We start from the raw sequence: 72,089 nt of genomic DNA on the forward strand, positions 1-72,089 counted from the left end.
GCTGAGGACAGAAGTGAGCTGTCTCAGCCCTGAGGCTTCTGGACAAGTAGAAGAACAAGGTGGCTTCTGGTGGGGCGGGTGATAAAAGGCTGGGTGAAGGGCTATGGGTCTGATGCCTATGGGAAAGTACCTGAGAAGCAGAACCCGCAGAGAACAGTTTCAGAAAAGATTACATAAGTTCAAACCCTGTAGCATTTGGTAATCATTTCTCAGAGGGGATTTAGTAAGACCCAACATCAGGGAAAACAGAACCTCTCAAGGAATTTGACATCCTGAAAAAACTCACAAAGACTTAGAAAAATATTGAAACGCCAATGGTAGTCTTTGAGCAGGCTCGGGGACAACATCTGTTGGTAAAGAAATCATTAAAATAACAAGGAAATAATGATCTATCAAGTCAGGCAGGGTGGCGACAGCAGATGGCTCAGGGGCCATGGAGCTCCATGCAGCAGCTTCCTGGAGTGATTGCTGGGAAAGCCAGGCAGGGTCTGAAGCTGTTCTCAGGGACACCAAGAGGGACAGAGATTGACAAGAGAAAAAGCAGTCCCTGACCCATGCCTGAAAGGGACCAGAAGAAGCAGAGGTGGTAAAAGATGGTGGTGGAGGGGAAATGCTGTCCTCCAGGATTCCTGTTGCCAAGCCCAGTAGGAGGTAGAAGCAAGGACAGCTTGGGGATTGGGGCTAGAGAACTACACCTCTTGGGACAGAAGAGGCTGAGGACAGAGGACAGATGGCATGGAGGACTCTTCAGTCACAATGACTGGGAGCACCATGTCAGATATGGCCGCAAGACTGGACTGTTTCTTCCAGAAACCCCACACAATACTCTGGAAATCATGACCTGGTTCTATTCACACAGCCTTGACCTGGGGCTAGTTTCCCCCAGGACCTTGAGGAGGCTGGTAGCCACGAGTACCCCATGGAACAGTAGTGAAAAGGGACTGTCTGACCAGGGACAGAACAGGGGGCCGACACATAACCGATACAGGGAAAAGCCACCACACAATCTGCCTCTGTGGTCTCTAAGCACAAGCAGTGCTTGATGTAAGTGATAAGACACTCCCAGGACTTGTCCCCAAGTGCACAGTGACAGTGGTTTCGTTGCATGCCTGAGTTTTATATTTGCACATTTTATTGTCTGTTTTTGTTTCTTGAGGTATGGTCTCACACTGTAAGCTGGCTCTAAACTCATAGCAGTCTTCCTGCCTTAGCCTCATGAGTGCTGGGGTGGCAGGTGTGTTCACCCTTCAAGAAAAGAAGTGTGAGTGTTGCTGGCACAGTCTCACCTGGAATCTCTGTCATTCAGTGTCTAGAATTCCTTCCTAAAAATGTCACACAACTGCCAGCCTCAATTGCTCTCACGGCCCCCATCTCTGAGATCCCAAATATTCTAGCCCTCCAATAATAGCTTCAGAATAAGACACGATAGCCCAGGGGGTATGCAGACACAGTGCCAAAGACAGAAGAATGTCAGGGGACAGCGAAGAACCCATGGGGGTGGGTGAAAAGCTGCAGACTGGGGGTGCGACATCCCTATTCGGAAAACTGTGGTCCACACGTGAGTTCTTTTGCTGCAATCCAATATTCTCTACAACGAAGCTTATCATTTTACATCATTAGCTACTTTAAAACAGATCACAAGTGTAGCAGAAAACGATGCTGTCCAATGTCTGTACGAGAGGCAGATGCAGCTCACTGAGAACCCATGCTGAGCCGCTGACCATAGAACACCCTAGGAAGAGCCACAGCTATGAGGCAAGGCTTAGCTGTACATCGCCCCAACTCTTGACATACTTCCTTCTGGTTTTGGTTGCTGGACACAAGCTTTCTTCTACTGTGCACATGGTCCTCCTGTGAGAGCACATCCACCCGCAGGATCGGCCTCACACCAGGATCTACCCCCAGAATAGGGCAGGCCCCGTGTCTAGGAGAACAGGTGAACAACTATAGAGGAAGCTTAGTGGGAAGAGGGGCAGAGTGCAGTCACTGGGGCAAACAGTGTTTGCTGCAGGTGTTTTACGTCATTACTTTAAAAATTTTATTCTAAATTTTACCTGCTTATTTGCATTGCTTATTTTTTTTTTTAGGTGGTACACAGGTCACGGCAGACTCTGGATTTGGGGGTCCAGGGTTTTATTTTCACAATACACTGTGTTACATTTTAAACTTTGACTTTTTTCTTCATAAGTAGGAAAAACAAGACCTTCCTTATCTCCTCAGAACTCGGGAGGTTCAAACAAAATGCTCAAAGCAGTTGAAAGCTCGGTAGAAATACAAATTTCTATGGTGTCTTCCAGGAGGGTTAATTTTCATTATCAGCATGACTAGATTTTAGAATCACCATGGAAACTCCAGATGTGTCTACACGGGTGTTTCCAGGGAGATCTGACGGAGAAGGGAAACCCCACCCTAAATGTGGGTGGAACCAACCTTGTGGGCTGGGGTCCTGGTCTGAGCCCCAGCATTCGCCTCTTTCTGCTTGCTGACTGGATGTGAGCCGCTGCTTTGGTGAAGGACTGTACTCACAAACAGTGACCCAAACCCTTCTTCCCTAAAGTTGCTTTTTTCCTGGGACTTTGCCACAGCAACAAGAAAGATAACGTGTCCTCTACGTCCTATCGGTCCCTAAATGGGAAGAAGTGGGGTGAGGTGCTCAGGCGGCCCTCTGCCTTGAGCAACCAGTTCCATTTTCCCCTAACAAACGAGATGCCGAGCCCGGGTACCTTGAAACACGTTCATCTCATCACTTCCTGATGTACCTTGTTCAGCGGAAGTCTGACATCCTCTTTGCTCTTTTTTTTTTTGGGGGGGGGGCTAATGCCACACTCTCCCCCATGAAGTACTCTGGCTTCCTAAACAAAGACATACCCAGTCTCCAAAAGCCAATCTGTGCCACTGCTTACATCTGAGAAGACTTGGTGATGAAACCCACATCGGACACCTCCAAGAACACACTCCTACACAGTCAGATACTTCCAAATACCATGAACGTTAGGTGAGATAAATACACTGTCAGATATAATGACATCCTCCCAGCTCTCTCACAGAGAATTATCGAGAACACGTAATTGCCCTCAAAAGATGTCTGTTTTATGATAATCATTATCTAAATATTACACACCAGAGACTTGTACTATTAAAGAGGGCTGAAATCACTTATGAAATATCAGCTGTATTTTACTTAAGCTCTTTGGACCTAATTCATAAAAATTAATTCATGGTTTATAAGAATGATCCCTGTTCCTTAATAGGGTACTTCTGCAATTCATTAAATTCTTTAATCCCAGCACCCCTGACCAAGTGAATTTCAATTCCAGCCCTGTAGGAGAACAAAAAGACCAAAGTTCAGTGAGCAGGAGAAATACCCAAGCCAGCACCCAAGCCCACGTGTCAGAAAGTCTGTAAGGAAATGCACACGCATAGCTGAGGCCACAGTGTGCGACCAAAGTCAGATGTGTTTGCTTTTCACATGTGCTTTACTACTGTAGGGTAAACCCAAGCTAAGAAAATGACGGGCTGGCAGGAAGGCACAGCAGATAAAGGTGCTTGCTTGCACAATGGCCAGAATTCAGTCCCAGGAACCCACATGGAGGGAGAGAGCCATTCCCACAGGCTGTCCTTTGACCTCCACACACGCACCCTGGCAAACCTGTGTCCCTACTCACATGCAGTATGCGTACACACACACACGCACACGCACACGCACACGCACACACACACACACACGCACACACACACACACACACACATTTTTAAGAGGAAATGTTAATCTTTGGGGAATTTCTCTGGAAATCCCTGTGTCCTTTCTGAGGTTGGCAACAAGATTTGTCAAGTGTTCGAAGCATTTCCCACATTCTTTTCTCTTTGGGTCTCTACTGTGGAGAGACACCTTTGGGCCTCTGGACAGCAGACTCGTGGTCTGCGAAGGTCAGTTAGCTGGGCCTTGAAGTCTGCAGGAAGACGACCTTGCACGATGCACCTGTTTTGTTTTGTTCCCCGCCCCCCAAATCGCTATGCAGCCATTATTCTGTTGATATACTACTGATTCACACCTGTCTCTGCTCTGAATCGTGATACTGACGACAGGTCAGGCTATCCATCCATTGGCTGTTTGGACCCAAGCGTTAAGCACTGTGTTTACCGCATGCCAGGACTTCAATCAGTATTTTCAAATTGAAAGCCAGCGTATTGTTCTGAATATACAATTTTCCAGAGGGTGGCTAATGTCAGTGCAAGTCACAACACAGTTATTGATTTTCCACTAAGAACCGGACTCAGAAACGGAGGAAATAATCTTTTACATAAACACTCACATTACCCCTAGGAATCAGGCTCTGTGTGTGTATTCGTCTTCTGCTCTCTTCTGTGTGGTATAAATAGGGTTGACAGGAGCCCAGAAAACACATGAACAAATCCCTCCAGGAGGGAAAGGTCATAGGCTCCACCAGCAGCTGGAGGATGTCCATCGACAGCCATGTTTACTCTGAGCCAATCACTTAACATTGGTGTCCATGTTAAAGAAATGGTGTGGAACAGGATAGCCTTGAACTTCCTTCTAGACAAATGACCCTCTGGCGTAGAACATCTTCCTCCTGAGAGACACTCAGAGAAAGAAGAAGGTCAAACCATACCTGGAATCTGACAGCAGGACGTCAGGATACAGGGACTACAGCCTGAAGGGAACAAGACCAGGCAGCCCATAATGAACCGGACACTTCCCAGCCTATCTGTAGAGGGACACGTTTATCCTCTTGGGGGAAAGGTTACAGCCTTTCTACATTCTTGTCAGAAGTGAGGTGAAGAAGGGTCTCTTGCCAACCAACCAAGGTTTACAAAAACTATTTCTTATGAACTCAAAAATACACCCACTGTGGGGTCCAGTAATCCGTCTCCTGGTTATTTACTCCAGAGAAATGAAAACTTCTTCCATACAGAAGAATGGATGCAAATGTGTGTGGTACATCAGCTCCCAATCACCACCGTGGAAAGCAGCCCCAGTATTCTCCAGCTGAAGACTAGTCCTTGAGTTTCCATACAGTGGACTACTACTGGGCAACAATGCTGAGCTCAATAAAGAAGCCAGCCTGCGGGAAGTGTACTTTTCCCTTTCTGTGGCATTCTCCAACAGGAAAGCTCACACAGCAGAGCTGTATGGCAGATCAGTGGACACCAGGGTGTGAAGGGCTGTAACCATGAACATGTACATTGTGAGAATTTGGTGGGATGTTAGTGTTCAGCATACTGATAGAGGGAAAGGGCACACACACGTGTGTACGTGCACTAGAATTCATAGACTAGAAAGGAAATACTATACATTAATTTAAGAAATAAAATTTTAAAAATCAGCTGTGCCTGCATATTGAAAGGAGCCTCACAGTACACACCAATGCAAAATTCACCAGTACAAAGCCCCAAGACTTGAGTGTGTTAAATACTAATTTCAGAGGTAGCTCTCTTACTCTTCCCACCCCTTCCTCGTAGTCCACGAAGGAATTCTGCCGTTCAATGATCGCAGCATTGTCGCCACTAGAAACTAATATATTTGCTTTTAAAATATGTTAAATAATTGATTGTTTGATTTAGCTCTATGCACACACTTCATAAAGGAGTAACATTTTAAGCTATTAACAGTCATTTGCACCTCACTGGGAAGAATTTAAATGATCATTCTCACAAGCTTCAATAGCAGTAGAAGTTCTTAAATAAATGAAAGGAATGATTCCAAGATACAATATAAAGGAGAATGGAATGAGGAGCTTTCTGGGGATAGCCAGGACGAAGAGAAGGAAAGCTGGAACTTGATATGATACCATCCTAACAAGACTTACTCCAAGTAACCCTAAACCTGGCATGGAGGCATAGGCCTGTAACCCCAGCACTGCAGAAACTGAGGCAGAGGCTCACAAGTTCATGACCACCCTGAGCTACACAGTGAAACCCTAGGTCAAAAATGCAAAAAATCAAACCAAAAAAGGAAATTAGCCCAAGTGGGGTGACCAGCACTCTCTGGGCAGAATTATATATTGACCAGTATAGCTAATCACCGACCCGTATTTACCAAACACCAAAACTCGTGTCTTTAACCAGTTCTGCCTTTAGAACCTATGACTCTGTCACTTTGGGAATGATCAGCGATGAGCAGAGAAACTGGGCCCCTAGTTAGCAGACTCAGCTGCTCTTCATCACCTGGAGAAAAGAAAAACACAAAACAGGAGGTCACATGTTTCCAAGGAACTCAGATGGTAGGTTAGGAAAACAGCCATGGTGACATGCCTAAAGACAACTCTTTCCTCAGAGATGTCTGGCTTGCCATCATCATCCTTCCGTCTTCCGTCTTCCTCTTCCTCTTCCTCTTCCTCTTCCTCTTCTTCTTCTTCTTCCTCTTCCTCTTCCTCCTCCTCCTGTCTTCTCCTCCTCCTCCTTTTTCTTCTTTGTCTTCTTCTTCCTCCTCTTCTTCCTCTTCTTCCCTCTTCTTCCTTCTTCCTTTTCTTCCTCCTCCTCCTCCTTTCTCCTCCCCCTCTCCTTCTTCTTCTAATAGCAACATTTTATTATCTTTAGAAAATTAGCATGCCATTGATAGAGAAAGAAATGTAATTTAAAACTTTGTTTATTATGTGTCTGTGTATCTGTGTCACATGTGTGGGTCCTGCAGAAGCCCAAAAGGGTTTAGGATTGCCTAGAGCTGAAGTTACAGGAAATTGTGAGATGCCACATGTGGGTGCTGAGACCTGAACTCAGGTCCTCTGGAGGATCAGTATGCATTCTTAACCGCTGGACCATCTCTCCAGTGTCTAAGAAGTGTGAAAATTTTAAAGATTTATGTATTATGTATACAGTGTTCTGTCTACGTGCTTGCCTTAATGACAGAAGAGGGTATCAGATCCCATTATAGATGATGGTAAGCTACCATGTGGTTGCTGGGAATTGAACTCAGGACCTCTGGAACAACAGCCAGTGCTCTTAACCACTGAGTCATCTCTCCAGCCCAGAAGTGTGAAATTTTAAGAGGGTAAAGTCTCTCCTCCTTGAGTCAAGGGTGGCACACACTTTTAATCCCAGCACGTGGAAGCAGAGGCTACCCAGAGCTACATAGTGAGGTCCTGTCTCAAAATAAATAATACTAAATCTTCCTCACTCCTCAGCTCTACCCACCTCTCATGGTCAAGGCAACCAACACTAAGTCCAGAGAAATTTTGTCCAGGGTTGTTTGATGAGGGCAGTGTAAACAGAAAATGGAATTGTGCTGTACTAGGGGTTGACCCCAGGCCCCTGTGCATACTAGGCAAGTGAGCTACCACTGTGTTAGATGAGGTCCCATAATACAGCCCAGGCTGGCCTTGAACTTGCAAGCACTCTGTCTCAGTTTCCCAAGTGCTGGGATGGCAGGCCTCTACCAACACATCTAGCAAGATCTTTTCCCCCCACATTTATTTATTGTGTGTATATGTGAGTGTGTGTATGTGCATATGAAAGTGTGGGTGTGTATATGTGTGTGTGCATGGTATAGGTGTACCTGTGTGTGTGAATGTGTAGTGTATGTGTACATGTGAGTGTGTGTGTGTGCGTGTGCATGTGTGCATGCATGAGTGTGCATGTGTGTGAGTATTCAAGCATGCACCTGTGGAGAACAGAGGACAAATCACAGGAGCTGACTCTCCCCTTCTAGCACATGGATTCTGGGGAACAAATCCAGATCATCAGTCTTGGTGGCAACCACCTTTACCTGCTGGGCCCTCTTTCCAACCTGAAAATAGGATCTTACAGCTTTGAAAATGACCCCAAAAATGTTATCCTAAAACCATTTCATTTCAGTAAATGTGGCTCTGTGTCTTGTATGAGCAACTATAGAGTACATAAATACATATTTTTCATAATTATTCGGTTACAGATACTGGGGTTGATTCTTTTTACCATCACAAGTAATTATTGCATGTGTATATCCTTATCCCTGACACTGTGAGGGGTGCTGAAGACTAGTCCTTGGAATTGGAGTGGCTGGGATGTTTCAGTTATGAACACTTGAAATGACAACAGATGAATCAAATACTAACTTGTATATCTATAAAGAGTATATGAAGAGATTGTTGCCCCAAGCTCCTAATTGAGAAAAATCAAACATAGCAATCTATATTTATCTTTCTAGCTCAAAATACGCCATTTACAGAGACTTAGACTTCATGGGGCTTTGAAGGTTTTATAGTGCACATTTTCGCTTTTTATTCTAGTTACGTTGTGTCTATCATTTGTCTGTTTTTCTGTCATGATGTTTTATCATAGACTTTAAAACATATCACTACTTATCATAAACAGCAATTACTGCCCACTGTGTTTCTGTGTTTATTTCCAATTCTTTTGGTGTTTTCACATGGTGATGCCTTTTAACATGGAGTTTAACTTCTGAGTGAACCTAATTGATAGTCTTTGATGGTTCAAAGGGCTGGTGTCTAATTTAAGATGTTTTTCTTGCTGAGTTAAGTATTCCCAAATTAACTATGAACCTCTGTTTCCTCGACTTTTGCTATCTTGCTAAGAACACACTTGGAGAACCCTCCATTCCCTGACACAGGAACCATTGTCTCCATGACCTTGAACACAAAACAAGCTAATTTAGTTGATGAGTTAGTTAACATGATCTTTATTTTTTTTTCTTTTGTTGTAGCAGGGAGTGCTGGCTTGAATACTATTTGTACCACCCAGGCCTCCAACATGCTGAAGGCCTTGAACTTGACTCTGGCTTGGTTCCAGGCCTCCGGAAGAGATGAGAGAGGAGATGTTTCCACGATTTAAGCTGATATTCCCATTGGACTATGGCATCAATAGATGAAGTCAGCAAAGCCCGTCCCAATGGAAATGCACTTGTCTTCTCCTGTGCTATCTCAAGTGGGAATGGTGTCTCAATTGTTTCATCACTGATACAGAATTCCACAGCCTCAGAAATGGATCACCTGCAGAGAGGTGGCACTTGGCGTGCTTGTGAACATTTGGGGTATATGGACACAATGTCCATTGTTCGCCCACCAGCATTTCTCAAGTTTTGCATCCCAAGAGTATCCATCATTCTTCCAACAGCAGAAGACGTTGGACAGGAAAGGGGAATCTCCATCAACTTACAGGCCTCCTTTTTTAACAAAGCACATGTGATTGGGTCCTTGGTGACAGGAGTTGCAGTCCTGCTTCCTGAAAACCAGCTGCCGTGTTCACATAGCCATGGGACCCACATCCCAGTCATTACAGAAAGAACTTTTGGCCCTTGGGTCAAAGGATCTGGATTGTAAACAGAGCTTAGCTTTTTCTTCAAGCTTTGGCCAAGCGGGGGTGTCTTTCCCATGAGAGGTATGTTCTCCAAAAACTAGCCCACGGATCAGGGTCACCCAGTGGAGAAAACACAGTCCTCCTAGGAAGTGTTTACAGAGTGGGAACTTCAGTGTCCTGGGTGGGTGGCCACACGTCTCCCTTGTCCTGTTCTTTCCCAAGAGACGCAGTGGGATTCGGGAAAAACAAGAATTTATCATGACCGCTTACACATTAAGAATGCTCTATGTTGTTATTTTTAATATTTCAAACTTCCAAAAGAGAAAAGTCTTGTTTTTCTTAGGAAAGATTAACAGTTAGATGTTGAATCGCTGATGGCCAAAGAGAACATTCTAAGGGGGTTTCGTAGCCGATTCTCAAACACAGGACACTTCCTGTGTTTATTTGCAAAGAGCGCTAAGAGCAAGGACGTTAAAATTGTGTGAGGTGATAGCACAAAACCATTTATTTTAAGGAGGAAACTAGCACACATGTGCGGTGCTATTATTTTGATCCTTCGGATGAAAAATTAGAGACCAACAATGAAGAATTATGAAGAGAAGAAAGGCTGTATAGATAATTAGCTTGAACACGTGTAACTTGCAGCTAAAAACTAAAGCTATTAGTGAATTGAACGATGACTCCACTCACTGAAGGTTGGCCAGGAAAACCAGCTGGGGTAAACCTTAGGTCTGTCAGATTGATTTTAGCTTATTTTTAAGAATATCTGTTTAGAACCTAGGTATTAATCTTGTATGCTTTTATAGTTTAACATGTAATTAAAATGTGTATATTCACCTGCTTATTCTACATGTATTACCATTAATAGATTTGGACAGCAGCTTGAAATTAGTGTGGAACATACGCTGGATATCCTTCAAAGGCTGGAGCAAATCTGAGTAAGGATGTGGCTCAGTTGAAAGAGTGATGACGTAACTAACATGCAGGGAGCCCTGGTTCAACCTTCAGCCCTGCATAAACCAGTCATGGAGGTTCATTCACATCCATTATCTCAGGAGGGGATGGTCAGAAACTCAAAGTCGAGGTCATCCTCAGCTGCACAGTAATTTTGAAGACAGGCTGAGACCTTGTCTCAAAAATATAACAAAAAAATCACCAAGACTTGAGAGGATAACTTTGAAGCTAGGAAAGCAACTGCCCACTAGCAATAACTGCTGGGGTGTGTCTCATGAGGGATACTTCAGCTTCCAGAACTTCCTGAGCTAACCTCCAGTGCTTCGGGATCAGGCACTTCTAAGACGAACCTTGGCTAAGGTAGCAAATGGTCTAGAGGGTAGACAAGAGGGTATTAGGAAGGGTCTAGGTAATGGTGCCTTCAAAGGGCAGAGCTCTGGGTCCCAGTGGGTGGCATGGGTAGAAACCAACACTTACCCCCGTCTCTTTCTCTCCAAAACTACATAACAATACCATGTCTCACACCAACAAATAAAATAATCATAATAGATACATCAATTCTTCTCATTGCAAAATAGTAGCATTTCAGTGATCACGGATGCTCTCACCTTCTCAAGACATAAAGCCAGACATTTTCCCCACTACAAGGCATTTGTATCTTCTTTGTTCGTGCTACATTAATCTGTAGAAAGTGCTTTACAATATCATCCCAGCTAAGTAAATAACCGAAAGGTGTGATCCATAACCAGCACAAACATACTGAAAAACACAAACATTCTCACCAGATTCTCTGACACACACCCCTACCCCGACTCCTATCCCCAGCCCCCTTGTTATTAAAAGACAGCTGTGTTAGTCTGAAGCCAACATGGGGCCCCGAGCAATAAAAGCCAGGAGTACCCCAGGAAGCCAGTAAATACATTCCCACACCCCACACCCTGCTTGGTCAGTCCTGACTCATCTTCCCTGGGGCTTCCCCTTTGTCCTTAGCAGATGACCACCCGTGGTAACCCCTTTTTTCTGAGTCAAAAATAAGTCAGTCTTACTGCATATCTGTGAAACCTCATGGAGGAAAAGTAAAGGGGGCGGCTCATGTGTCCTCTCCACGTACCATTAAGAACTGTCACGTGCAGGTGGGAAGGGCAGATGGTACGTGCCCAGCCAGCAGGCTGCTCTCTTTGTAGTTTGTGGTTCCCTGTTAGAAAGTCACACTAACACACTTCACCTGCCAGCGAGCATCTCCTTCACTCTGCCTAGCTTTCAAGTGCTAAGCTTCTCGACAACACCAAATCAATAAACTTAATTTGCAACATGCCCTGTATTGTGGCATTTTTTTTATCACACTTCCGAGAACCCATCGTCTAAAATCTTGACAACTTAAAAACCACATACCAACTCTTGACATTCAGATCTCTTCCAGTCACAAATATAATCACCAGGTTTCTTACACAACACAGAGTCACTTTCCCAACTCCCACCAGCGGCACATCTGAAGTCATGCGGAGTCGTCATGCGGTCTTGCGTATTTCCCCAGATGCTTGCTTTCTTCTGCGTGCCCTGAGCTCACCCGGTGCTACTCTAGGCACTCCTAGCAATGCTGAACGCTCACTGCTTCAGACCAGCTTGCAAACCTCAACACAGCTTCCCACCGATCTCCTCCATAAGAGTGATTGCTCCCAACACGGCCACAGTGGCACACGCTGGGAATCCCACAACTTGAGAGGATAAAAGCAGGATCATCAACTCAACCTTGGCTACTTATAACAAGATTTCATTTCACCAAAATCAATATATAAAATGGAACAAAAAGGAAAAGACATTGCTCCCATATAGGAAGGAATATGTGGCATCCTCCTTTCTTGAATTAATCTATGAATCTCAATATAGCCTTACTATCTTTGTTATTTTATCCACATGCATAGATATGTTCCTTAGATGTGTAAACACCTGTGTGTGAGAGAGAGAGACAGAGACTGAGAGACAGAGAGAGGGAGAGACAGAGAGAAGGGGGGACAGAGACTGAGACAGAGACTGAAAGACAGAGAGAGAGAGGGAGAGACAGAGAGAAGGAGAGACAGAGACTGAGACAAATTGAAAGACAGAGAGGGAGAGACAGAGAGAGGTTACTATTACATGTAAATTTTGCTATGTAACTTGACACTTCAAACACTCTTGGTATATTAACTTGGAGACCTGTCCCTATGACAACGTGAAAAGATGGGGGTGGTTATTTCTTTTTGTGGACATGGGTATTTTTCAACTTTTCTCTAACAATCATATAAATATCTATAATGACACACACATGGAAGGTTATTTAAAGATCATAAAACACGCAGAAGAAGTCACAAGAAAGGTCAGACCCAACCTTCTATCAAAGGGGCAGGGAAGTAATTTCAATTATTATTTTAAAATGGGCAAATGAAAAGACAAATTGCCTTGCTCAAAATGTGAGGATTTTTAAGCAAAACTTAGCTCTACAGCAACATTCATGTTTTTATTCAATATACACATAAGCACATACTGGCCTCTAGGGACCACATTGCCCAAGGACAGACATGAGTTTGTCCCACTGCTCCGTGGTGACAGTTTATAGATGTTTTCAGTGAGAAACATATGCACACTTGTGGGTTTTCTCTTGAAGTCCCTATTGTACAGAAGTCTGACAACACAGATAGTCTAAAGTACAGTGTTGCAGACAAACCCCCTTCTTACATGGCACACTTGCTTACTGGCTGGATTTTAACGGTGAGTAGTAACATTTTGGTCACTTGTTTTTGAAGTTTACTAGTTGATTGATTTGGAATTGGTTTGTTGTTTTGAGACAAGGTCTCCCCATGTAGCTCATGTGGCTTCGAATTCAATATGTAGCCCAGGCTAGCCTCCAATTCATGATGTTCTTTCCTCAGCCTCTGGGATTGGAGGATCTCACAGAGGCATGGAGGATTCCATGGAGGTATACCTCACCACATTCAGCTTGTCTTTTGTTTTATTTATTTATTTATTTGGTTTTTTTTTTTTTTTTTTTGGTTTTTCGAGACAGGGTTTCTCTGTGTAGCTTTGCACCTTTTCCTGGAACTCACTTGGTAGCCCAGGCTGGCCTCGAACTCACAGAGATCCGCCTGGCTCTGCCTCCCGAGTGCTGGGATTAAAGGCGTGCGCCACCTTGTTTTATTTATTTTTTAGACAAAAATCTAGCAAAGTGGCCCAGTCTAGCCTTGAACTCCTGATCCTCCTGCCTTAGCTGCCTACAGGCTGGGTTACCAGGTATTTGTCACTGTGTCTGGTTGCTTTTGAGTTTTTAAAGCATTTCACAACTACTATCTCATGGTACATCCTCAGCAACTTTTGCAGAGGGAGAGAGGCATACATACACAGTCTGTAGGAAGAGAGCTGAGATTGTCTTCTGGCCTTCCCAAACTCAACAAGCTTAAAAGGTGACGAGGGAAATCTCCAAGGTTCTAATCTTATGTCTCTCCCATAAAACAAACCAAACATCTTCCTGAAAAAAAGATCTCAGACAAATCAAAACATCAGAACTAAATTATGAATGAGCTGTTTGGCTGGATACTGAGCTGTTTCTGGACACTGATCATGTGGCCCACATTGAGGGTTCTAGACTCTCTTCCCTGTGATTGCCCTGGGTAACTATGTTCCAGGAAGCAGGTTTGTTCAAACACATGCCATTTGACAAGTGCAAATAAATCCATCCAATAGCCTGTCTTCTAACCCTACCCAACATGCCACCCTTTCAATAAAAGAAAGCAAGGTGGTAACAAATCCCTAAGTTCATGGACAGAGAAAATTTCAAAGATGTTGATCTTAGTATCTGATGGAGGCTAGGCATGGGGGATGGGGGATGCACCAAAAAAGGACCATCTGTTACCTATTTAAGCCAATCTTAGACAAGAATATATGACTTTTCGGGGGAGAAAATATTATTCTTTCCAGAGGAATAGGAATGTGATATAAACAATGAGATGAGATAAAGCTGTTTATATCAAAGGAGGAATCGGATTATAACACTGAAAAATAGCACGTGTCCTGTTATTGCAGGCATAAGTAAAATAGTGTTTGAAAGACAAATCACTGTGTTGCTATTCTTGAAGTCCTGGGCTCTCCTATAAGTGATGGCATCTTCCCAGACGTGAGACTAGCCAAATGTAGGTATGTCTCCAGCTACATAATTTAAAGGGAGAAAAAAAAAGTCATTTGTCTTCTAGACAAAGAGTATTTCTTCTGTTAAAACTTAAAGAATCTAGAAAACCTTTTGTTTATGATAACCAAAACTCACAAACACACTGTGACAAAGTTAGCAGCTTACATGGTCGCCATGGGACCAGCAGGGTAGACCGACTCTGGAGACAACAGCCCAAGTCATAGTTAGTGGTGGTAGAACAGAGAAGGTTCTCAGTCCCGAAGGGCTTGTAGCGGCTCACAAACTGAAGGGTAGCTCCCTGAGTACAGTGCCAGCAGGATTGCGGCAGCCAGGACTCACCTGTGACTATGGCAGGTAGACAGTTGGCTTCCTGTGTCAACCACTCAAATATACCAGCAATTGGCAAACCCAGATGCCATACCTTTGGCCCTCTGTATGGCCCATGTATCCCAGAAACTACTTGGGGTCTCACCACGCAGGTAGCCACTGGACAAGATGCCAACTGAAGTTCAAGAACAGTCTGCCCATTCCCTTGCCTCTTTCCCCCCACCCTTTGTGTATACAGATATGTGTATGCAGGTGCTCGTATATGTGTGTGCCCATGTAGAAGCCAGAGGTCAACTTTGGGCATCATTACTCAGGCATCATTTACCTTGTTTTGAAAGATGGAGTCTTTCACTGTCCCAGAACTCCAAGTAGACTAGGCTGCCTGGACAACCAACTTCAGGAATCTGTCCGTCTCTACCTCCTCAGTTCTGGGGGATTTAGCTTAGGCTCATTTCTTGCTAGCTCCTCATCTACATTCTGCCTCAGGGCTTTTTACCTTTCTTTCTGTCTGGCAAGTGGCTGCCTCGCTGGCCCCGGGTATCTCCCTCACCTTCTCCCTCATTCTCTCTTCTCTCGTTCTTCCCCAGCCTAGATTCCTCCTCCTCCTTATTCTCTCGGCCTGCCAGCCCCACCTATCCCTCTACTGCTTAGCTATTGGCCGTTCAGCTTTTTATTAGACCAATCGGGTGCCTTAGGCAGGCAGAGCAACACATCTTTACATTGTTAACAAAGGCAGCAGAAACAAAGGTGTAACACACCTTTACATAGTTAATGTTCTGAAGTATAAACAAGTGTAACACACCTTTACACAGTTAAAAGTAATATTCCACAACACCTTTCACTGGCCATCCCTCTGCCTAGGTCCAGAAAGGATGCCCAGGCACAGGAATACAGCCCTCACCCCCGCTTATTATACCTGTCTCATTTCAGAAGTCGACCAGAAGCAAATCCACATCCATGAAGGAGTCTCAAACCTGGTATTTGTCTGTCCCCACAGCGATTGTTCAGGACTCAAGAAAAGCTGTGTACAGAGATCGGGGAATCGCCAGCTGGAGTGGGACACAGCACCTAGAGGATACGGGAAAGTTTTCCCTCAGCCCAGGCTGAGCTAACATGGTGCTTTGTAAAGGCAGGAAGTGGAGGGTGGCCGACACAAGGGAATCCAGAGGGATAATTGGGAGATAATTAATAGAATGACTCAAACTGGGACTAAGGAAATACACTGTGTTAACCTCCTTACTCTGAGTGAAGGGGACCTGAGAGTCGGCAGTTGGGTATGCTGATCTATGACCCTACCTCTTTCCTGTGGCCCCTTACCTGCTGGAAATGGGATCGTGATTGGCTCACAAGAATGAGCCCTGGGTCCTGTCTCAGCAGAGACCCACAACCCCACCAGAAATGCCTTCACCCCGTCCATGCTTCTCCCACACCTCAGATTGAGAACAAAGAAACCTTGGAGAATGAAGCTATTGATTGACATGTTGGATCTAAAACCTTACGACAGAAGCTTGCCTTCTTAGAATAGTTCACGCAGCCTTAACGTTAATGGTACAACAGAGAGGGAGAGAGAGGAGTAAGGAATAAGTATTTGCAGGAAGCATGATGGTTTATACTTGTGGTGCCAGCACTTGAAAGACTGATGGCCACAAATCCAAGGCCAGCCTGGGCTCCGGAATCAAAAGAACACAATATTCACGTATTTGTCTTCATTTCCTGCCAGATTCTCTAGCAGCTCCATCCCCTTTGCAACCTCTTTAGTCTTCTCTAAAAGCAAGATGACATCATGGGGCTGGCAAGATGGCTCAGCAGGTAAAGGCACTTACCACCAAGCCTGATGACCCGAGTTGGATCCCCAGGACCCACTTGGTGGAAGAAGTGACACCTTGGGTTTTCCTCTGACCTCCACATGCCCATGGTAACACATTTACCCCAGCACACGCGTGTGCGCGCACACACACACACACACACACACACACACAGAGACATATATACACAGACACACACAGAGAGACAAACACACACACAGACACACACACAAACACACACACAAGACACACACAGATACACAGATACACAGACACACACACAGACACACACACTCTAAATAAATAAAAATATAATTTTTGAGAAAGAAATATGGTATTATGAAAGCCTGCACATCTCCCTGGCAAATTCTGGGCACAGAGCACAGGCCTGTGAGGAGCTGGAACTGAAGAGTCACATTGCCTTGGGCTGCACCTCACAGCCTGTGCTCAGCGATGAGAACAAAGTGGAGTGCTTTGTACTGAGGCATCTGTTAGCATTAGCAAGAGCCGCTGTGATTCATCTGTAACACCTGGGTCTGGCATTGCTGCCTCTCCTGCCTTCTCACCCCCACACTTTACTTATCTCTCTTTCTTCCCCTCTTTAGAGACAGTACCCACAACTGCAATGCTGGGGTTAGGAGAGAACCTGAATTCTGAAGTCACCAGGACCTGAGTGTGTGTGTGATGGCCTGGGCTACTGCTGTGGACAGAATGTCATGTGCCACCCTCACCGCACCCCGCCCCACACACCCAAGTAAGCACACATTGAAACCTAACCTCTGAAGTGACTGTAGGCAGCGTTAACATGTAGCAACTTCAGCAGGTGATTAGGTGGTAGGGCAGAGCACTCAGAGAGAGATCGGTGCCCTTGTAGCATCATTTCCACAGCCCCCTTGCCTCTCCCACCAACAAAACAGTGAGAAGGCTGCCGTCTATGAACCAGGAACTGGATTCTGCTGGTGTACAGATCCTCACATCACACTGATGACGTGACCTTGGACAGAGGCTTACTCGGTGTATTCATAACTCTAGGATGGGGACTATGACTCTGCTCCCTGCAGTCATCATTAGGGTGTGTTCACAGCTAAGATGGGGACCATGACTGCTCCCTGCTTCCATCACTCAGTGGGGTGGAACTATGAGGCTTGGTTCTCTTTCTTACTTTCCTATTTCCTTTTTCTCTTCCACTTTCCCTGTTCAAATGGGTGGGGACACTTTGGGTAATCACAATGTTTCTGACTCAGGGGGAAAAAATGTCATCATCTCCTCCATCCTCCTTAGCACATGGATGGTGTTGAGATCAGGGAAAATACTCTTGTCTAAAAACAAAATGCGTTTAAAGAAAGCAAGATATGAACTTCGGCCTGGATCCCCACAGGGTAGATAAACCAGACCAACAGGGAAAAGAGGGCACATGGCTGCTGTGTCTGGATCACACACGATTTATATTCACTTCCAAAGAGGGCAGCTGTAACTTTCTGAAAACTCTGAATCGCAGAACTGGGTAGATGGCCCAGCCAGTATGGCATTTGCTATCCTAGCATGAGCACTTAAGTTCAAAGCCACAGGATCCATGTAAAGCTAGATGTGGTGGCAGGCGTCTGTGACACCAGCACTCCTCTGGGGAGGGGTAAGACAGAGATGGGAGAATTTCTGGACACTCACAGGCCAGCTAGCCTGGCCTATGCAGCAGGAGGGGGCCAGGGAGACCATAAGAGACCCCATCTCACACAAGGTGATAGTTGAGGACCCACGGTTCTCCTCAGACCACTACACATGCACTGTGACACATACATCCCACGTTTATATATAAATGCACACATACACACATCAGACACTTGCCAAAGACTTTAAAACATTAAAAACTGAATTAGTTTGGCAATATTTCAAAATTCAAAAGGAGCGCTGTGCCTTTCTAACCGGTGTTGAGTTTTTAACACACTTTGTCAGATTTTGCCTTTCCTCTTCAGAATCTCTAAGGGCTACTTTCCAAATGCACCTGAGTCGAACGTCACGGCAGCAAAGTTTATTACAGATGCGGCTGCTCATCTCACATGGAGAGGTGGGCACAGGAAGGAGCCAGGGCAAGGCAGGGCCTCCCACACATACAGTAAGCTGCTTCTCCCACCAGGCCCCCCCCCCCAGCTTCCAGAGCCCTCTGGAGTAGTGCCAACCAGGCGGGAAACAAATGCTGAGCACGCAGACCCATGAAGGAGATTCCATATTCCATCAGAACAGACCTTTAAGAGGTGGTCAGGCCAAGGAGGCGTGGACGGGATTGGTCTTCATAAAAATGTGACTCTGTGCACCGGGGAGATGGCTCAGTGGGCAAAAACGGAGCCATGCAAGCCTAATGGCCTGAGTTCGGTCCTTGAGTCCCATGACGGAAGGAGAGAGCCAAGCCCTGACAGTTGTCCTCTGGCCTCTCTGTGTGCACAGTGCCATGAGTGTGCCACACACACACACACACACACACACACACACACACACAAAGTTTTAAAGTGGCTCTGCATGTTTCCCCTTCTTCCGGTCCCTCTGTCCTTCCCTCCTTGTTTCTGTCTGTCCCCCCTCTCACTCACTTCCTTTCATGTGTCACATGATGCCCTGGGCAGAAGACCATTGTCAGGTTCTAGAATCTCAATGTCAGACTTCCCAGCATCCAGAAGTCGTGAGTCAAAAATTTCTGTTCATTAGAAATCACCCAGTCGGGGCTGGAGATGGCTCAGTGGTTAGGAGCACTTGTTGCTCTTGCAGAGAACGTGGGTTCAGTTCCCAGCACCTACATGGTGGCTCGAGGCCATCCTCAATTCCAGTTCCACAGGATCTGATCCTGATGCCTTCTTCTGGCCTCTGAGGGTGGCCAGCAAACACACGGTACACATGCGTACATGTATGTTTTAGATATGTAAAATACAATAAGTAAAATTTTTAAAAAGAAGAAAGGGAGGGAGGGAAGGAGAGAAGGGAGGAAGAAGGAAAGAAGGAAGGAAGGAAGGAAGAAGGAAAGAAGGAAGGAAGGAAGGAAGGAAGGTAGGAAGGAAGAAAGAAAGAAAGAAGGAAAGAAGGAAAAAAAGGAAGAAAGAAAGAAATCACCCAGTCTGTGGTACTCTGTTATAACAGAAAAACAACAGACTCTGTGTATTTGTGTGTGTGTCTGTGTATGTGCGTTTGTGTGTGTGTCTGTGTGTGCATTTGTGTGTATCTGTGTGTGCATTTGTGTGTGTCTGTGTGTGTGCGTTTATGTGTGTCTGTGTCTGTGTCTGTGTGTGTGTATCGGTGTGTGCCTGGAGATGCTCTGTCATCTCCCCAAGATCCAGCTGTGGGGTCCCTCTGTATGCAGCACCTGGGCCCCTCTCTACATCCCCAGCTCTTGAGTCAGGCCCTGTGGTCACGAATTCTTTCTTCAAACAACCATTCATAAACACAAGCATGCGTGACTAACCAGGAGACAAACTTGATGATGCAGGTCTATGTGACTTATCTCATCTACTTGTGTCAGCTTGATGCTGAAGGGGGAGATTTTTACTGTCAGCTCCCAGGACAAAGAATTTAGAGTGGTGAGCACTTATGCATGGGTGGCCCTGTGAAGTCTCTGACCACAATACCTTTCCATCCACAATTGATTCCTCCAAGCCTGTCAGCCAAATTCTCAGATAAAAAAAAAAAAAGATAACATGAGCAGCGAAACTGCAGCCATGAAGGTCCACGCTGACTCCAGGTGCCTCCCCTTCTATGGGACTCATACGTGCAGTCCAAAATATCATCCTGAAATGTGTTATACAGAGAGGGACAGATCACCGCTATCAGTTCTCAAACAAATGACTCAGATGTGCATTCATCCATTTATTTCTTCAACTATTCAAAACACAGGTGTGTAGTAAAATATCTGGATTTGGGGGTCAGCAAGACCATTGTCAGAATATGAATGTCGCCATTTACAGCTGTGTGTGCATGTGTTTTGCTGGGGATCAAACCCACAGCATGGGCATGCTAGACAAGCACTCCACAGCGGCTCTACACCCCCAACCACATTTCAATATCTTGATCTTAGAAAAACTACTTAACAATTGGACCCTCGTCATCATCCCTTAAAAAAAAAAAACAATTGAGAAAATAAAACAAATCTCACGGGTTGTTCATATTCAGCAAGATGATCTGTGTTATGCCCAGAGCAACACAGCCACTGAACAGTGGCAGATTCTCGTGTGTTTGCAGTGTGATCGTATCAGCCAGCCAAGCCTCTTCAGACTAAGGTGAGATGGGAAGAAAGAGGTGATGTTGGCCTCGGAGTGCAACACTTACAATCCTCATGTATGAAGCTCTCTTCTACGCCTTGCTTAAGCCATAGATAATGTCTCTAATCTCTTTAGCCTCTTTTTTTGGTTCCCCATTTCACGGTGACTAAATAGCTCATTTCTAGACAAACAACCTCAGCTCCTCCTTAGCCCTATCCAGAGACAGAATCAGGAACTGAAACCATCGTCCCTTACACAAGGCTTGAGGCACAGTTCCCAGAGGGAGGAGGTGTTCTGGGTAGCCCACCCACAGGGTGAACCGTTTGCTGGATTCTTCTCTTTGCAGAGCTCCAACTATGACACGGTTTAGTTCTACCTTCCTTGTGGTCAAGAAGCATCGATGCTCGGAAGTTAATGGACCCTGGTGGCTGCAGAACTACTTAGGAACTAAGCCCCTCCCCCCATCACTCAGCTGCAGTCACAGAGACACCCTTCAAGTCATCCCTATATTTCAAGTGATAGTGTTTGTGTCGACCGTATCACGTATCCTACGACAATAGTTTGGTGATTTCCTGCTGATATCTGATAGGTCCAGATTATAGTCAAAAGGCGCATTATAGAACTGACAGCTGACACCATTTAGAAGCCAATGGCAACTTTTGGAACTGGAGTCTCCTCAGTACATGCCCAGGCAGGAGCCGTGAGGTGACATATCCCATCCAGTGACTTCTGAAGTGTCTGGGTGACTGGCGTTTCCCATGATCACATGGCTTGGGGATTGAATGCAGAGCATCAAAGGCTTTGCCTCACATCCCTCTGCAATCTGAAATTCAATATGTTCTTCTATGAAAATGACTCATGTACACGGTTTAAAATAAATCCAAGTGCACCAGCACATTAGTCAGGGCTCTCCATCAAAACAAAATGAACCGGATGTATCTCTCTACAATTAGAGAGAAAAAGTACCTGGAAAGTTGAGTGAAGCAAGGTATGTCAGTGTTGAGCCCAAATCCTGAAGGGTATGCAGCAGGCCGCAAACCCAGGCAGAGCTCCTGTGTTCCAGGCTGGAAACAAAATCTCTGCTTCTTCGGGAACCTGTGGTGTTTGTTCCAACCTTCCACAGCTTGGGTGAGACCTGTGTCTTGGAGAGTTGCCTGCTTTCGGAGGAGACCTGATCTCGAAGCATCTTTGTGAGAGCGGTGTCTGGGTACCGTGATCCAGCCAAATGGATGCAGAAGCTGAGCCACCAAGACAGAAGATGGAGAGGGAGTCACATCCCACCTCAGACAGCCTCCCCCTCTTCCCACAGGAAAACACCATCTGTTCAGGGCTCTGTTTAAGACTGCAAAAGGCACCGCGCTTTCTCTGTCACCCGCACTTTTCCCTCCACGCCAGGCCCTCTGTTCCACGCTTCCCCGGGTATATCTAAACCTCTTCTGCAGCTGCAGTGCTTTGGATGATAATGCCCCCACAGGCTCGGATATTTGAATACTTGGTCTCCAGTTGGCAGAAATGTTTGGGTAAGTTTAGAAGGTGTGGCCTTGCTGGAGAAAGTATATCACTAAGGGACAGGCTTTGACATTTCAAAGTCTCATGAGCCATGCCCAGTATGCTCTGTTTCCTGCAAGCCTTTCAAGATGTGAGCCCTCAGCTTCAATGCTCCTGTAGCCACCCCTGCCCCTTGCTGCTAAGTAAGCCTCCCTGTTGTTCGAATCTTAGATGGTCTTTTAATAAAAAAAAAAAAAAAAAACAGGGCCAGATATCAGGGTGAAAGCTGAAAGATCAGAGAAGCAGAACAGCCAGCCACTAGTTCTTACCTGAATGAAACCCTCAGCCTAAAGAGAGTGAGTTCCTGGTTCCTTATGGCTTACATACATTTCTCTGCCCTGCCATATTACTTCCTGGAATTAAAGGCATGTGTGCTTTCCAAGCAAAGGCATGAGATCTCAAGTGCTGGGATTAAAGGTGTGTGCCAACACTGCCCGGCTCTGTTTCTCTCCTAGACTGGATCAACCTCATATAGCCCAGTGTAGCCTTGAACTGTCTGGATCTCTGCCTCCTGAGTGCTGGGATTAAAGGTGTGTGTCACCACTGCCTGGCTCTGTGTCTAATCTAGTGGCTGGCTCTGTCCTCTGATCCTGGGGCAAGTTTATTAAGGTACACAATATATCACCACACCTCCCTGCCATGAGTAATCCCAAATAAATTCTTTATCTTATTAGTTGCCTTGGCCATGGTGTTTGATTATGGCAATAGGAAAGTAACCAATACATTAGATAATGAGTGGGCCCCATTCCCATCATCCATACACAACAGGATAGTGCAAGAGCCATGATGGGAACACCCTTCTGCTGAAGAAATCAATGGGGAGATTCTTATCCTCTTATGGAAAAAAAAATAATATTTCGTAGCATTTTTATGGCGACATCGTGGACAGGAACGACTTTATCAAAGATCCAAAGAGACACAGACAGCACCAAATATCATTTAGTGCCAGTATTCCAGAAACTTGGCGTGACATCAGGGGGACTGGGTCTTGGCCAAGCTTTGTTTGTCCCTCATGTACATTACCATCATATTCATTCTCTTAAATTATTCATCATTCCGTGTCCCCAGTTAAGCTACAACATGACAGGTAAGTTATTTTACAAGGCAGTAATAATATAAAACAGCAATAATAACCATGCTCCCCAGTGGGTAAACTATGCGGCCTAAAGGTGAGTCGTTTGTTTCGGCCAGAGAACCACATTACCCCACTGAAAAATGGTGGCCGCGTGCTGTTGCTGCTGCGACAAATGAAAACAGCTAGAGGGGAGGAACGAGACAAACAGGTTACCAGCCTCCTTGAAAGCACCCGTTTCTAGAATAATGACAAAACTGTCTGTGTTTGCATAAGAAACAACACTGACTGACGGATGAAGTGCAAGGAGCCATGTCCTACCCCAAATCAGGGTCTGTGAGGGGAGAGCTGCTGGGGCCCACCCTGGCTTGAAAGCGCAGGAAAATATAATTGCAGATTAAGCCAATTCGAAGGCCCATCTTCCTAACCTGCTGAATAAAACATACCTTAAATTCAAATGAGCTCCTCTCTGGGAAGCAAAAATGGTGTCGGGGTCCTTGCCTTGTCCTTAGGGTGGCTGGAGGAAGCTCATGTGACTACATGTGGTCACCAGACAGGAATAGGTCTTCAGAGCAAAAACAAAATAAACAAAGAGCCCTCACCCTCCAATAAAGCCAGATGACTGCACCTGCTGAGAGGCTCCAGCATTTCAGTCAGAAGGAGCTGATGACAAGTGGGGGGGGGGGGGGGGTAGCAGGGAGTCAGGGTGGGGGGTAGCAGGGAGTCAGGGTGGGGGTAGCAGGGAGTCAGGATGGGGGTAGCAGGGAGTCGGGTGGGGGAGGCCAGCCATGTCCCCTATCTGCCCTCTGTGAGCTGCACACGTGGAATGTTTGAGGAAGCAGGGTGCAGGACAGAAGGACAGACGACTACTATCCACAGCCCAGGGGAATGGTGCTACCTCAGTAGACTGGCCTCACCTCTCCCTGTTTTGTTCCGAGTACAAGACACCCTGCCCAAGCAGAGACAGCAGTCCATGACATTTGCTTTGTGCAAGAACCGGCAAGTGGGCTGAAATAGTGTAAGTGTCAGGAGACAGGGCTTCAAAAGGTCATCATCCCCCAGCAACACACAGCCATTGCAATCTGAATCTCTGAACAACACCACCTGGCTGCACTGGATCTGCACCAGAATGCAGGAGGGACTCCAGGGACCCCACCCCCCACTGCTGGTTATTTCCTAGGGTAGATTCAGAGAAAGGGGAGTCCTTGCCTTCACCTCTGTACCCACTGTTGACGCTAATCAGGCCCCCATGCATAGTCCCAATCCGATGGTCGCACAGGAGGCCCTGGTTAAACTCAATGATCACAACACAAAATCAAAAGTCACCAATCTGGGAAAATGATAGACAGGGAAGCTGAGGGTAGACAGGGCTGGGAGGGAAATAAGAAACGGTCGTGGGAGAGAACAAGAAGGTATTACGCATACATGAAATTGTCAAAAAACTTAATTTTAAAGAGAGAGCACAGGTGCCTGGCTAGCTCAGTTGGTAGAACCTGAGTCTGAGGGGGAGAATAAAAGGATTTTCAAAAGAACCAGCAAGCGGTAAGTGATTGATCTCTGAGACTTACACAGCACAAGCTCAAAAGAGAGTCACGGTTCTTGTTTGTTAAGAAAGCCATTCTCAAAAAAAAAAAAAAAGAAAGCCATTCTCAGGCTGGCAGGATGGCTCAGTGGATAAAGGCTCTTGCCTGATGACCTGAGTTCAATCCTCAGAATCCACACGAAGGCAAAAGGAACCCCCCCCCCCCAAAGCTGTCGTCCTCTGACCTCCATATGCACGCTGTGGTACTTGTGCCCACATACACAATAGTAAGAAATAAAATGTAAATAAGGAGTCTATTCTTTCCAACAGTAATTCCAAAGAGCCCTGGCCGAGACACATTGGAAACGCTCATGGGCAGTCGTCAGCCCGGCTGTGGGTGATGTCTTGCACGCAGGCACAACTGAGTTCTACAGCAGGTAGTGAGAATGTCACACAGTGTGTCAGAGGTTCAGCCAAGCAGCGTCTGTTCATTCCTTACTTCCCTGTACACTCCCTGACCCTTCTGTCCTTACATTCTGACAGCCCTGGACTCGAGAGTGGTGGGCTACAGCTCAGCGAGGTTGATGGCACCTGCTTTCAACCTTTGCGCCTCTGTGTCCTTCTTCCTGGAATTCACCCACTATTCAGCCAGGTCTGAGGACACAGGGGTCACCCTGACAACCAGCAAACCGTGAGAAGGCCAAGCTGGCCACATGGAGACAAGGGATGCTGAGCGGACAGAACTGTGAGAAAGATCCACTTGGACCTTCAGCTCCAGCCAACATTCATCTTAATGCAACTCAAGGTGAACCCCAGAAACAGCACAAGAGGTAGACTCTCCTGACTGACACAGAATCCTCAGGCTACCTGATTTCAACAGGGATTAATGTGCAAGAACAGAGTAGGTACACGGAGAGGTTGCTGAAAAGCTTTGGAGAAACGGGGCCCACAGCCATGTAGCCAAGGCTTACGGTTCTCTCATTCTCTTAAATTTGCAGATTCCCAAGACACTCTGGGTGGGCCTCTCATTCACTGAAGGCAGAGGTCCAGGGCTGCAGGTCAACACAGGGTTGACTACGTCTGGATCAGAGGCTCGGTCACCCAAGGATGAGGTGGCAGACACAGGGTTTCCCGTATTTGGGGATCAGCTTCTACAGTTCTGACAGACATCCAAGAATGCGGTTGTCTTGTGAGTCTAGCATATTCTCTCTGAAAAGGGACATGCCCCCAGGCTTCGGGGCTGTCTGTGCCCAGAAGTGGGCGTAGCAGAGATCCTACCTGCTCCTACATTCACATAAACAGCCACACCACGGGGAAGCCGCAAGTGTGATCACAGGGACAGAGGAAAAGGGGAGACACAGACTTGGGCCTGACACCAGCTCCTTTCACGTACTGTAGAGTTCTGGCTTTCCCACGGTTGAAGCCTGTTACCCGTACGGTATGCTTCTTAGGTCTCAGTTAATTTCTGGGTTTAATTTGTGAATTTGGATATGGATATGAATATTTTTCTGTCACTGGGAAAGCAAATTAAGTCTCTGAGAATCGCTTGTAATCGCCAAGACGCAAGAAGAATCTGTTTATCAACACAGTGCAAAGGAAACCCTAGAAATAACCCAGTGTTTGGAGCCTTGCCACGGGGCTTGAGGATTTCTTTTTATTTAACATGGGGCTTCTCATCTTCTCAGAAGAGGCTATGCTTTCGATTCCTCATGATCTCTCTCACATCTGATGCCCTGCTTTTTGTCTTGCCGAAATGCAAACCACCCAGACAAAGGCTACCATTTGGTAAAGACACATGGAGAATGGAATACTATAAGGGATAGAACAATGTCTTTAGATAATTAATACAGTGCAGAGGCATGTGTTTGCCAGTAGTCCCTCTCTGGCTAAAAAGTTAGTCCTTGGAATAAAAAAAATCAAACAGAAGCTGTTACGACTCATAGTAATGGGGCCCTGCCTTCTGTCTCTTTGTAAAGTTTAGGGTTTCTGGTTAAACGAACCCGAGAGATGGGTGGATTCACATTTTCCTGAGAATAAAATAGAACTTCATTCCCACCCCGGGAAAATGCGGCTTTCCCAGATGGAACTTATTGTACAGAACTGCATAGGAAAGCAGGAGAAAACTTCTCGTGAATTCAATTTAACGTTTACAAAGTGTATTTATTAAACAGACTTTCTCCTATTGAATATTTCCACTGTGGTCCTGGAGAAAGATCAAGGTCAGCCCTTATTAAATAAGGGGACTTGGTACAGACTTCCACATCAGCTGGCCAGAGAGTTACAGAGCTCTTCGTGGGAGGAGCAGCCCCCACCCAGCACACAGCTGTGAACTTGGTGAACCCCATGGCTGGCACCTCTGGTTCCTGCTCGAGGCCCAGTTCTACCCCCCGGGGGGTCCAAGCTCCCTTCCTGAGAATGCTCCACCAGCTCACAGCCCCTGTCAGGCCAGAGCAGCCCAGCAGTGAACCACAGCGGAGGAGGACTGCGAGCTAGGGGTGGTTTTATTGTCTTGTTTTTAATTATGGAGTGAGTGTTTTTCTCTCTGCTAATGGGAAATCTCTGCTAATGAGAAACTTACAGGTTGAAACTGGAGTGCCTCCCCCTCAAAGTTTAGTCTCCAGCTTGATGTTATTGAGAAGTATTGGAACCTGAGACAGGGGATCTGGTGGGAGGTTTTTGGTGCCCTTGAAGGTCCAGAGGTTTCTCAGTCTCTTGCCCTTTCTCTTTCAATCCTGTCCAGGAGGTGAGCAGTTTTGCTCTGCTGTGTATACCTGCCTAACACCTGTTCTCGTGCAGGATGGCTGCAGGTGAGCATGGGGTGGCTGCGGTGGGTCAGAGGTTCAGATCAAGGACAAGCTGGCAGACAAGGAGTTTCCCAGATTTGGGAACCAGCTCCTGCCTCTCTGGCAGATAATCCGAGATCCAGGCCCAAAGCAACAAGATGAAACCACATGGACTGAAGTCTCTAACACAGTAAGCCGAAGAAACCCTTTCTCTCGATAAAACATATCTTGGTTATCTGTCAAAGTGACAACAAGCTGACTCACAAAGTGACAACAAGCTGACTCACAAGATGAGAATACAGCTTCCTAAACACCCAAACACTGCACTGCATAAGCGGTTGCCGGTCTCCCTATAGGAACGCTGAGCGGATTGGAGACAGCTCTGCAGTGTCCTCCCTTGAGGGCATTTCCGAGCTCATATCTACTCTCCGAAAAGACACCAAGAACACATTGTACCTCTTATTATACACGTATGATATTTACATACAGAGAGATATAGTTAGACAGGCAGATGGAAGGATGGGTGGTGGGTAGATGGAGAAAGCTCCTGCATGCTCCCTGAACTGAGTGGGGAAATTGGGAATATTCATGAAGTTCAATGGAGAGACTGGTATTTAATAGCTATTTTAAATACCATGTCATTTTCCTCAGTCAAGTAGCAAAATAACCTCCCAGGCAGTGCAAAGAAGGAGGAGGCCTGTCAAGCCAGTAAACACGGCTTTGAAGACGCTGCCGGTCTAAGCTGGTCCAGCAGACATTAAGAACGATGGCCCCCATCTGTCCAGCGTGATCTGCTTCACTCAATGGTTGTACACATCCACTGCACTGCTCTTGTGTTCCTATCATGGGGACTGCTAGGCACTAAGCCCAGCCTCGCCTCAGTCCCAATCCCCAGACTTGACCACGACATCTCAACGTCAGTAAATATTCCAAACTCACATGTCCAGTTATTGCTCCACAGACTAACCCCGTATCCAGGTGGGCTCACGGGTGGCTCCAGCTTCAAACAAACGGGTACTGACAGTGTTTTAAGTGAGGAGACCTCAGTCTACGCCCCAGCTTCCTGGGTACCCGCCTTCCCTCCTATGCAGACATTGGCAGGCTATCCTTGCCCGCTCCAGGGTCCCTGATTTTGAAAGGCAAGGCTATTCTTAGACTCTCCATTCCTCCACTCCCCAGAGGTCATAGCGTCCTTGGTGAAAGTCCCTGTCTCCTTTCCCTGGCATTATAGACTCCGAGGGAAGCAAGCCTCTAGGATGGTAGAGAACACAGATGAGTCTGCCAGTGAGTCAGCTCCCCCGCTCACCAGCCAGGGGTCACCTGTGTCACCACCACATGGTCCTGGGAAGGAAGTCAAATGATATTTTCCACATAATTAGCAAAATCTGCTCCACGGTGGCCTACTGCCCACTCCCAGATATCTAGGAAATGCAGCTCTTAAGAATTTCATCATCTCACCAGCTGCTGAACAATGATGAGTAATTGTCGCTGTGATCAGTGTAATGCGAAAGCGCCAGGTTAACAGGAACGCCCATATCTGAGGGATCTGGGCCAGCCCACTGTGGAAATACGGGCAAAGAGGAAGAGTTCCCTGGCAGAAATGAAACTCAATACCCTGGGGTAGAATTTGGACGGGGAAGTAGGGACCTGGCTGTATGTGGAGGACCGTGTGGATGGGAGCCAGATAGTTCAGACATATATACGTAAAGGTATGAATATATACATACACAGGTATCTCTTTATTTGCTTACTTTATTTTTATAGTATTTGTTATTGTGTGAGTGCGGTACATGCCTATTACAGTGTATGTATGGAGGTCAGAGGGTAGCTTTCAAGAGTCAGTTCTCTCCTTCCACCATGGTTCCCAAGGATTGGACTCAGGTCAACAGCTTTTACCTGCTAAGCCTTCTCTTCATCCCTAATTCAATTTAGATTCAATTTAAATAGCTCATCATTATATATGATATAAGCTATAGCATATAGTTTATATGCTATAAGTCAGGTTGGACCCAGAAGGTATCAGGGACTTTCTCAACATAAGCCAGCAAGGATGATACCTTAGTTCTTTTCTCCCTTGCTGTGACAGACTGTCTGAGAGAAACCACTTTAAAGGTTTTAAAGGATTTAATTTGGCTCCGTGTTTCAGAGGTTACAATCCATGATCAACTGGCACCATTGTTTATGGACTTATGGTGAGCAAACATCATGGTGGGAAGGCATGGTAGAAGGGAGCTTCTTGTCTCATGGAAGCCAGGAACACAGAGAGAGGTAGACCAAAAGGATACAGAGACAATATACACCTTCAAAGTCATGCTCCCAGTGATCACTGCCTCCAGCCAGTCCACACTGCCTAGCTCCCACTACCTCCAAGTAATGCAAGCCATCATTGGGTTAATCATTGATGAGATCAGAGTCCTTGTGACCTGTCGTACTTAGGGCTACAACTGACATGAGGAAACACCACAACCAAAATCAATTTGGGGAGAAAAGGGTTTGTTTGCCTTACACTCCACTGTTCATCATTGAAGGAAGTCAGGACAGGAATGGAAACAGGGCCAGAACCTGGAGGCAGGAGCTGATGTAGAGGTCAAGGAGGGGTGCTGGTTCCTGACTTGTTCCACACGGCTTGCTCAGCCTGCATTCTTATAGAACCTGGGACCACCAGCTCAGGGATGGAACCACCCATAATGGGCTGGGCCCTAACCCATCAATCATTAATTAGGAAAATGCCTTACAGCTCAATCTTATGGAGGTATTTTCTCAACTGAGGTTCCCTCCTTTCAGGTGACTATAGCTTGTGTCAGCTGATATAAAACCAGCCAGCACAATTGACCCATTGTCAACTTGATATACAAATGTTTCACGGTTAAGCCATAACCTTTCCTATCTTGTTTATCCCCAAGATCACACATGAATATCAACATTACAATATAAACATTCCAAATTTTAAAAATATCACGGTCTTTAAAAATTCAAATGTTTGAAAATCCAGTCTCTTTAAAATATTCAGTCTCTTTTAAAAATTAAAAATCTTTGTAAAACTCCAAAATCTCTTTAAAAGCTCAAAGCCTCTGGATTGTGAGTTCCAGGACAGGCAGGATTACACAGAGGAATGCTATCTCCAAAAACAAAAACAAAAAAAAGAAAGAAGAAAAGAAGAAAGAAAGGAGAAGAAACATCTCCCAGCAGTGGAATTTGTCAGCTTAACCATGCCTCTGCTACCTCACAAACACTTACTATTAGAGCTGAGAAAATCTCAGGAGTCTTTTGGTTTTTTGAAATAAATAAATAAAATAAAATAAAATAAAAAAATTCTCTCCTGTACTGTGAAGTAGCAATCCAGAACAATTATAAATGTCTACTTGTGTCTGCTTTTGGATCTCTGCGCATCACCATGCTTTATGCACGTCTGTGACTTCCTGTCCTTTCTCCTGGGTTGCTGTCTCAAATGCAAGCTGTCTTGTCCTGTGCCCAGTAAACCAAGGAGTCCTGTTACCCTCCATCCTGCTAAGGACTTAAAGAAGAGCCTTCCCTCAGCAGTAAGGCAAGGAGAGAGGGAAGCAGGACCTAGTTCTTTAACATAAAGGACCGAGAGTGCTTGTGGAATAGTCATTCAGCCCCTGCCCAGCACCTCCAGCACTGAGATTAGTAGGAAAGACAAAGGCAGGAATGTATCACCCTCAGAAGACTCCACAGGGCTGACAGGGGGAGAAAGGATTTAGAGGCTCACGGAAGGGCTGGGCAATTGCTGGGAGACTGGAAGTCAGTAGCCCCAGGCCAGAGTCCTGGCTGAAAGAGCTCTTCAAACAGGTATAAACAGAATACCTGCAAGAAAAGTGCAAACGCATAACCAAACCTTTGAAAAAGCAATTTTCTGAAGAAAATTAGTTGAATTAAAAACAAAACAAACAGAAAACCAGTCGACTCAGGGACTTTGGCGAGTGACCATGTTTTCATTTGGGTTTGAATCTTTGAAAGATTCTGTAAGATAAATAAACGTGGGGTAGTTAGTAAATGCAATCTAATAAAAAATGCTTTAGGCTCCTTCCTTTGCCAGATTGCCAGAAAAGAAGGAAGTCTTGGTTTTGCCAGAGCCAAGGGTGAGATCAGGACACCTCAGCTCCCTTCAGTCCGTCCCCTCCCTCTCTGGACTCCTCAGCAAGGCCCTCGTCTCTGCGTTTGAATATCTGTCTCTTCCTTGTCCTGTGCCTAACGTTTCTCACAGAGCTGGCTAGCCACACTCCAGACGTCTCCCCACTGGTATTTTAAGATGAACCCTGTTACTGTAAAGAAGAGGTTGCCTCAAATAGAACTGCCTCATCAGCAGAACCGGGCTTCTCTCTGAGGACGCCCCACTCAGGTCTCTGTTGTCTTTGGATTGCTTTACACAGACAAAGGAGGTTCCACTTTGGGGTCATCAGCACATCTTTATCACATTCCACATTTAAGGAGCATTTAGGTAGCCCACAGAATATTAACCTCTTGCCCTCCTCAGCCCTCTTCGCCCCTCAGATCGAGATCAGAGCCGGGCTGGCCTGACGGGTCAGTGGCTTTCCTCCCTTCTGACCTGAGGGACGTTGTGGCTGGAGGTATCTGATGGTAAATCATAGGCTAGGGCAACATCCTCTTTCATCTCGGCTTCTGCTGAGCCCCACTGTGAGGTGGCTAGAACCCCTCAGGCTGTCTACACGGCTCACCACTTCTCTTTCTTCTTTTAGGTGCTCTCTCCTTTTCCTCCATTCTCTTCTTCACAAACCAGAGACAGAGTTTTTTGTTGTTTGTTTGTTTGTTTTGAGATGGACTTCTCTACGCTATGTGGCCCAGAGTGACTTGAAGATCATGATCCCCCTGCCTGGGATTACATACATACAGGTGTGTGCCCCCTGGTCTCACAACGTATTACAGAGCACTATTTTCCACAGCAATGTTAATGCTCAGCCGCAAAGGGCCCTTGCTTCATGAGTGTCACATATGATACAAATGAATGTGCCTGAGAGCAGCTTTGACCATTCAAACATGAGACCTTGAGCTAAGTATGACCCAAAACGTGTTTCATAGTGTTCCTTCTTGAACTATGACCTTAAACTGAGCGTGCTTGGGAAGGTACTGTGTTAGCAAACATGTGACTCCAGTGTGTGGGCCCCTAACGGACTTTCCAGTATGAATATATGTAAGTTCCCAAATAAAACCCCCCAGCTTCCTTTGTTTCAAGAGGATGTGGCTTTGAAAATAACGCCCATGTTCTCCTTACCCACTACAGATGATAAATCTCTCCCCGCACCTCTATTTCCTAGCCATGCTTGTTCACTAAGGTATGAGCTCACTGCATGCAGCTGTTCAGAGGTAGATTCCCGAGTGTAGACTCTTCCCCCTGTACCATGAGAACTATGGGCGTATGTCTACATGTGTGTATGTCTACACAAACCTCAAGCCATGTGAGGAAGAACTACTGAACATGGTCCCCAGCGAGAGCTGGTAGGAGTACGGCTGTAGGAGGGAACCTACCACACACCACTCAGAACACACACTTGGAACTGGCCACCATCAAACAAGTGACTCGAAACGTCTTCGTAGTCAGGCACCCTATATAGGCTGGCTGCTTTCTCTGTCTAGCCTTTCCAGACTCAAACCATTCTTCCTGCAGCTGTATGGGGTCCTAGGTCTCCATATCCACCCATTAAATATCGCTTGTGCAATTGTGAGGAGATCTCAATGGTTACACCCAGTGTGTATCACCGGCCGTTGATGTCAGCCACTCTGAGAATGTTCTAATTACAGGAACACATTTCATCTGCCCACAGTCCCATAAAGTAGGTACATGGCCACTTTTGTGTGACAGATGGGCACAGGAGGGACAGACAGCTCGTGACAGCAAGGGAATTTTGAGCCTATGTTTTATTTTTAAGAAAGAATTCCCTAACCTTGGGCTCGAATAATTCATCGTATCTTGGCTATAATCATTTTCCTGGGCAGCTGTAATGAAGAGCCACAAGCTGTGTGCCTTAAACAACAGGAATGTACTCTCTCCAGTTCTGAAAGCTGTAAGACTGCATGGCTGATACCTTCGGTGGCCAGAGGGAGAACCCGCCCCAGCCTCCTCTCCCAGCTGCTGGTGGTTGGCTGGCATTCCTTAGCAGAGGAAAGCTTCACCCAGTGTGTGTCATCGTGGTCACAGTGTTCTTTCCGTGGTCACATCTGTGTCCACATGTCCTCCTTTTGATGGGAACAAAGCAGTCGTATTGAACCAGGGTCTTGCCCCACTTCAGTATGACCTCACTTAAACCAATTGCAACATGTATGGACCTTATTTCCAAATCAGGTCACATTCTGAGGTACTCGGAGATGGGCCTTCAACACAGGAACCTGAGGGGGGACACAGTTCAGCTCACCACACACACATCCTTTCCATTCCCTTTGGGACACGCACAGAGAGAGAGAGGCAAACCTCACCTCCCAGAGCCCTGACATCCCCCCACAACACCACACTGTTCCTTACAACCCAGTCTCTGTTCTTGGCACCTCGGTCTGGCTTCTCCCCACACACTAAACAGAACCTGCTTTTCACAGCAGAACCATCTGATAAACATCAGTCTTTGACGCTGCCACAGCCTACAGTCCCTGATGCCTGTCTGCCTGGAAGTCGGGGAGAGGGCAGAAGATGGTAGGCTCCTGGCCTGCTGACCCACAGGACAAGGCTCCTATTCCTCTCAACTTCTGCTCCCAGACACTGGCTCATACTGGCCTCGGCATTCTGTTCCACAGACAGTGTCTGAGCGGTCTGCCATTCAAACTGCTGTATAACACTGTTCTTCAAGTCATCCACAGTGCCTTAAACATTTCAAACCCTCCTGGGGGGGGGGGGGGGTCAAATCCTGCTGCAGAACCCACCTGCGTGGAGAGGTAGTCAACCATGAAAACCCACCTCCAGCAGGCAGTTGAGTCATACTTAGGTTCCTTCCAAGGTGGCAGGTCACAGGCCACGGCAGAATTCTCTTTTGTTTGAGAGGTAGCTGCCACGAAGTATCTGTGGCAACTCTGAGGCCCTCAGACACTAGTGACACTGGGTCTCAAGCATCTCTGGGGTCTTCAGAGGTCAGTGATGTTGTGTCTAAAGCCAATGCAAGCCCAGGAAGAAAGAGTGCATGATACTGAAAGGCAGAACTCAACAGACCCACCGAGAAGTCTGGCAGTGTTCATTTTCTGATAGCTTGTTTTGGGAGCAGGCTCTTACCAGGAGCCACTGCATCCAGAACCTCCTATAAATATATCATTCACCATAACACTTCAGGGATTCATCCTCTGAATAAAATCACTGTACCTTCTGCCTCTTTGTTTAAGACCTCAGGGTCACCAGGTGAGACAGTAAAGGTTCTGAGTGAATCTATTCCTCTCGCTATCACAAACACCTCAGATTGTGCACCTAGAAAGTAACTTTATTTTCATAGGCCTTGAACCCGGTGAGTGCCGTGTCTGGTTTGGGACTGTTCCTCAGCCCTGATGCTGTTACGTATCCTCAGAGGATCGAAGGGCGAAAAAGCCAGTGAGATTGCCTTGGGTCCTTTATGACACGATCTAATACCCTCTGTAAGTTGAGACATGAACGTTAAAGGAACATGGACATTCAAACCAAGCAATGTCATCTATAGTCACCTTACATCCACTGGGAAATAGAGTAGTGATTATAAAGGCTCCCAGCAACCATTGCGGGGTAGTGAGAGGAGGGAGTGTCAGAAAACGTGTTCTTTTTTATTTCTTTCTCTGTGTGTGTGTGTGTGTGTGTGTGTGTGTGTGTGTGTGTGTGTGTGTGTGTATACAGTCACCACTGAGCATAGGGTGAGGGTATGGCTCAGAAATAAGGTACTGGCCTAGCACAGTGAAGACCTAGCTTCAGTACCCAGCACAGCAAAAATAAACAGAAAAAAAAAAAAAAAACAAACAAAACCACTGGCCCTCTACAGAAATTACGGGGAATCTACTGTATTTCAGAGGCAGACCCAGGCTGCTCCAGTGGAAAGGACAGTAGACACGTCAGCAATTGTCTATACCATCAAATCTGACCGCTCTTGCTCGCCCATTCCTGCAGCACTCCACAGACCTGCACAGCGCCCACAGGCGGTCTCTGCTCCACTAGAACTAGAGGCAGGCTGTTTCCTTCGTCACCCACTGTCTCCAGAGCTCAGCTGGGTCACTGCTGACCTAGCTGGAGTCTAAGTCACTATAGCCCATGGCTTTAATGAGATGGCATCTTAATGTTGAGTGTGTCACACCCCACCCACCCCCTGCAAGCCCTGCTGCTTCCCTGTCCCTTGCTAAGCGGCATGGCGCCAGCCCTGGTGGAACTCTCAGAGCCTATAAAGTCTCTGGGAACTGGAAACAAAACTACAACATGTTTTTTTTATGAATTTGGAAATCACTCAGTTCCCCCTCTCACTTTTTAAATTTTATTTTAGAATTCAGAAGGCAATTCCAAGGGAGGCAACATATTCCCTTTCAAATTAATATGATGTGTGTTTATATGGTGTACTGATACTATTACAAAAGGTTAATGTGCACATGTTTTCCTCCCAAGAAGCAGGCACAGTCTGTCAGTCAGCTCTCTGCTGCTATAACAAAACGCATCTGATAAACTCCTTAAAGGAGGAAGATTTGTTTGGGTGAAGTTGCAGAGGTCTCAATCCACAGTCACGCAGCTTCCTTGCTCCTGACCATGAGGAGCAGGAGGCCGAGCAACACCATAGCCACTAGCCCTCAACAAGCTATACCCTTTCTGAGCAGGACCCTGTAGACCTGTTTCCTCCAACCAGGTCCCCTTCCCCTGGTAAGAGCATCAGATTATGAATCCACCATGGGACTGACCAAGTAGTGAGGTCAGAAGCCCGTCAGGATCCAGTCACCTCCCCAAAGTCACCAGGTAAGTCAGAGTTGTCATTGGCCAGTCCCTTCCCCAAAACATGGACAACCAGGCTGGCAGCATGAGCCTTTGGGGACGTCTCTGATCAAAATCCTAATTCATAAATATGTTCATTTGGTTAAGTTGTATGTCAGCCCATGTCCTCTACACCTATAGACTTCTTTCCAGAGAGTACATGGAATTCTGTTTCCCCAACAGCAGCATTGTGCTGGTGTTTGACCTGGTTATTTTAGAGGTCATCTTCTCTATCTCTCTGCATGTGTCTCTATCTCGTACATATCTCTCTGTGTATCTCTCTGCATCTATCCCTTCCATCTCACCCTTTCTACCTCCCCCCTTCCCCTCTCTTTTCTTCCTTCTCTCTCTCTCTCTCTTTCTGTTTTTCATATATTTCACAGATATTCAAATTCACAAATGCATGTGCTCATTTGCAACATCTGCAATAAAATATGATTGGAGTAAAGCAACCTTAATAGTAAAAATCAAATTGTAAAAAGGCAAAGTTAATAACCTGAGTCACGGCTATCAAAAAACCTTAGTGGTAGTATTTCCACAAACGTGCCTCTTTCAGTGTCCAGAGATGATTTCTGAGGGCTTATTATTCACCTGAGCATGCAAATTTTAAATGCCTTGTTCTATTACATCCATTCTATTACATCAATTCTTTCAGCGATTTCCTTATAAAATTAGATTTGTGTGCCCGCTCTCTCCCGTGAAGCACTGAAGCAGAGGGCTGTGGTAATCTCTGTCGCCTTTCATGCCAGATTTAACCTTATGATGCACACATTAAATACAGATTAACATCTTGTCTCCGGGAAACTTACACTTAGTAGATGGGCCAAAGTTTCAGTAAAATATAAATCAATATACAATTCATGAAGGGAGAATGAGCCAGGTAGTGCGTCTGTTCTTCTTTCTAGGAAAATGCATTGCTCCAGCTCAGCTGCTGCCTGGGAGAAGCAGAGATTTCCTCTGTCCAGTGAGCCAAATGGGTTTTCCAGAACTTATGGAAATGAGAAAAAATAGACATTTCCAGACATGCAAATTACAATTTTATAAAAAAAAAAAAAGGTGGGGGTTGCTTTTTCAAAGTGAACCTACTAAATCTGGGCTAATCCCAGTATCTCCGAGGCCCTGTCTCTGGAGGGCACATTAGGTCTACGTCAGCATTTCTTCGAAACCTACAAGAACTGAGGCTGTCATTTCATTTCATCGGGAGACTCATTCCCCTGTGGAGCCAGCCTTGTGGCAAAATGAGAATGTATTATATATTTCAGGCCAGATGGCAATCCTGGAACACACAGATGCAACTGGATGGATCTTTTCATTGTTTCCTAGAGCAGAGGAAATAGAGTTTCAACCAAGGAAGGTTCTGGCCAGCTTGCTTCTCTAGACGCGTGGCAGACCCCAGCACAGCACCGGAAGCTAGATCAAGAATCAAAGGGAAGAAAACAGTTGGCAGTGAAGCTGCTGTGCCCTCAGACAAAGCCTGGCGAAGACAGGATTGAACTGCCGGGAAGAGGGACCGTGAGAAGCCTATTGTGACATCCACTGTAATCTCTGGGTCAAGGGCAATATCTTGAGTCATTGTTCACCAACCATAAAAGTCACTCCTTCATTATCTCAGTGTCCCTTGGAGATCTAAGCCACTGTGTTCCCGGGAACCAACCCTAATGCTTTCCTTCTTAATACTAAAAACGTAATTCCTTCACTCAAGGGAAAATATGACTTGCAAAAGAGTTATACTATCTTAGAAATAAATCTCTCTTTCTCCGTGTGTGTGTGTGTGTGTGTGTGTGTGTGTGTGTGTGTGTGTGTATGTGTGTGTGCATACAAGTGCTTGTGGAGACCAGAGGACAACTCCAGCTGTCATTCTTAGGTGTTACCATGTCCGTGCGTGCGTGCGTGCGTGCGTGCGTGCGTGTGTGTGTGTGTGTGTGTGTGTAAGGCAGGGTCTCTCACTGACTTGGAACTCACCAGGTAGGCTGGGCTGGCTAATCACTGAGCCCTGGGGACTGGGATTCCTCTGCATCTACCTCTCCAATGCTGCGGTTACAAGGACGTCACACCATACCAGGCTTCCTACGTGGGTTCCACAGATTGAAGTCGGGCTTCAAGCTCACAAGGTAGGTATCCTACCAACTGAGTCATCTCCCCAGCCCCGCTGTGGAAATTCACATGGAGATGACAGACAGGAAAACACCACTCCCACTCCTTGTTTTTCCTATAAAATCAAAAGTATTACACTGAACTCTTTCAAAGAAATCAACTAGAACGCGTGGAGCAAGATGCTTTCGCATGCGGAGGGAGCGATCCAGCTCTGTCCACATGATGAATACATTTTGGTCCTGGGTATTATTAAATTTGTTTTAACTTTTTTGATTTATTAGAATGTGTGGAGTGAGGTGCTCAGGTGAGCACAGGCTTGGCCAAGCCATGACACACGTGCGGAGGTCAGAGGACAATTTTCGGGAGTTAGGGTTCTCTCTCATCCTTTCTCCCTTGATGCCTCTTCCAGGCTTCAGCCCTACAAGCTTCTGGGTGATTCTCCGGGCTCTATGTCCCGACAGGTGCATGCCACCATGTCTGCCTTTTTTTGTATGGATTCTGGGGGTCAAACTCAGGTCACTAGACCTATGTGGCAAGAAGTTCTACCTGATGAGCCATGTTGAGAGCCCCACTGTTTCTGTCTTGACCAAAATCATTAATGACATTTTTTTTTAAGACAAGGTTTTACTATGTATCCCTGGATAGCTTAAAGATCTCTACATAGACCAGGCTAGCCTTGAACTCACAGAAATCTATGTGTCTCTACCTCCTAAGTGCTGGGATTAAAGGTATCTGCCACCACACCTGGAGTTAATGGGATTTCACCCCCACTGAATAGCAGTTCTTTTTGATGCTAATATACAGCAAAGAAAATATCGATAAACACAAAGTTAGTATCTCTCATAATTATAATATTTCTACTCAGTTGGAAATATCATGAGAGAAACATAAATCATTTCTGTTGCTGGATGTATGGGGGGCATGTGCCGTCACCTGGAAAAGTTTCACTCTAAAATGGTGCCATGCCAAGGGAGAGCCACAGAGACCAGGGACTGAGCACCAAGGAAGCAATGCCCACAGAGCAAAGCCCACAGAAATCCTTGCTGTGGGTGGGCCGATGTCTTGAGGTGACACACAGGATATCACCAGTGGCACAGGAGGAGCCAGCCCATCAGATATGCTGAGCTCCCTCAGCACTGTCTGTCCTGATGTGAAGTTGAAAGGATGCCTGAGACCGACCTTCATGCTTAGGCGTCGCCGAGTACCATCAGAGAAATTGATACTCCCCACAGCACTGAGGAGCCATGACCCAGGGAAGATGAGCGAAGACTTCCCCGTTGACCTGTCGTCTAGGCCTCCTGCAAGGGCCTCACTTACATGACCTCCTCAGGTTGGCATTAGAAGACACACTCATTCCTAGTGGAGAGATTGAAGAGTTATGAACAGGGTCTGGTCATGTGAAAATCGAGAATGCAGAAGGGCTGTCCCGCTGGTCTGGGAACATTGACACTGTCCAGGCTAGGCGGGATTTAAAAATGCAAGCTTCAAACTACAAACGTCAGAGTTAGAGTTCCTTTTCTGCTATGAACATCAGAGATACTTTCAGATCACCTCAGAGGAATGTTTGTATGTACATGTTCTCTTTCCTTCTCCAGCGGCTTTGAGCCTGACAAATGGAAACATTTGCCTAACAGCCTAACAGTGCTCTTGAGTCTCAGAGTTGTCTCAAGAATAATTCTCCAAGAAAAACTTAATATCTCTGTAAGAATTTCATATATAATTATATTTAACAAAGAAACTGCATAAATAAAGTGAGTCTGAAGTTGGTACATTTGCCACTGCGTGCCAATTTTGTGCGTTGCTCGGAGAACATTCTGTTTGTAACGAGGAGAACGGACTTAAAGAACAAATATCCCTTCCACTCTTCTGTTTGCTTTGGCTTTTTAAGGCAGGACTCAGGTAGCTCAGGCTGGCCTTGTACTTGAACTATCCCCCTGCATCGGCATCCAAAGTGCTGGGCTCACAGGCCTGTACCACCCCACTCTGCCTCTTTCATCTGGAGCAAAGCGTAAATCAAATTAATTTAACCTCCCAAAAGTAATTGACTTGTTTTTCTTTCTATAAGTTTCCAGAGTTGCAAGGATAACTGTGACCTGGGGTATTTCCTGGACGTCGGTGACTAACTTAATTAAAAGAGCCGGGGGCTGTTTCCAGACAGGTGATGAATATACCCTAAATATGAAGCAGGTACACAATGCTGTTTACATTCAAGTCCCGCTTTAATGTCTTGGTAGAAAAAAAAAGAGGAGCTGCTACCATGTGCGGCAGGAAACATCAAAGCCGCAGCAGCTGTGTGTCTTCACAGGCCCTCCCTCCTGCCTGGGCTCCATCCAGAGGAAGAGGCAAGCTAGAGGGTCTTAAGGAATGACCACACCTTCCATCTCCACCAAGAAGCTGCAGATCTGCCTAAGAGAGAAACAAACGATTAAAATGTTCAGAATGTAGGGAAAGGGGGTAGATGAGAGTCTGGGGTGAGAGGGAACGGGAGGAGAGAAAGGAGGGGAAACTGTAGTTGGTACGGAAAATAAATGTAAAAAATGTTAATTAAATAAAATTAAATTAAAAACAAATTTTTAGATGTTGAGTAAGGAATGGCAATATCTACAACTGCAAAGCGATGGTTGAAAAACTAACATCTCTAATACCTTTATGCTAGAAACACTCTAGAAAGAACGTCACAAACTGCATGGGAGAGACTGGAACTGTTTCAGTAGTCCACAAAGAAAATCTGTTCCAAAAAAGAGACATTTGGTGCTGATGAAGCTGCCGGCCGCTTCCTGGGGCTGTGCACTGCAGACTCTCACTGCACTGTCATTAAGACAATATAGACTCGGGTAAACTGAGGCAGACAGTCGGCAGCACCACCGCCCCCGCGATCCATGTGAGAGCAGAACATGGAAGTTGTGAGGGCGACAAGGGCCGTTCTGCCGAGTTTGTTGTGTGATTCAAACCCTCCGGAGACACGAGAAGGAGGAGCCGCATGGTTGCAGACAGCGCGGCGTGCGGTCACAGCGGCCGGAGGATGGACAGTTGCTCAGCCGTGGTGTGGGGGACCCACTGACGTCACAGCAGGAGGCGCCTTGGGAATCACTTCACGGCAGCAGGTATCGAGTACTGAGTACTGAGCTAAGTGAGCTGATAAACACGGACCAGCCCCGCAGTGTGCCGGTCCTTCTGTGCAGCACTTCTATTTATGTGTGAGAAAGTGCACACGACTACATGTGTGTGCCTGTGTATACGCATGCGTGTGCAGACTTCAACGTTAGTCTTCCTCTGTGGCACACCCCCCCCTCATTTCCGGAGACCAGGTCTCGGCCGAGCTGGTCAGTGAGCTATAGAGACCCTCCCGGTTCCACTCCCATCGTGTGCCACGGAAACCCCATGCTCGGATGTCGTGTAGGTTCCAGGGCTCCAAACACGGGTGCTCACACCTGTGAGACGGGTGCTCTGCCCAGTCCTAAGCCACAGTCTCTACACGTCACGCATGTATGCAAAGACAGGTGACTGACATGTCAATGTTATCTACACGAATGTAGCTGTGAATCGGAATATATTTAAAAATTCACGTGGATGACCTGGTTCTTTTCTGCCCGAAAAATAGCAAATTCCGTTTTTCACCATATTTAACAGCGGCCGAACCCTCAGGCTATGGGGCTGGGTGTGAAAGCGTTCGGTCACCACGTCCACCGAGTTACAGCTGATGTGAGACACACACACACACACACACACACACACACACACACACACACACACACGGGCCACACGGCGCCATGGAGAAACTAGCAGTGTTTTTCTTTCCTTCTCGCGTTCGTTAGGAGTGCTGCAATTTTTGCTGCACGTGTGCACTGTTTTCTACTGCTTTTTAAGATTCCATTTTCAAAGTTTGTATGTGTGAGCGTCAGCATGATGTATGTGCACCACATGCCTGAGGCTGTTGTGTCTGAGGAGGCCACGAGAGGGCGTCAGACCCTCCAGAACGTGCTTCACAGGAGGTTGTGAGTCGGGTCCTCTGCGAGAGCAGCACGCACTCCTAACGGCAGGACGGAGTTTTACTGACAGTTCACACCATGGCTGGAACTGAAACGGTTAAACATGTTCACGCTGGGAGCATTCTGAATATGACGGGTCAGACAGAACGGACAAGAGTGACTTAACAAATCCACTAAGTGAGCACACCAGGTGACAAACTGGTTAGAGAGGAAGGCTAGCTGGTTTCAGGCACACACACACATGCACACACACATATACATACATGCACACATATGCACACACACATACATATACACATTCATGCGCACATGCACTCATACACATATACATAGAGACACATACATGTACATGCACATACATACACACACCTATACACATACACTCATATGCGCACACACACATGCATGTGCACACATACATGCATGCATACATACATGCACACACACATATACACACACATGCATGATCTTTCTTCTCACAATATGGCAGTCCCTTTGCATGTGACATAATTCAAAACCAGAAAAACATCCATGTATTTCCCAAACCCAAACCCAGTCCTATCACCGCCTCATTCTCAGCTGCGGCCGTGACGTCATGTGAATACTTGCAGCTCTCACTCACCATCTCCTAAAGTAAGAGCTGGAAAATTCCAGAATTCTTGGCTGGAAACATCTGCCTGTTAAACTACAGTGTGAAGAGCCTCGGCTCATGGCACACGCACAGACTCAGCATCACTGGGACCGCGTGTGCACACGTGACCTCCTCAGAGTCCCTCCAAACTTAATGAGAATACTTGCCATGAGCTAAGCGTGCTGGGGGGGGGGGGCTTTCTGTGCGAGGGGCCACGCGTTATTAAACAGCGTCTCATTACAACGGAAATTATGACCTTGTCACCAGCGCTGTAAACATTGAGAAATCCCACTTTAAGGAGCAGAACGTCGTCCCCTGTTTGAGGAAAGAGGAAGAGAAGAAAACTCGCTCTGTCTTCCTTGAAAGCATTTTCATTAAAAAAGATCTGTGATGAATTACAGCCATTCCACAAAACTTCTTGTAACACAGCCTTTAAAAAAAGTATATTATACGACACATATATGCACACACATGTGCAAACATATACATGCACATACAGAGACACACATGCATACACAAACATGCACACAAGTACACACATGTATGCACACCCACAGTGAAAGGGAAATTCTAACTCTTCCCTAGGTCAACCACTCACATAAACCATTTGACATTCTAATTAGTATTAAAAACTGCTTTACCTAAATAAAGTCTGAATAAAATCTGGATAAAGTAAAAATCAGTATTACCCAAATGTTAACGCTTGCACATTTATTATTACATGAGAATAATGTCTATGTTCTTACTCCTTAGTGTTTCCTTAATGTAGGTCACTTTTTAAAAACTTAAATATTTACTTCAACCCCAGGAATAACATCGTTATACTTGATGACGTTCACAAAATGTTGTTACAATGGTATCTAGCAAAATATCCCGGGCTTTACATGGTAGCTGCACAGATTTTCCTAAATACACATGAATTTCTTTAAAAAAAAATCTAATGAATGGGCACAGTAAACATGCACATCCGTGTCCTTAATGTCACCCTGTGCACCCTGTTGGGGGACAGGACGTCAAGACCAGAGAACTGCCTGAACCTCGTGGGCCGCTAACATGGTAGACACAGCAGTGAACACAGAGAGGACGGTAGGATCAGGCTGCTCTCCTACCTCACACACACTGGCGTGTGCCCCCTCCTACCTCACACACACTGTGGCGTGTGCTCCCGTGGGGCGTGTGCAAACAGACAACACAGACCAGCCAGCCTTCCCAATGACTGTGGTGGCTCCCCAAAGAGTGAGAAGGGCAGGCTGTAGCTAGGGTGTAAAGTGTCCTTAAACACACGTGATTGTCCAAGTCTGAGGAACACTGAGCTCATGCAGACGACACGTAGAGCATATACACACTAATCCTCGATGTTGCTGCCTGGGAAGACTCACTTAGGATGCTTCCAGCTTCCTGTTGCCCTGCACCATACAACAGGCCGATGTATGTGACACTCTCTGAGGGGAAACCCAGACGTCAGTGATTTTTAAAACTACGTCTTCCTGAATGTTTCCTTAGGATACGGTATCTGGTTTGTAGAGTTTTGTCTTAATGACAAGGATACACGTGTGTGGCTTTGTCCTCTCTCTTTCCTTACTCCCCAAAGCACAACTATGCGTTCAGAATGACTTATGTGTCATCCTGAAAATCCTAAATAAAGAAACTACGTGTAAGTTATTACGGACACACATCACACCTATGTGGCGCACTCATCAACACATTCATTAGTGTAGGGCAGGGAGCTTGAGGTTTTAAACTTGGCTTTAAATCATTGACTTTCAGAAGCCACTAAGCTCTGTTTTTTGTGTGTGATTCAAGGGTGTGTTTAATTTGCACAAACACACGTTTTTGTCAATAGGATACAGGACTTTTATCTTCTCCGAGGGGTCAAGTGTTAAGTCAGAAACATCTTTCAAAGGAAATGTGATGAAAGTGATGTCAGATTCGAGCCAGTGATCTGCTCCAGAACAAAGTATCCTATTTTCTCCCTTCAAAGCTTCCTAACAAGTGGGTATTAAACTTCATCTTAATGTTTAACACACAAATTTATTTTTCAAGCTGCTGCTTTGAAAGCAAGGGCTGTGAATTCTGTGCTGTCGGTGAGTCTCTTTCATGAGTCCCCGCCAGCCAGCGCTGAAGCCGCGGTAACTCCCAGTAGGATTTCATCTGGGCAAGTGGCAAGACTAAATGCCTACAGTGATCCCACTGTGCGCGGAGCTCCGGGCTAATTTGTCAGATCTGCGTTTCATTTGTTTTCCTTGCTTGCGTTGCAGCAGTTTATTGATAAGCTGGTTTTTGTCGCCTGCGCTGGAGGTGGATGTGCATTGATCTCGTTTGAGTCTCCGACTTCCTAGCAATTAGTGAGTCGGTGACAGGGTAAATGCGGGGACAAGCTCCACGGGCTGTCACTGTGAACCACTCAGCTTTCTTGTGGGGCTCATGTAGCGGCTGTGTTTTGAAGGTGTGCTTATACGCATATTTTTATTTTCCTAAAAAGCTGGCCTGCTTCAGAACAACCTAAAAGGGTTGGGGCCAACTCTTTATTGACTTCATTTCTGTTGATTATTTTCAGGGAAACCGACCTTAAAAGACATTAAACATCTGGACTGACAGACCCTTTTCATGAAGGTAGTGTTGAAAGCAAAGAAGGAAACCTCTGACTCTATACCTCTCCCCTGCAAAATCAAAGCTGAAGCCTTCTTTGAAGGTCAGGGAACGTGTGCGGAGAGGCGTGCTCGGCTTCAGAAGATTCATCACCACTCATTTTTCCTGTGGCACACACCCCCCTGGGAGGGTGCTCGTGGTCCACGTGTCCTTGGTATACTGATCACTTCCACCTTCACCAGGTTCTCCCAACAAAGACGACGTAAGAGCAACAGCCTGCGGGCACATTCTGAGGACATTAAGGCCAACAGTACCATGGCAGCAACCCGTGGCAGAGGGGACAATGCCAACATGTCCCCAGTGCCAATGGAAGGATGCTGCTCTCTTTGGACTGTATGAAGGGGAAAAGTCCAACCCATCTCAGATGTCGACTAAGCCATCCTTGTAAATGATTCCAGAGGTGCTTCTAACATACTGCTTGGGTGACCAAGAACCCAAGGCTGGATAGGCCATGGGCATAGGGAAAAACCAAATACTATTGTTCTACTGATAGAACATAGCAATAAAATGACTCCTACTGACATATTGCTACACCTATAGATCAGCGTCTCATTCAGCCATCACCAGAGAAGCTTCTCCTTGGACAGAGACCCATAACTGGACAATGGGCAGAGAGGAAGACCTGGGAGCACTCAGTCAGAAAAGGGATGTCCCCATCAAACCACTCCCCTTCCCAGGGATCAGGGAGCTATGCAGACAAGAAGGCAGAAAAATTGTAAGAGCCAGAGGTGATCGATGACTCCGAAGAAACATTGTCCTCTGAGGAAACAGTGTCATCCAGTCAAAACAGGACTGATGCACATATGAACTCACAGAGATTCTGGCAGCATGCACAGGGCCCACACAGGTTCAAACCAGATGGGGTCCAAGCACTGAGTGGGAAAAGTGGGCACAGCCTCCCACCCCTGACCAGGAAGGTATCTGCAATTGATACCCACTGGTAAAGGAAAAATGAGTTTTCTCCAGTGGAGTCTCGCTGAGCACATTAGCCACACTTTAGGGTGGGCCCCATGCCCAGGAGTACTTGGCCAACACAAAACTCCCTCAATGGTGTCTTTGTGCACTATTTATCTCATTCTGCTTTGCCTGTGCATCTTTATTTTAACAGCCTTTTACTCATCCTGTATTTAGGTTTCCAATTTTGTGGTTTTTGTGCGGGCTTTTTTGGGTGTGTGGATGTGTTTCTTGTTTTGTTTGTTTATGTTTTGAAGAAAGAGAGAAAAAAAGGGAGTAAAGTTGGGTGGGTGGGGATGTGGGGACGATCAGGGAGGAGTGGGGGAAAGAGAAAATCATGATCAGAATATAGTGTATAAAATTGTTTTCAATAAAAAGAAAAAGAAGAAAGCATCCTTTTAGATTTATCTACTTTATGTATCTGAGTCCTCTGTCTGCATCACAGGCTTGAGGTGCCCACAGAGGTCAGAAAACGTTGTCAGATATCCTGGAACTGAAGTCACGGATGGTTGTAAGCTGCAATGTCAGTGCTGGGAATCAAACCTGGGACCTATGGAAGATCAGCCAGGGCTTCTAACAGCTGAACTGTGCCCCAAGCCCAACATACTCTTGATGAGAACAACACAGTTCCTTCTATTTGATTGTTGGAAACTGAAACTCCCAGAAAACATGCAGGAAAGACAGACGGTTAGAACTCCATGATTGTGGAGAGTTGGAATGTTGTAGCTCAAGAATCAAATTATCTTGGGCTATCTTTGGTGGATTCAATAGACATCCATTGCCCAACTCCATATCTAGCTTAACAACCTTGTGGCTCTCAGGGTAAACCTTTGGAAATGTACTAACTTGGCAAACCACTCCCATCCACCAACTCCAAAGCTAAGACTGCCACCAGATAATATCCAACACTAGGGCAGATAATCCCCAGCTTTGCTATACTCTGGCCCCTGGACGTCTTCACCAAGGTATTTGGAAGATGTCCTGCTTTGCTTTTTGTTTTGTACCTACTGTGAAAACTTCATGACACCATGGTCATGTCTTTGGAGTCATGTCTTTGGAGGCAACCTAAATCTGTATTCCCAGGCCATGGTCACTCATGTTTGGCTAAAGAATAAAGCTGTTTCCTTCCCTTTTAGGTGAAAGCTACCCCAGCACTTTTGTTTGGTCTTGTTTTTATTTTTTGCAAAGATTTTGAGACAGTGGGGAGATGGGCATGTTGAGGGGAAGACAAGGTTTCAATCTGAGAAGTGAAGTTCAAGCAGCCGTTTCAAAGACCAGCTGCCATTTACCTCCCTGAATGGTTTTCTCGCTCTCTACAGCTATCCCGCATCCGTTGCTGATCTATCTACACACACTGCTGTGTGCACAGAAGTGAGGCCAGTGGGTTCAGACGACAGGATAGGTAGCCCAGCAGCTAACTGTGCACCTTTGAAAAGGTTATTTCAGTTTGGAAGAAGATCACCTATGAGATTTGAATCATAGAATACCTTTGTGGAATTCTGAGGTAGTGGTGAGTATGAAACACCAGGGGATGGAGGCCGTGCACCCAAACTGAGAAGCAACATACCTGGGATGAACTCGAAATCATCAGAAAAGGAAGGTGAGCGGGGAGCATGGCAGTAAGGCAGGAGCCTCTGGAGAGACAGAGAGACAGAGGAGGAGGGAGGCAGCAGGCGAGAACACTGGACAGGAGAATGTAGGTGAAGTCTCTAAAGCAGACAGATTCATGTCACTCCACACAGTGTCCGTATACTAATCCTCTAGTACTGTGTACATGGCAAAGGGGAGTGAAGGATGGGTGTACAAATAAGAGCATCTGTGACACACTATGTTCTGGATGACCCAGGTAGACTCAGTGCACCAACAATGGCCCTCAAAAAAAAAAATGGGAAAACCTATTATTTTATAAGCTTATTTAAAAATGCACTAAAAATATATAATATACACAAATACACACATATAGTTTTAATATGCAGTTAACCCACACAATGAGTTAATCCTTCCAGGAGCAGTAGGCTATCTTACAAAAATCCTCAGCGCCAAGCAGAGATTATTTCCCTTCCAGTTGTGGGCTGGGTGAAGGAATCCAAAAGACACCCCCTAAAAAAAGTATTGGCTGATGCCATGGCTCTTGGTTGCCTGCCAGTGCATGAGAGTAAGACTCTATTGTTTTAAAACCATATGCTTTGGTTATAGGACTTGGAGAAATCAAGCTAGTATTGACCTGGAAGCCTCCTCCCTGAGGATGAGCCCTCATGAAGTCAGAAAGTACTATGCAAGATGCCAAGGGACAAAAGTTACTATCTGCTTCCTGCCCATCCTTATAGCCTGAAAACCAGAACAAGGACAGGTCCAGCAAGATATCCCCAGTGGTGTAATAGTGACACATGCATCTTGCAGGCAACCAAAAGCTGTCCAATGAGATGTAGAGCCTGCCTGATCACTTGGCGGGAACTCACACCCAGTACTGTAAACCTACCCAAAGCCTGTGGCTGGAGAAGTGATGGACCCTGGAGAAGAACCTTTTATTGCCATATTACTAAGATAAGATAGTTTCCAGCTGCCTCCTAAACATTCAATTTTTGTTTGCTTGTTTGTTTGTTTCTCAAGATAGGGTTTCTCTGTGTAGTTTTGGTGTCTTTCCTGGAACTCACCCTGTAGACCAGGCTGGCCTGTAACTCACAGAGATCCGCTTGGCTCTGCCTCCCGAGTGCTGGGATTAAAGGTGTGCGCCACCACCACCACCTGGCTCAAACCTGAGTGTTTTTAAGTGCAATGTTATGATTTACTAAACAAGCATTTCCCCCAGAGACACTGCAGCCTAAGCTGAGTTCTCATAGGGAGTTTGTACCAAGCGGCACAGCGAGGTGACCAAGCACCTCCCCCATGAGGACAGCACAGAACATTCCCCGAGTACAAAGTGAAGGCAGGGAGCTTCAGAAGCCGGGATGGAGCCTCTGGGCAGAGCCATACAAGGAGGACCTGTGAACCACAACATCACAGATCACAAGGCCACTCTACACAGCCTGTGATAGCTCTAAATTCAGGGCCTTTGGGCATAACAGTCCTTCCATGTAGACTACTGATGTTTCCATGGGTTCAAATCTTATCTTCAGATATAAGTCATGAATTCAAAAGATCATCTCAACCAAAATGGTCACATATCCCTGGCCAGTTCTTCATGCTCTGTAGCCCAACTCACATCATTTATTACTGGTGCTTGAACAGCAGGTATCTCCTGTCACTTCTGACATGTCATATGACTATATCACTGCCAACGCCATGATACATATAAGTCTTTAACAAAATGTTTGTAATGGAGTAAGAGTGATCTTGGACACAGCAGACACCCCCTATCCTGGGCACTAGATTGGGTGGGAAATTTATCAATGCATATCTAAGATAGTTGATCATAACCAGTAACAGCTTAGGTCTCTGTTTTGTTTTGTTTGAAATTAAGTTTTCATTGTGTAACCTAAGCTGGCATGGACTGGTGGTAATCATCCTGCCTCATTCTCAGTTTATAAATATCTACCACCACATCTGGTTTTTTGGGGTTTTGATTTTTTGTTTGTTTGTTTGTTTGTTTTAGACATGATCTCCCAAGGTAGCCAAGCCTTGTCTGGAACTAGGTATTCTCTTGTCTCAGCCTCTAAGAGCAAGGATTGCAGATGTGCACCACCCTGTGTGATTTTGAATAAACTTCAAATATTAAATCTAACACGTAAGCTGGTTCACCAAATTCAGGAGTTGGGTTCTGTAACTGGCATTTTGTCTTGTTTGTTTGCATAACACCCAATAACGTGGTCGTGGTTAGACTGTTCAGCTGCCATAACAAATACCTGGGGCCACACAGATTAAAGAGCAGAAATTCATTTTCTCCCAGTTCAGCTCGGCATGCAGATCGGGGCGGCAGCCAAGCTGGTTTCTTCTGAGGCCTCTGTCCTTGGACTACAGACGGCTGCCCTCGGCTGCCTCTCAACCAGGTCTTTTTCTCTGTGTGTGAATGTTGCTGGGGTTTCTTTGTCTTAGCAAATGGACAGCAATCATATTGGTTAACTACAACCTTATTTTAATTTAATTACCTCTTTGCCTAATTACCCGTATTTGGATACAGTTACATGCTGAGGTACTCAGGTTGGGATTTCAATATGTAGTTAGAGGGCTCACAATTCAGCTCCCAACACCCCACGCATTTTAAAGGTTCATTTGTTTTTAAATAGAGCATCCAAGAACTACAATCTAATGGCAAAGCCTCCTAGAATTTTACATTTCTCTGTGTCTTAGGAGTCTTCTCTTCCACAGCTAATGCAGCAGTGTTTTGTTTTGGTTTTTGGGGGTTTTTTTTGCTATTGTCCAAAGCGTTCACTAATCTCACAGGAACAACCGCTTTCTCACCTTCAGACCATCATTGTTTCGCCTTCTGGGTGATTAAGCCATGTGATCTCAATGCTAATAAAACTGCCATAATCCAGCCTAACAGACCCTTGTCAAGATCACAACTCAACTTCTTGAACATTTAGGGCTGTGGACATTGGCCAGGGGGAGACAAACCCAGCAGCTGCCTGTGCTGACCATGTGGAAGGGTTATTTTAGAGCTCTTCTCCCCGAAGGAACAGAATCTGGGACTTGAACCTCACTGGGTCCAAAGGGAAGCCACCCCTCCATTTCTCTTTGTAGAATTTCCGTGTTGTTTAGCTGCAGTCCCTCACAGCCACTGCCCACTGTGCCCTGGCTTCTCCATGCTAGGTAGAGCCACTAACCTTGGGAGGCAAGCCTGGTATTTTGACAGAAATTCTCACTGGCTGTTTTGGAGGCCTGCTCTGCCTTCTGGCAATTCCCAGTCATTTTAGATGTCAGGAATGTTATCCATCTTCTATCTAGGAATGTAAGCTTTATCTTTTTTCTGGTGTTTTTAAACATTCTTCACAGTCTTCAGGAACAGCCCTGTTCCCTCATCTTTTCCCCTCAGGTGGGCTCTCCATTCCATTCTACCATCCCAACTGCCTCCCTCTGATCCACATCACCAAGGTGTGGCCTTGCTGTGACACCGGAGGTAACTCCCACAGATGGGGCCAGGGAACCCAGACAGGTGCAACTTCCTCTAGCCCTTCACTCCTCCACTGAGATGACCGAAAACATTTTGTTTTGCCTCTGACCAAACACTCAATCTTTTTTTCTAACCAGCAAGGATGTAGAGGAGTTGGGTGCAAATTGGCCCTGTCAAAGCAGTCCACCTGGGCAGTTTGCTTCCTCTGAAGGCTCACAGAGTGCTGGCATGTTCATCTGCACAAGAATTCTGGAATACTAACAGAACCTCAGCTTGTTATAGCTGAGGACCCCTTTTAAATCATTTATGAAAGCTACTTATAGTCCAACTTTGAAATACGTTTAAAGAGAAATATTTCACTAAAGACCCCAGGTAACTAGTAAACCGTTTATCCATAGTTTGTATTGTGTGTGCATGTTAATGTGTACATAGGTGCATGAGTTTACATGTACATGAGTGTGTGGTTGTCATCCCTCGGGGCTGTGACCACTCTGTTTTGTGAGACAGCATCTCTCATTGGCTTGGAGCTCACCGAGTACTATCTTGGCTTGCCATAGAGCACCAGATAGCTACCTAAGGAAACTTCCTCACACTGGGATTACAAGTGCACGCAACCCACACCTGATGTTTTAAATGTGGTCCTAGAAACTGAACTCAGGCCTTCCTGCTTGCACAGCAAATACCTTATTGACTGAGCTATCTCCCCGGCCACTGGTGGCTTTTTGCTTGGTTTGGTCTGGTTTGGGTTTTGGTTTTCCGGTTCTGCCCATTGAATCCAGGGCCTTGTGCATCCAAGGCAAGCACTCTACCACTGATCCACACCCTGCCTTCGGTCTCTGTGTTCCATTGCTTTCCCCGGAGTTTGTTCTGGAGTCAATATTTCTACCCTAGTTGGAGGCAGTGAGGCATTCTTGAATAAGATGTCAAGACCTGGAAACCACCATGCAGACCCTAACCACTGGTCACAGCAGCAGTCTCCTAACTCCAGGTAACATCAGAAGTCAACAGGTCACTTGATAATCTCTCTCTCTCTCTCTCTCTCTCTCTCTCTCTCTCTCTCTCTCTCTCTCTCTCTCTCTGTGTGTGTGTGTGTGTGTGTGTGTCTCTCTCTGTCTCTCTGTCTGTCTATCTCTCTCTGTCTCTCTCTCTCTCTGTCTCTTGTCCTCTATTGTCCAGCTGAGTGGAAAATCTTACTGTTCTATCTTCAAAACACACCGAGAACCCAATGTTTTCCCAGCCGCCACAGCCTCAGCCTGACCCCATCCTCCTCTCCCCCATAGACCCCTGCCCTAGCAGCCAGATCATGTGCTTTGTTTTAACCCTTGAGTTTCTGTAACTCAACAGCCTGAAGGATATCTTCCAAATTTAAATGGGTCCACATCACTCAGATGAAATTCATCACTGCTTACTCTACATCCACTTTCTTACTGTCCACAGACAGCAAGACAAACACACACACACACACACACACACACACACACACACACACACACACACACACCCCTGAAGGATTTAATACCCACTGTGCCTCCTGTTAGGCTGTTCTTAGGTATCTACAGCACCATCCTTTGCTCTCTTAAAATCATTGCTCAAGTGGCCAGTGCCCATGCTGGCCTTCTCTGCCCATCTTCCAACTGATAGCATCCTTGTTCCTCATCTACCTTATGTCATCTCCTCCCACACACCCACACACACTGTGTTTTCTTCTCTCTCCCGTGGACTCCATGGACCCGCTGCGCTTACGTGTAACTTACACATCTGTTACATCAGTTTCTCTCTGCAGTCTATGCTCCCCTGCAGTTAGGAAACCCCTTGACCCTGCTCACGGATGCACCCCCCAGCCTGTATCCATCTGTGCCTTGACACAGCCTGCTGGTGTCTTCTCACCTTGGTGGAGCAGAGGGGTTCAAAAGGGCCTCTGACTGGCTGCTTTCCACACCCACCACACCCCACATTTCCAAGAAGCAGGATGGGGACCACCAGGCATTTCATTCTGTGAGTCACAAGCCGGGGCTGCTTAAGAGCCCTCCCTGCTTCCCCTGTTCACTGTAAGTTCAAGATAGCTCTTAAGAATGCAGAGGAGCCAGGCGGCGGTGGCCCACGCCTGTAATCCCAGCACTTGGGAGGCAGAGCCAGGCGGGTCTCTGTGAGTTCGAAGCCAGCCTGGGCTACAGAGCTAGTCCAGGACAGGCACCAAAACTACACAGAGAAACCCTGTCTCGAAAAACCAAAAAAAAAAAAAAAAAAAAAGAATGCAGACGAGGATAGCTGTGTGTGGTGGCACACGCCTTTAGTCCCAGCACTTGGAAGATGAATGCAAGAGGACCAAAAGTTCAAGGATAAGCTAAGCTGTATAATGAGTTCAAGGCTAGCCTGGGCTACATAAGACCTACTTTGATAAAAGAAATGAAGGTTAGTGTATATTACAGTTTTGTGCTGTGCAGACACCATGTTTTTATGTCGCAGACTGGAAATAATTTTTGTTGTTGTTGTTCAGGGCTCCCACCTTTCCTGATAAATAAATGATCAGCAGTTGGCTGTTGGCTTGTACTAGATGCTGGCGACATGGAGGATGATTGTCCAGGTGTGGAGATACGATCTTCCTATTGCACTGCTGAACCCTCTTTATGAATTCACCTTCCCCACGGCAATTTCTCAAGTGCCCTGTACTTCACCTGCTAACACAGTAACTCTCTTCCAGACATGAAAATATTTGAGTCAAAATTTTCCCAGGCCTTGGAATAACCATTGAATTTATCTGGAGACCAGCTATTAAGAATCCTGGCATATGGGGCTGGAGTGGTGGCTCAGTGGCTAAGAGCCTGGACTGCTCTTGCAGAGGACACCAGTTCAGTTCTCAGCACCTCACATTGGGTATGCCTCAATACTGCCTGTAACTCCAGCTCTGGGAGGGTCAGATGCTTTGGAAACTTGCATTCACGTGCACATACCCATACATAGATATGCATATAATTAAAAGTAAAAGCAAATCCAAAATAAGGAAAAGAGAATCCTGACATACATATAAAGTATGGAAGTTTTATGGGGGGCCAAATAGCTCTATCTAGAACAAAGTAAAACAATTCAAACGAAGAACAATAACAACAAGACACATGATTAATTAGCAAGCCCCCTTGTTCCAACATCTACACATCGTAAATACCCAAGGAGGCAGCAGGGAGCTGCCTTGCCTCAAGCCCTGTGCTTATCAAGGTTGCTATCATGAGTCGGGGGTTTACAGTACTCACAGCTGCACATTCTTGACTGTACGGCCATATGTTTTATGATCCAACCAGATGTGGGCCATAAAACGGTTTTATCTAGTCTGTGGTTTGCTTCGTACTGAGAAAATAAACTTCAAATGCCTAACTTCTTCATGACTGTTCCACTATTGCAGCAGTTGAGCGGACAGGGTTTTGTTGTCTGGTTCCCTAAAAATGTTCTAAAATCAAAGTCTATTTGGGAAGACGGATCCCCACTCCTGGAGATGGTAAAAAGGCCAGGATGGTTTGAATGGATTGTGCTGTGTGTGCGATAGCTCAGCCTATTGATTTCTAGGCTGGCTGATGGGCTGTAGCCTTCATTGATAGCTCCTTTTGGCTTCCTCCAGACTGAAAAGGAAATGGTCCTGTCTGTGCTCTGCTTGGAGCCTGCATTATTGATATTCTTTAATCATTATGTTGGAGCATAAAGCTGCTGTTATGTTGCAATTATGAAGTGTCTTTGCAGAATGTAGTTAGTGAAACACAAATAGATGATGTGGCAGCAGGCAGGGTTGTCCTCTCATCCCTGGGAGGGAGGCTGAGCTCAATCCACAGAGATGGGAGAGAGCCCCCTGGCATGCTGGAAAAGGCAACAGTTACATAAAAGGAATCTTTCTAAATGTTCTAAGAAGGAAAAGCCATCTCTAGCATTTTAGCCCAATGGGAGACCTACAGAAGAGCAGAGTCCATTTTCTAAAGCAGTGTGTTCATTTTAAGCCATCTTTCTCTAGATGTGTTACCTCTGCCCCACCTCACCCCCCAGATCCTCAACATTCTAGGGATGTGACCAGGGCCTGATATATGGTAGGACAAGTGTTTACAAAAGGGTGAGCTGCAGCCCGAGCCCCAGATGCTTTTTATCAAGATCACAAATTTAAGAAACTGAATCGAGGTTATGAACATTCCTCAGGAACAAACTGACAGAACTGCGTCCCACTGCTAATGTCATTTTAGATGCCCCACCTTCCGTTTATCGAAATATCCTGACAACCGATTGCTGTTGAGGTTCGGTACAGCGAATGAAGCCGTGCCATCACAGTAACAAAGACTTCTATACTTTTTATTCTTTTACCACATAATAAGGGAAAATGAAAAGGCCTGGTGACCATGTCTGAATGGAGGTGGTTGCCCAAGGTCAAACAGACCTTTTCGTCCTGAGTTCAAAGCCTGCTGTGTTCAAGACATCAGCTTCCATCTGTCCGGGATACAGAAGGACACTGACACCCAAGAGCGACATCAAGTTTGCTGTTTAAAGCCAGTAACATTCGGGGGCTTGTTCTTAGAACACTCACCTAGCCTATTCCAACACACTGAAAATCCACTAGTTGTAAGAGTCGAATCGATCCATTTTGCCTTCTAAATGTAGCTATCTACATTAAAAACAGCTTTCTTGAGACTTCACGTACCTAGGTTATTACTCGCTGATGATAACGCAGAAAACAAACAACAATTGACACCTAGGTGGCCTTTTTCTTGTGTGTGTGCATTTGTGGTGTTTTTGTTGTTGTTTTGTTTTGTTTTGTTTTTCTGTACTGGGGACTAGAAATGAGTTGAGGTTCAGGAGAGATGCTGCCAGGACTGGGATTCACTGTCTCTGCCTCTCTTGTGTTTTATGAGAGAAAGTTAGTTACCATGCACTTCCCAAGGGGTTTTGAGAAAGAAGAGGGGAGGATAACACACCACACATATAGAACCGCGTGTGGAGCCGGCTGTGCCCGGGATAAACCTTCTCCTTGCTGGTCAGGTCAACAGATCGTGCAACACTGGGTGAGTCCTTTGCTTTACCCCAGGGGATCATAGAAGAAGCAGGTGGGGCTCAAGGTGTAAAGGGGTGGGTTCCTTTTGTTGTCCATCATCACCTCCTGCCCTCATAGCTCCAATCACTGAGCTTTTACCATTTCTGATGACCACAGGCACTCAGATTTCACTTACTCAGAATAACCCTGAGGTCATAAGAAAGTCAATTTGATACCTGAATTTCCAGAAAATCCAAATTTAGGGTGGTTTCCTTCCATTGGCAGAACACCAGCTTGATTATGGATGCTTCTCCAAGCTGGTGCTCTGGGTCATTCTTCAGCTGCGTCGACAGATTATTTTTTCATCTGTGATGGGGTGAAAATAAACATTTTCCCCTCTCAAAATAACAATATTGAGAACACCTGGTTTGTAGCTTTCTTAAAGTTTGTTCTGAAAATTCAAACATCTGTCATTAAATCGAGTGATTGACAAAATGCTCCGTGTTGAATTGCAAGGCAGAGGACCCTGCCATTAAATATCTTTTTTGAGAAATGGATAGAAAAGGAGTTAATTGTCTCTTCTTGAAGAGAGTGCTCCAGATCACCAAAGGTGTCTGTTTTCTTTTCCAAGGGGGAAAACGTATTCAATTTATTCTAGTAATTTTCTGTGTTCTGTCCCACTGACTACTATATTTAATTACTCTAAATCACTCTCCACCTGAAGACGTGATGGGCTTCTGAGAGCCATTACAAGGATGCTGCCTGTAAATGTTTGCCTATTTGACAAGCACTGAAAGTTTTCAGCCTGGCTTTTCCACATGCCATTGGTTGAAAGGCAGTGTGGACTGATAACGAGGAAGACAGGTGCCTCCCCCACAGCATCAGCCTCTGCACCCTGCTGTCCTTGTGTCCTCCAGGACACGGGACCTGATAATGGGTGACCGGCAACCTCATTTGCTGTGTGAGCTGAAAGTGACAACGGATGAGTGTTATTAAGACACCCAGGCCCTTTCAACTCCAGCAGAGACTCAGCAATGACAGATGACCCTCTGTGCACATCCCCAACCCTACTCTCCACCACATGCTAGGAAAGGCTGCCACTGCAGGGTGAGAATTCAAGTTGGTGACTGACCACATGGACCAGCTAGATGGACTGATACCGTTCGCAGATCTTTACAGACCTGGGTCTCTCGGTGTGTTTTCCAATGGTGCAATAAAGTGGTTTGTTTTTCTCTAGCAAGAAGACTCTGGTGATGTCTCTCCATTCCCTAAAATTAAAACTCTTTTAGTTACAATTTATATAAAGGCTTATTGTGATGGGAGACTTCTTATTGCAGTGTTTGAAAAGCACAGATTTTAGTCAAAACCTTTTTTTAGAAGAAGTTCTCCTGAAGTTTATACCTCTTATCTTCTTTTGTTCTTTTGTTGTTGTTTTCTTTTCTTTTGGGGTTTTTGTTTTTGTTTTGCTTTTGGTGATTGTTATGGTTCGGTTATGAAACATCCCCTGCAGACCCATTTGTTTTTACACTCGGTCCCCAGCTGGTGACACTGTTTTGGAAGGCTATGGGACCATATGAGGTTAGCGGTCAGCGTAACTGGATGAGACTGGCCACTACCCTCTTGTCCTGATAGCTACAGCCAACCCTGCTTCTTCTCTCTTTTCTTCCCTCTCATGTCTATGGGAAGGAGCCCTACCCATGTGTCCCCACCACTGTGAATCTCACCTTTCCTTCCCCACTCATGGATGGACTAAAACCTCCAAAAGCAGGAGGAAGAAGAAAAACATCCTTGCTCCGCCAAGTGTCTTTGTCAGTTTAGTTGATGACAGTAACAGGACAGTGGGTGTGAAGTGATCATTAAACTACCCACAAGGCCAAAGCCCAAAGAACAACAGAATAAAAAAGAAAGTAAAGCAGGACCCCTGCAGGGGAGGGTTAAAGCCATGTGGGGTTAAAGGCTTCTCCCTGCTTGAAAGGGAGAGCTCTGGCCAATTCATTCATCATAGGTCTTCTTTAACTCCCCAACACCGATATAAGAAACCAAAAAATGCTACCTTGTGCATTTGTTGTGGAAATTAAACTAGACAATGCAGACGAGTCTGATGGACAGATTGTAAAAACAGCTCTCCTGGGCTGGGATGTGAGCATGGGGGATTGAGTTTGGTGCTAGTACCCACATAAAAAGCTAGGCATGGGGATAAGTATTTATAATGCTAGAGATGGTCAGCCAGCCTAGCCTAATTGACAAACTCCAGTATGATGAAAGACCTTGTCTTTTTTTTTTTTAAAAGCAAAGCATAGCACACACCCTTGAAGAATTGTACTCAATGCCTGCCTCTGATCTACACAGACACACACACACACACACACACACACACACACACACACACACACACACACACACACACACAAATCAGCTATTGCTATTTCTTCCCAAACTCTCTGACTCTCTTGGAGCCATTTCCAAATACCACTAACTAGCTAGGCAGTCTGTCTCTATTGCCTCTTATCAAGAATATGTCATCTCGACCACAGGTTTCTTTCTCTGGGTGGTTTTCTTTGAGATTTGACTTAAAATGACACACTCCTCTCTATTCTTCTAGCGTGAAGAGCCTTACTTTTGTCTTGGTTGGTAGATTTTAATGAGGTGGAGCCTAGAGAAATGTCTCTGGCTAACTGGCAAACCAGTCGCAGGGAAGAGTCCGTGTTCAAAGCCCAGACCCTCACCACACACAGGGTCATCTGCATCACAGTCAAATACCCCAATGGGTCTACTAAAAATTAGCATGAAAATAAGGCTTGTCTATGTAGACACTTGGTGAATCTAAAATTCTGAATACATGTAGTCCTAACTACTCACAACACTGTCACCAAACAAATGAAATTAGGAAGACCAAATTGCAAGAATGCTTTATAAAATGCAGTCCCTGGGCTCTGCATTCTTCTATCCCAGGATGGTCAGCCATTTGGCTCCATGGGTCCACCCATCCTCCCCATTCCCACCCCAACTGTTGTCACAGATCACAGCCTGTTATCATCCATACTTGCCTCTAAAATCAATAAATGGTGACTTTAGTGTAAGTCTCAGCCTCATCAGACAATGCTGAAAGATTTTATGACCTGCATTTAAAAGAGTCTTAGCTCTAATTCCTGATGGGGACACTGTCATTTAAACTAGAGCCTCAAGTGATAGAAACTGTTCCCAGAATTGTATTCAGATTTTCACAGAAAAGCAATTTAAGACAAAAAGCCACAAGGATGCCTTTGTCATTTGTTGTTGTGGGATATTTTGATTGTGTTTTGACAAACAAAGCTTGCTTGGAGTCAGAGGGTGGAGCTAGTCACTAGTTAACTATAAGGTCTAGAGGTCTGTACAGAGAGCAGACAGGAAGCCATAAGGTGGGGCAGAGACAGGATCTTGGCCCCTTTTGGAAGGAGGAAATGGAAGAGGTAGGAAGCGACTGTGGCTGCTCCCAGCTTTTCTGATCTTTCAGGTTTTTACCCCAATATCTGACTCCTGGTTTTTATTGATAAGCTTCATTCAATTAACACATCATCTGTAACAAGCAAATAGCTCAACTTTGTAAAATTAGAAGTCATAACCATGTATACAGTCCTAAATATACAACTTACGAATGTGTTCTTCTCAGACCTTATTCCACCCTCAGCTGGTATACACACAGTGAAACTAAGTGTTTGTATTTTATCAGATAAAACATGGGTACCATCCTGACTTACAATTTTAAATTAAACAAGTCTAACTTTCAAATTGCATCTTTCCTAAGATAGGAATAGGGAAAATGTCACAAAATGTCAAAGTTTCTTCATTTGAGTTGTTTTGGTTTTATTTTTTCCCCCTGGGGGTGGTGGTGGTACTGAGGATGGAACCCTGGGCTTCATAGGTAGGAGGAAAGTGCTCTCTAACTCTTTGCTATATCCCTCAGCTCCCAACAGTTTGTCTGTCTGTTCTATTGTGACTCACAGTTCAAGGGATACTGTCTTAGTCAGGGTTTCTGTTGCTGGGAAGAGACACCATGACCACAGCAACTCTTATAAAGGAAAACACTGAACTGGGGTGGCTCACTTACGTCTTCAGAGGTTTAGTCCGTTATCATAATGGTGTGACATGGTGGTGTGCAGGCAGACATGGTGCCGGAGTGTCCTACATCTCGACTTACAGGCAGCAGGAAGTGGTCTCAGTGTCACACTGAGCAAAGCTTGAGCAAAGGAGACCTCAAAGCCCGCCCCACCAGAGTGACACACTCCCTCCAACAAGGCCACACCCACTCCAACAGAGCCACACCTCCTAAGAGTGCCACCCCCGCTGGGGGCCATTTTCCTTCAAACCACCACAGATACTGTAGTCTGCTGGTGAACATGGCATCTCCAAACACTGTGCTTTAGGCCTCTCTGTCCATTGTGCTCTCCGTATTTAGTAGTAGCAGGATCTGTATGTCTCTAAACACACTGAGATCATATACAGCTCTTCACTACACGCTAGTTAAGCACATGTTGGCACAGATGACCTCAGCCATTGCACTATCCGTATCGTGTAGGGAAGAAGCCATATATGGCCTCGCCACAGACCCTTTGTGAACTCTACTCTCCTGGCTCCGGATGGGAAGTCCATACAGTGCAGGATACCAACTTCAACGCTGCGCACTGACTTTTCACTGAGACTCCCATTGGCCTTTGGCATGTCTATGCTAGCTTTTAAAAAATTATTTAGGTTTTTTATATGCCAAGATTTTATACCTGAGTACTGTGTCTGCATCATTTTGTCAAAGTGGGACCCAGGTCAGTGGGGTCTCAAGTAAACTGCGGTTCCCACAGGAGCCTCACGCCATCGTCTATGACAGAGCCACTGAAACCTCCCTGGAGCCTTTCTCCTCCCCACCTCACTTCTGATCCTGCCTCTCTGTCTCCATGGAGGCTGCCCATCTGAGCTATGGCCTCTCTGCTGGAGAATCCCAGAGCCCCCTCCCCCTCCATCTTAGCCCTGCTCTCTACAGAGTTTCCCATCATCTTATTCCACTTCTATCAAATGCAAGCAACTCTCCCGACCTCTCCCCTCAGGAAGCCCCAGTAGCTTGGCTTGGCCACTCATGGTCTTCTTGCTTCGAATTGCGCTTTAGGAGCTGGGTTATTACTCGCTTCCCCAAACACACACCCTGAACTTCTCCCCAAGAGCTGCATATCACTTACACTCTTCCTGGCTATGTTCTAGGCACTTCATCTCTTCCTTCTTTGGTGACACCCATCGGAATCCACCTCGGGACACAGCCCTTCAGCTCTAACAATGTGCTTCCTCTAACAATGGAACGCAGGACCCACAGGGGCCCAGCTGGCCTCGGCTGCACCGTTGTGCTTTCTACCCACATTGACTGAATTTAAAATATAGATCTTCATTATAAGGAAAGTTTTGCGACTGGCAAACTGGGGATTTCAATTAATAACTCAGTGCCTTGGGCGTTATCAGAAGGAGGCCCAGAATGCTGCAATCACTGTAGACAGGCCCTGACTCCTATCAGCTAGGATTCAGGGCTCACACACAGATACTAGGCAAGAGAGCAAACGTGTTCTCTAATATTCAGAGCTGGCCACAGGAATCACCATGCGAGACCCAGAAAAAGCCACTGCTTTGCTAAAACAAAGCTTTCAAAAGCCTTCAGGCAAACAAACGCTAGCTCAAAGCCATCTAAATTGAAGAGTTCCTTCCAGGGAAGTCCCTAACTGGTTCTGCACTCCAGACTCCTGCCCAGAGCTTGAGAATCACTCAGGATGGCATTCTCACTTACAGTGTGAGTTGAGGGGCAGCCTGCACAGAAAGCTGAGCTTTCCAATCCTCCAATCTCATTTACTCAGCCATCCAAAGATGCAGAATGTCTAATACACAGTGAGCACACACATTCATAAATAAAAGGGGAGGTGGAAGGAGGTTCTCAGTCAGAAACTGGGGAATTTTCTTCTGCAAACTGTTTTCCAAAGTTCAGGCTTTCTGCTGCACGGACGTCAACCAGCAATTCCCTTCAGGAACTACCTACCTTCTTCAGTAAGGAATCATTTGTCTGGGGATTCAGATTTAGGAAAATACATCTCATGATAATCCATGAGTAAACCTTGCCTAAATAAGTCCTCAAGGTTCAAGAAGCCTCCATGAAAGGGAAGCTGACAACATACTCTTTTAAACCAATCTCCACATTGGTCCAATAAAACACTTAAGATTGTAAAGCAAACTAGTATTGTCTCAGATTCCTTGTGTTTCTGTAACTAAAGACCACAGGCTGAGTCATTTATGTAAAATGGGAGTTTGCGGTTCTGGAGGAAGTCCAAAATGAAGGAGTTAAACCTGATGAGGGCTTCTCCCAGCACAGCACTGAGGGTTTGGGGAGGTGTCAGTCACACAGGAGCAGCAGCACTCCAAAGAAAGAGGATGGGAGTCTGAATGCATCCCTTTACTGGGACGTTTTGTGATAACTAATGTTAGCATTCAGGCATTTACACTGGCCTGCTCTCCGGGACCTAGCAGGACCCATCAGCAGCAACAGCCAAGACATGACACTATAGCTACCCCGGCCACCAAGTAGAGCGCTCTCCCTATGCACATGTGCACAGGGTATATGGATATATCCCCTTATAAAAGGCAAGCCTTTCCTGCCACCCCCCTCTCCTGCTTTCACTCAGAGGACACCTCTGCACCACCACCACCACCCCCAATAAACCTCCCACGTGAGCTCTGTGGCATAGTGTGACTTTGCGGTGGCCCCTGGCTCCAACCCACCAAGGCTGCCTTCCTGCTATTAAACTATTACAACCAACTCAGTCCCAAGATAATTTTAATCTATCTCTGAGGAGAAAGCCTTCCCGGCATAACCAATTTTGATGCTGTTGTTTGGGGAATATTCAAACCATAGAAAGAGCTTCATTCAAATAGTAACCACAGCTTGACTCGTGGACGTGTTAACTCTAGATGGTGTGTTCACGGTGTGAGGGTGTATTAATTATCTTTCTGTTGTTGTGAAAAAACATCACGATCAAACAACTTAAGGAAGGAAGGGTTTCTTTTGGCTTACAGTTCCTGAGGAAGCGAGTCCACCATGAAGAGGGAGGTACGGCACGGGCAGCAAGAGCAGGAAGCTGGCTGGTCACATTGGTAGCCCTACACAGGAAGCAAAGAGAGAACAGGAAGTGGAATGGAGCCACACACCCTCAAAGCCCACTCCCAGTGACACACTTCCTCCAACAAAGTTCCACCTCTTAAAAGGTCTACAACCAGCACCATGAACTGGGACCAGATATTCAAATACATGTGTCTATTGGGGACGTTCCTCATTCAAACCAGTATAACCAGGGAACCCTGAGGGCAAACTCTTCAGCAAAATCACCCTGGTTTTTCATGATAAAGGTCAAAGTTTAAGTCAGTCATGGCATATGAGCTTAGAAAAGACATCAACCCACTAGAAAGGCTCAGATTATTATACTTTTTCTTCTACTTCTCTAATTTGATATCTGCAAATTTCAAAATATCATTTCTCTCTCTCTCTCTCTCTCTCTCTCTCTATATATATATATATATATATATATATATATATATATATATATATATATATATATATGTTTTTTAAGACAAGGTTTCCTCTGTGTTGCCTTGGCTGTCCTAGACCTATTCTGTAGGCCAGGCTGACCTTGAACTCACAGAGATCCTCCTGACTCTGCCTCCCGAGGGCTGGGATTAAAGGTGTGAGCCACCACCGTGCAGCAATATCATTTCTCTTGGAGAGTTTTTATAAAGAATAAATTAGATAGATAGATAGATAGATAGGGAGATAGATAGGGAGATAGATAGGGAGATAGATAGGGAGATAAAGTGAGTTTGATGTAACTTATGGGTTCTCTCAGAGTCCATGGGTTGAAGTCCTATCATCATTCCTTCCAAATGTGACAGTTGGGAGACAGGACCTTTAGTGGAGTGAAGTCACCTGGTTGAGTCTAAAGCCCAGGATTGGTTTTCTCCTAAGAAGACATTAGGAGACAGACACACACCAAGACGATCTTGTGAGGACATAGAGATGGCAGCCACTTATAAGCCTCAAAGGAAACCATTTTGCAAGACGCTCTAGTGGGGCTACATGGATGTGGTGGTTTGAAAGAAAATGGCCCCCAGCGGAAGTGGTGCTATTAGGAGGTGTGGCCTTGTTGGGGGAAGTGTGTCACTGTGGGGGTGGGCTTTGAGGTCTCTTTTTCTCAAGCTTCCCTCAGGGCGACTGTCAGTCAACTTCCTGTTGGCTGCAAGATATAGCACTCCAGCACCACATCTGCCTGCACACTGCCATGCTCCCCTTCGTGATGATAATGGACTGAACCTCTGAAACTGTAAAGGAGCCACCCCCCAATTAAATGTTTTCAAGAGTTGTCATGGTCATGGTGTCTCTTCACAGCAATAGAAGCCCTAAGTAAGACACTGGACTTCTGGTCTCCAGAGGTAACAGGCTTCACTCTGCAGCTAAAGGCCTCCATTATGGGGAAATCTGTTGAGGAAAGCCTGGGATGCCAACAGACTCTAATAGTGCAACTTTATGTTCCTCAGAAACCATTCCCAACTAACAGGAGTGGCCGTACACACCCACCCAGGCAGAGTTGGTTCACCCACAGTCACCGGGTCAGTCTGGGGCTCACAGGTGTCTTCTTCAGCTGTTAATTCTGTGCCCGACGCAAGCACAGAGAGTGTAGAAGGTAGACTACATGGGAATGTGTTTGAAACTTGATATTTTCATTTTATTTTGTGGTAGTTAGAGACAAGATCTCCCTGCATAGCCCAGGACACCCTGGAACTCTTGTTTCTCTGCCCCAGGCTCCCAAGTGTGGAGATTACAACTGTGTGTCACCTGGCTTTAGCTTTGAAACTTCATTTAGAAAAAGAAAACAACAAGATAAAATTGTATTTTCCGTACTTTAAAGTGTTAGTGTATGCCTCAGAAAACATTTTTAGAGTCCCAAGGACCAGGCGTTTGCTCTGGTGTTGCAGGCGGGAGAAGCCAAGAGCAGCCTTGTACAAGTCTTGATGAATCTTCCCCAAATTTCAGGCTGCAAACAAAACAAAACTTTTTTTTTTCCTTCCTGAGCATATACATCATCTGGATAGAACGTAATTTAAATGGCTTAAGAAAATGGCAATAATTTCAATTAAATATAATTTCATTTAAATATCATTGTAAGACCCTACCCATGAGTTTAGTGGTTTCAAGTGCATATACCTAGTTGCCAGCTTGGCCCTTTCCTAACAGTGACCTTGACCTCGCTAGGCATGGGTTATATTATCTGTAGACAGGGATGACAATAATAGTTATGTCAAAAGATTACTGTGAACCAGGTGTACTGGTGGAGATCTGCAGTCCTCGCCAGAGAACTAGAAGCCCGTTAGTGACACCCTATCTTAAAATAAAAATCTTAAAGAGGCAGTCTTGGTGAGATGGCTCAGCAGTTAAGAACACTTGTTGCTCTTGCAGAGGACTGAGCTCAATTTCCAGAACCTAAACAGTCACTCCCAACCATCTGTAATTCTAGTTCCAGGGGATCCAACATCCTCTCTGGCCTTTTGAGAAACACACATGGTACATAGACATCTATACAAGCAAAATACCAATATAAACAAATAATAATAGTTATAAAATATTTTTAAATTCAGCCTGCAAAAAGGGTTATCAAAAGATAAATTAATTAAAGAGGTATGGCTGTGAGGGTTCAAGGATAGCTCAGTGATAGGATGGTTGCCCAGCATGGGCAAGGCCCTCAGATTGGTCCCTAATGCTAGAAACAAAAAGAAGAGTGTTTTGAGGAAATATGTTTTCTAAAATGTTTATAACAGTCATTACATGTAGAGAACTATCAAGAACTTTATGGAGCCAGCCATGGTGGCATATGCCTTTAATTCTAGCACTGAGGAGACAGAGGCAGGTGGCTCTCTGTGAATTCACAACAAGCCTGGTCTACATAGTGAGTTCTAGGCCAACCCAAGGTAGATAGTGAGACCCTATCTCAAAAAACCAAAGTAAAAGAACTTTTAGGAATGTCTTCCCACAGCTGTCTTTAGCTGGCCAAAGATAATCAAGGTGATAATAACTGATAATAACAGCTGTAGAAGTCCCCCCTATTTAAGAAAGCTTTTACACGGCACTGAGGGAGTAATAGATGCTGTAAACACAGGTGCCTAGATGAACTTCCTAGAGGCGTGGGCATATAATCACATGAATTCAATATGGTGACTAAAACAGCTATGGCCAGGCTGCCTGATCTAGACACACAGAGTAACCAACAAGAAGCGTGAGAAAACAATTATAAATTAAAAACTGATAGGAAATATTCAAATAAGTTGTGATAAGATGTAAACAATATTTATAACTCCAGTAAAACCAAATATTTGGATATTATCTTAGGGTTCCTATTGCTGTGATGAAATACCACAACCAAAAGCAACTTGGGGAGGAAAGGGTTTATTTGGCTTACACGTCCACATTGCTGTTCACCACTGAAGGAAGTCAGGGCAGGAACTCCAACAGGGCAGGAACCTGGAGGCAGGAGCTGATGCAGAGGCCATGGAGGGTGCTGCTTACTGACTTGCTCCTCAAGGCTTCCTCAGCCTGCTCTCTTATAGAACCCAGGACCACCAGCCCAGGGATGGCACCACCCGTAATGGTCTAGGCCCTCCCCCATCAATCATTAATTAAGAAAATGCCCTGAGGCTTGCCTACATCTAGATGTTATGGAGGCATTTTCTTAACTGAGGTTCCCTCCCCTCAGATGACTTTTGCATATGTCAAGTTGACATAAAACTATCCAGCACAGGTATAGAATACAAAATTACTAGTCGCAGTCTAGAGCTTGGCTTGTAAATAAGGAATTGGAAGAGAAGAGAGAACCAAAACAAGGAGAAGGTATTTTATTTAACCTTAGATTTGGAAGTCAGACTTTGACTTTAATTCACAGTTAAAGAGTCTCAAATCATTTCTCATATTTAATTGCAATAGTCACATAGACATATGTAACTCTGGAATACATTTGCTTTTCTTGAAGTCTAGCTATCAAAAATATATTGAACCAAAACATACATGCCCTTTTATGGCAAGCAGAGAACTCCAACCCGCCCATGCATATTTGGGAGTGTTAGCCATAAAGAAAGGGACTTGCACAGTGCCCTGCAGAATCGCAAACTGACACATCCCAGGAGAACTTCCCACCCTGGAGTCTGATGCAAGCACGCACCGCATTCAAAGGCTTTGAAGAGCAGCCAGACTCCCCCAGACTCCTGAGAGAGCACTGTTACCTAGATTAGGTACTTGGTGAATTTTTTTCTTTCTTTCAGGGAAAAACAGTACCCTTTAGTAGTCTCTCTAACGTGGTCTGACAGATAAATAAGTACTTTCCTTCTGGGTCTTGGTTTTTTAGTTTTTGTTGGTTTTTTTTTTTTTTTTTTTTTTTTTAAGGAGGGGATGGGACCTGGTTATCTGCATTTTATTTCAGTCCCATCTCCCAAATCTTTGTAGGATAACTCCCCTCACAACTATCTATCAATCACTATTAGTTTTAAGAAGAAGTGAATTTACACATACTCACTGTTCTCTGTGTAGTACATGAAAGTTTCTTTGATGTTTCCAACTTAAAAATGAACCCTACTTTAACTCTTATCAAACCCAATGGATTTTGTTACAGAACACATTTCTCATGAAACAAACTTTAAAATACATAAGCATGTTTCTTTGCTCTGTTCCCCTGAGCACACTGGCATTACATGAACTAAGTTTATTGTGGTGTCTTTGAACTAACTATCCATGGATCAACCCAGTGCATCACCTAAACCAGTGATTTTTCAAAGTTCCTAATGCTGTGACCCTTTAATGCAGTTCTTTATGTTGTGGTGACCCCCCCCAACCATAAAATTATTTTATTGCTATTTCATAACTGTAATTTTGCTACTGTTATAAATCTGAATGGAATTATCTGATAAGCAAGATATCTGATATGCAACCTCTGTGAAAGGGTCCTTCAACCCCCAAGAAGGTCATGCCCCACAGGTTGAAAACTGCTGACCTAAACTGTGTTTTATTTTTGGGTTTCTCTTAACTTTTTAAAGTTGATTAAATATTTCTCAGAGTATCCTCCCTTTTTTCCAGAGAAGCACTTTGCAAGGTTCAGAAACCCTGAATTCTCTGCCTTTTGAGGATAGAGAAGGGGTGGATATGGATGAGATACGTAGCCAAGACAGACACTCAGGCCTGCACAGGAGGAGAATTATGGACGAAGCTATGTGGGGCGGTAGGTTCCCACTAAATGGATGTCTTGGGCTTGCCATCTTTCACAGTAATTGCTGTGTCCGGGAAGTTGACTGTCTCTAGAGATGAATCTATTTTAAGTTTAATGGATCAGTAGACACTGTTGAAAGACTAGTATGGGTCTTTCTCCTTGACTTTCCAGTCTGAGTGAAGACATGGCTATAATGTTGTATAGGTACAGTGTACGCCAATATTTCTCCTGGCTCCCCTCCTCCAAAGAAACCACCTTCTGTGGGCTTTGTGTGTGTGCATAAAATACTAAGTCACTTGAATGTATTAGTAATAATATTTTTGTTTTCCTACACTCGTCTCTTCCTGTCAGTGATATAATGTGCACTTCAACTAAATCGATACATCGCCAAGAAAAAGCAAGGAGTGTGCGCATGCACTTATTCAGTGTGATTTGCGTTGGCCTTTATGGCAGCCGAATGTGCAATTTTCATGAACTTTTATTTGAAAGAACCTTGGCATTCAAAGATATAACCTTTGTGGAATAATAAAAAGCCACCGTAAATGTCTGTGGCACGTAGTCATTAGTGATCTTTCTGAAGAGCAGATGAAAATCACTCACCACTGTGTATAAAAAGCTACGTAGCTGACTGAGACCCCACCAGCACCCCGCCCTACACTTCAAAATCTCGGCAGCTCTCTGCCTACTGTTGCCCATCTGGAAACACTCGGAAGAAAATGATAAGAATATCCTTCTCAAGAAGCATGACATTAAAAGTGAAGATGAAAAAAACACCAGGAAGGTGGCATTTTCTAATTCTTTGTATTCATCTAATAAATGTTAAGAATTTATCGACGGCCCACTGCACAGGCCGCAGGGATACAGTGGTAAGAAAATTATGTATGGTTTCAGTTTTCCTATGACTTACAATCTATGAGGGAAAGGAAAACATTCAACTAGAAAAATCAACAACTAAACAGAGGATTACCCATTGTTGAAAACAACCGGGCATCTAAACTCAAGCTGTGATGAATATCAGAGCCTTAACCCACATGGAGGCATCAAGATTACCTGCCTGCAGAAGCTGCATCTAACCCAAGTCCCTCAGGATGCAGGGACAGATTAGTTGAGCAGAGAGTGGGGAGGTATGTCTCTGCATGGAAGGAACACATTTGGGAATGAATAATGCCCCAGAGGGCTATAGTGCATCTCTGCAAAATTCATACATTGGAAGCCATGGAAGTCAGGAGACAAGCAGCCTGTGTCAAGAAGTTATTGGAAGCAGAATTGGCAAGGCTCAGTGAGGGGCCAGATGTGGCTGGTGCTTTGTGGAAGTGCTGGTTTCAGAAAGGACTTTTGGACTCTCCTTGGCACAATTGGGTGAGCCTCGCTAAATTCTGAAATGGAGATTGGAGGAAGGAAGTTCATTTAAGATGAATGGTCAAATAACTTTTAGAAATACTAGGTTTGAGGCCAGGCAGGGATGGTACACACCTTTAATCCCAGCACTCGGGAGGCAGAGGCAGGCGGATCTCTGTGAGTTCTAGGCCAGCCTGGTCTACAGAGTGAATTCCAGGACAGCCAGGGCTACACAGAGAAACCCTGTCTCTAAAAACAACAAAACAACAACAAAAGGATACAGGGAAGGAGTGCTAAGTTGGAGATGCCAGTGAGATACGTGTCATTTGTAGGTTGGATGACTGTTCGCCATTCAGGAAGGGGGTCTGTCGTCTGATTTTCAGTTTGGCCTGAAACTGGGGGAAAGGAATGATGTGTCTAGGAGAGGAAGGAGAAGAAAGCCGGAGCCCTGTTGTTTAGTGCCGGGCTCCACTGACGTTTTGGGCCACACCACCCTGTACTCTGAGCACCGTGACGTGCCTCCCAACGTCTACTTACTGGGAGTCAGCACAGTCCCCTCAGTTATGGCCAACAAGAGCCCCAGAGTCTTTTTCATGTGGTGTTGTCTTTGCTGTTGGAAATCAGATGTAAGCTATAACTTTTCCCCTAACATTCACTAGAAATATTTAGGATTTATGCATTTTATGTAAAAAAATAAAAAATAACAATAACTTCATTACTGATCCTCATCCTCCCTGGCCTGAAATGGAAAGTCATTCTCTGTAGATCTGGAGTCATATGTGAAAACCATACAGTCTTTATGAAATGTTTTAGAACCTAGGAGAACACCCCGAGACTATGTGGAGCTTCTTCAATGTTGTTTTAAAGGTCTATAAATCTGTCTGCAACTGTACCTTGGCCTTCTCCAGCCTGCCCTGCGTGTAGGCCGACCTGGCTGGAAGAACACTCAAGCTGCCCCACCAGCTGTCCTATAACCTACCCAAGCCCGACACTCGGGGACTAATTGTGCAACATTGAAATCATTGCACATCTGAACCATTAAAGCTGAGGGCTGAAGATCGATCCCTTTTTTATTAGCCAAAGCAGATTTTAGTGTGTCAGATTAGCTGAGCTCTGCAAAAGATATTGGTAAATTTTTCCCCAGGTGCAAAGGTGGAAAAGATATTAAAATTCCTCAGTGTCTCCCCAGTGCCTCGAGAGAAAACCCAGTCTCTAGCAAGGCAGACCCAAGCCCTAGGACAGCTGGCCCCTGATTTCCTCTCCAGACTGGTCTGTCTGTCTGACTGCACTCGAATCATTTGAAGGGGACACTTCCAAGTCCCTCTCTTTAGGCAACTTTGCATCTTCTGATTTACCACAAGGCCTGTTTTGATAGAGTCAGTGACCCTGGTGACAAATGGGGAACTGAGAAGTCCCCAGTGGCTACCCAGAAATTAAGGCTGGGAAGGAGCCCACTGGGCATGTGCCTGGTTGCCTTCACTCTTGGTCATTATCAACTGAAGCAGTCTC

The sequence above is a fragment of the Peromyscus californicus genome, unplaced genomic scaffold (genome assembly GCF_007827085.1).
Source record: "Peromyscus californicus insignis strain IS unplaced genomic scaffold, ASM782708v3 Scaffold_23__1_contigs__length_62951481, whole genome shotgun sequence".
Classification (NCBI taxonomy): domain Eukaryota; kingdom Metazoa; phylum Chordata; class Mammalia; order Rodentia; family Cricetidae; genus Peromyscus; species Peromyscus californicus.